The 72089-nt window shown below is 43.5% G+C and overlaps 1 protein-coding gene across 1 annotated transcript; it reads right to left on the bottom strand.

Moving 5' to 3' along the window:
• Nucleotides 1-16935: 16935 nt before the first annotated feature.
• On the bottom strand, nt 16936-51423 carry LOC308677177 (sonic hedgehog protein-like; the record flags this gene model as incomplete). Its single annotated transcript, XM_081343352.1, has 3 exons — nt 16936-17682; nt 43443-43704; nt 51121-51423. 3 exons carry the CDS (start codon nt 51421-51423, stop codon nt 16967-16969), a joined length of 1281 nt encoding a protein of 426 aa, XP_081199478.1. The 3' UTR covers nt 16936-16966.
• Nucleotides 51424-72089: the final 20666 nt, after the last annotated feature.

Raw genomic sequence — 72089 nt, 5'->3', positions numbered from 1 at the left:
CAGAAACCAGCTGCTTTAGATCTTCCTTAATATTCTCCTTTAAACCTCTGATTCTAATGGCAAACTGCATCTGGAAATATTGAGCAAGACTCAATTCTTTATCCATTTTGTCTCTTAAATCTTCATTCTCCAATACTTTTGCTTCTAATATGGCATTCTTTTGAGTCAAATCTTTAACTTTTTCATCCAAATCTTCCACACATTCAGCCACTTTATACACTGAAGACAAAATGTCTACCTTCATCACCCTGTACTTCTGTTCCATCCTCTCCTCCATTCTCTCCTCCAACTTCTTCAATTTCTCCTCCATCTGTGCAAATTTATCACCCATTGATTCCAAAATTGATTCCAAGATTACCTGGGTATGTTTTTCAAGAGCATCTTGTAAGTCCTTCGATGTCACTACATCAGGAGGATGCAATGCCTGCAATGATGATTGTTGCACCGGGGAAGTTCCAGCACTCCGAAGAGTTTTAGGGGGAGGTTTAACCACCATCTTTTACTTTCAATTGTGACGCACTTTCACTTAGAGTTTAAAAAGTCCATCAAGCTCGAGAGTAGAATAAAATAATCCTCTTCACCTTTTCCTCTTGTACCGCTCTGCCTGCTCTTTTTATTCCATAGTCCTTCCTTCAGGCAGGGGTGGTCGCAGACGCCTGGCTCTGCTCCATAAAGTCAGGAGCAGAGGCGCTGGCCAGCTGGGAGCGACCCAGGCTACGGGGGAGTTCAATCCTTCGGCCGCCCAAGCTGCAAGCTCAGGCGGCCCCGGAGAACTCGACCCCTACCTGGGGCCTCACCCCCTCCTCTTCTCCCGAGGAGGGGGCTTCAAATTCGCCCGAACAGCTGATCGGCGCTGTTTCGGGCGAAAAAACACTCAGCTGAGCCGCGGGCAGCCCGGGAAGGCTGTCTCCGTCGCCGCGGAGCCACCGGAAGTTTTCCCCTGGCTCCTTTTTTTGAATTCGAACGTCCATGCCACTTCCGACATGTGCGGGTTAAAATGCTGATTTAATTTGTCCATAAGGTCCTCATACTTCACCGCCCTGATGGCTGTGGGCGTGCATAGGCCCACTGCTAATTGATAAATGTCCTTCCCACATGTGCTGAGCAGGGTGGCTGCCTTGATCCTGTCCTCAGTAATATTATTGGCGATGAAGTAAAATTCTAGCTGCCCCACGAATGCCTCCCACTCTTCAGGACGAGCGCTATTAAAAGTGGGGGCTTGACTGACCTGGACCATGGGAGCTGGACCCGCCTGAGCCATTTGAGCCTGACTGTTCTGGGACATCTTGTGTGTTCCTTCCGTTCTGTTCCGATGCAGGTGGTGATTTTCCAGTCATTTGGGATTCCTACCACCCTTCAGAACAAAATCCCACCTTCGTCGCCAGTTGTTAAGTTGGGTTCCGGAATCAGAGATGACACAGGTTCAGGAGCTAAGTTGTTTTATTGAGGAACATGGCCGAACTGGGGAACAAAGGATTTCAGCCCTCATTTATACCTGGCCAATGGGTTAAAATCCAAGCGTCCTGCCGGCTGGTCAGCCAATCCCTTTAAATCCGGCTCTCCCGCCAAACGCTGTCTCTTTGTTCTGGCTTCCCGCCGAACGCTGTTCCTGCTTGCTGTTCCTGCGCGGAGCTGTCCAGCTCCACGCCTCCTTAATTCACTGACCCACACGTGTATGCAAAACCTGCATACACTACAGTTCTGTCAGGAAATTTCTCCTTAGTTCTAGGTTGCTTCTCTCCTTGATCAGTTTCCATCTGTTGCTTCTTGTCCTGCCTTCAGGTGCTTTGGAGAATAGCTTGGCTCCCTCTTCTTTGTGGCAGCCACTGAGATATTGGAACACTGCTATCATGTCACCCCTCACCCTTCTCTTCATTAAACTACACACACCCAATTCCAGCAACTGTTCCTTATATGTTTTAGCCTCCAGTCCCCCAATCATCTTTGTTGCTCTTCTCTGTACCCTTTCTAGAGTCTCGACATCTTTTTTACACCATGGTGACCAAAACTGGATGCAGTATTTCAAGTGTGGCCTTCCTTCCTTCCTTCCTTCCTTCCTTCCTTCCTTCCTTCCTTCCTTCCTTCCTTCCTTCCTTCCTTCCTTCCTTCCTTCCTTCCTTCCTTCCTCCCTCCCTCCCTCCCTCCCTCCCTCCCTCATTCTTTCTTTTCTGTCTTTCCTTTCCTTTTTTCCTTTCCTTTCCTTTCCTTTCCTTTCCTTTCCTTTCCTTTCCTTTCCTTTCCTTTCCTTTCCTTTCCTTTCCTTTCCTTTCCTTTCCTTTTTAAAAATAATTCTTAGCTGGACTTGCTCTTCAGGTCAAATAGTGGAATGTCCATGAACCCAGGGAGAGGGTCTTTCCTAATCCAATAGCCACTTCTAGAATGGTGCACTGCTGTTGGGGCCCCAGAACAGGTCTTCTAGCCTGGGTGGATACCAATCTCATCTCAGGATGTGTGTGTGTGTGTGTGTGTGTGTGTGTGAGAGAGAGAGAGAGAGAGAGAGAGAGAGAGAGAGAGAGAGAGAGAGAGAGAGAGAGAGAGAGAGAGAGAGAGAGAGAGAGAGAGAGAGAGAGAGAGAGAGATGCTCTTCTCCTGGACCCCATCAACTAAAATTTGTTCACAGACGGGCTCTGCAGCATGCCCCCTCTGCCATCACAGGTGCAGCACACCAATTATAACCCATTTCAATACCTTAAAACTATGATATGCTTGGTTTGTTTACTTTGGTTTCTCATTAGCACAAGCTATCCATTATGCTCTGCAACCAGAGCTTTAATGTGTTAGGTGAACTAGACAAATAGCTATATATATATTAAAAAACTTCCAATATTGGAGCAAGTTGTTCCACTGGTTAGTTGTTCTGTCAGGAAGTTTCTCCTTAGTTCTAGGTGCTTCTCTTCTTGATAAGTTTCCATCCGTTGCTTCTTGTCCTGCCTTCAGATGCTCTGGAGAGTAGGTTGGCTAAGAGGTAAAACTGGGGGAAATTACTAGAAGATATTGATTTTTTTTCTGGACAATGAAAGTGCATCTTCCTGAAGACTGGCAGAGAAGAAAGATGACATCAGTCATGGGTGATAGAGGAATGGAGACAATTTGGCATTCCCATTGAAATTCCAAGCACAGGTAGATTTAGCAATGTCATTTGGGCTGTTTAGGAAACAGCAATTAGTTCCTTAGGTTGGAAAGTCCATTTAGATATTGAGCAACATTGTTCAGGATCTTAGGCCAGGCCAAGATTTTTATATCTGAGATACCGCAGCAAATGTCATTCTTATTGACCACATCTCATACTCAAACTCATCAGGTATCTGAAGCAGGGCTGTGATATACCTTAAGCTCAGTCTCAAAAAGGTTCCTGAGAAAACATGATCACAGCTGAGGCCAAATGCAAGACAATGGTTAAGTGACTTTTTCCCCCATCTTATGACCTTTCTTGCCACAGTTGTTAAGTGAACCACTGCAGTTGTTAAATTAGGAATGTGGTTGTAGTTTTTTTTTTAATTGATTTATCAAAATATAAAATTCAAAAAAGTAATAGAAAACTAGGAAGAGGGGGAAGGAGAAGAAAAAAAATAGTGTAAAGAAGGAAAAGAAAAGAAAAAGGCAGCAAATTCCAACTCTCTTTAGCACAGTGGAAGGTAACGACGTTACAACCGCAACTTTTTACTTTTACACAGCAGTATGTACAAGCCATTTTTATAATTATAAGCCTATCTAATTAGCAAAAACAAAATCAAAGTTTCATTTTTTTTTCATTGAAAGCATAAAAGCAATTTCAAAATAGAAACAAGGTTAGATATATTCTCTTCTTTGGATAAAAGAATCAATTTGACCGTCTCTGCTTCTCTTTGCTGTGGGAAATAGTATATGGGTTCTGTTAACTCATTAATCTTTATCATAATTCATATTTTTTTTAATCCCATTTATATCCCGCCCTTCTCCGAAGACTCAGGGCGGCTTACAATCTAAAGCACAAACCAATGTGCTTAGCAATAGCCTTCATTCTATGTATATGCCTGCTTATTAGGACTTTCACACACCCCCCAAGCGGCATTATTACAAAGTCAGCTTAATTGCCCCCAACAATCTGGGTCCTCATTTTACCTCCCTCGGAAGGATGGAAGGCTGAGTCAACCTTGAGCCTGGTGGGACTCGAACCTGCACTAATTGCAGGCAGCTGGTGTTACTTAAGGAGGCATGAGCCCACTGCTCCACCAAGGCTCCTATTATTAAGAGAATCCTCCATATTATTTAGTTTTTTTTAACCCTACAGGGTGAAAACACTTTTTCTAGTTCAAATTTAATCAATAGTATTTTACAAACTTTGGGAATTATCCAGCATTACATAAAAAGACAGAAGACATACATTTACAAAGTCACTTTATACATACAAAGCTACCTTAAAGCTTTCTTTCAATACATATATCAAACTTATAAAGATCCATCCTAACTGATTAAATCATTAAATTTAAGCCATTCCCTTCAGCTTATCTTCATAGAATGAAATGTCTTTCTTCTGAGGAATGTCTATCAAATCTCTTTTTTTCAAGAAATTCTCCTTGAAAAAAATGTCCCAATATTATTCTGTTAGACTTTGTGGTTAACCTGGAGCAAATCCGCGTACAATAAAGATTCCTTCTCTAAGATGTCTATCATATCTTTTTTTCCTCAAAGAGTTCTCGATCTTATAGATATCTATGAGGAAAAAAAATCCCAAACATGACCTCTTCAGAGTTGTGAGTTTACTTGACACTCTTGTTTCAGCTGCACTGGGAGGGTTATATTCAAACCATCATCATAATAAAAACTGGGGTCGGATGTATATTCCAAAGGTACAGTTAGGTTATTTGCATTGTTCAGCAATTGTAGAGTTGACGCAGTGGGTTGATAATTTTCTACGGTGGGTTGATAATGATCTTTTAAAATATCTTCTGTATAATTAGTTTCTGATTTATACTATAAATGATATTCTGTATAGACTTTTCAAAACTTTCCTAGATTACTCCAGCTCAGAGTCAAACATCTTTGTAGCTCCCTCTAGTGGCCAAAAATTGTATTTGTTTGTTTGTTTATTCCTTTTTCTAGCCAGTGTTCAAGAAAATCGAAAAATTTCAGCCACCACAACAACACAATTCAGGGCTACAGATTATTTTAAAAGTAGCAAATTAAGACCACAACTTTTATCCTTATATTTCTGTTGTGTATTAAGGCTTAAAGAAACACCTAAGAACTTGCATAACAGTCACTACAGTATGCATTTGAACTGTAACCGTTTTGGCAGGAGATCCAGGTTCAATCTGATTGGTTGGCTGTTTACTCAGAAAGATATATAAAGAGTGCAAGTATCCCCTAGCCATTCAGTACAGTTATGGTCACCAAATAAAGAGCTGTTTGATTGTACTCATCTGCCTGGCATCGTTCATACTCTCCAGAACCCACTACACTACAATTTCAAAAGAAAAAAAAAACTCCACGCTTCCTTATTTTAGCTGCCTCCAGCAACCCTCTTCCTTGTTGCTTAACAACAAAGTATTCTTCAAAAAGGAGTGATAAACTGCAGCTAAAGAGAGCCTCTTTTAGCTATGAGAGATAATAGTCTCATAAATTAAGAAATGAAGGGCACAGCTTATTGTCCATTTGAAAAATAAATTTCAAAATGGCTGTTTTATCCGACAATGATGTGATTTCAGCGCCGCCCCCCTGCCCTCCAGAAGCCTGTTCCTTCTGTTGTTAAGTTGGAAAAATGACAGTCCAGAGAGAGGGGAGATTCTCTGGGCATGTCAACTGCTGGCCATGTCTCATTGGAAGCCCAAATTAGGAACATGGTTGCTAAGTGAATCTGGCTTCCCAATTGACTTTGATTGTCAGAATGTGTCAAAAGATAATCACTGGATCCCAGGACACTGCAACCGTCATAAATATGTATCAGTTGCCAAGCGTCTGAATTTTGATCATGTGACCATGGAGATGCTGCAACAGTTGTAAGTGTGAAACATGACCATAAGTCACTTTTATCAGTGCCTCTGTAACTTCGAATGGTCACTAAATGAATTGTTAGAATGTGAGGATTACCCGTATATAACCATCTTGGGTTTTTTTTCTTTTTTTTCTCTTTTATTTTTCACATGATATACACACATACTTCATTGTGAATGGAAGGGGGAGAGGAATCTGCAATTGATACACAAAACCTTTTTGACTGATAAATGTCTGTGAAGATTTTCAGTCATCCAGGTCATAGTTGTCTCAAAGATAACTGGACTGTTTTTTGTTTTTTGTTTTTAAAAGGCAACTTTTTAAAGGAGGAGGAGGAGGAGAAGAAGGAGAAGGAGGAGAAGAAGAAGAAGAAGAAGAAGAAGAAGAAGAAGAAGAAGAAGAAGAAGAAGAAGAAGAAGAAGAAGAAGAAGAAGAAGAAGAAGAAGAAGATCGTGTCAATCCTGCCAAGACTGAGTGGCCGTGCATACCGGCATCTCGGGTTAACCAGACTATTACATCTTTAACGATGGGGGGTGAGGTGTTACCCCGCGTTGATAGGGCTCGCAACTTGGGCGTCCTCCTGGATTCACGGCTCAATTTTGAAGACCACATAGGAGCCGTGACCAGGGGGGCTTTTGCCCAGGTTTGCCTGGTGTGCCAGTTGCGACCCTACCTGGACCGAGATACCCTACGCACAGTCACTCATGCGCTTATGACCTCCCGTTTAGACTACTGCAATGCTCTCTACATGGGGCTGCCCTTGAGGACCACTCGGAGGCTTCAGCTGGTGCAGAATGTGGCCGCGCGAGTTGTGATGGTGGCTTCCCAACACTCCCATGTAACACCTCTACTCCGCAAGCTGCATTGGCTTCCGGTTGCCCTCCGGGTGAGATTCAAGGTGCTGGTGATGACCTATAAAGCCCTAAATGGCTTGGGTCCGGGATATCTGAGGGAACACCTGCTGCCGGCATCAAGTTCCCTTCGTCCTGTGCGCTCCCACAGGGAGGGTCTTCTTAGGGTGCCGCCGGTAAAAGATTGCCGGCGGATAACACCCAGGGGGAGGGCCTTCTCAGTGGGTGCGCCTGCTCTTTGGAACCAGCTGCCCGCGGAGCTTAGGACTGCCCCCGACCTTCGTTCATTTCGCCAGGACCTGAAGACCTGGCTCTTTGAGCTCTCCGGCCCAGGCTGAGAGTTTTAATTGGGGTTTTTTATATTTTTTTCAGGGATTAAATTTAATCTTTTTAATCATTTTTAATTTTAGTATCAATGTTTTAAGTACCCTGTAAACCTCCCTGAGTCCTTTGGGAAAGGGCGGTATATAAATTCAATAAAATAAATAATAAATAAAATAAAGATCCAACAGAACCAATTCCCTGGACCAATCACTGCTTTGACAATGGCAAAACACCAAACTTCTTTTGTTGCATTTCAATTTCCAGAATAGTCATCAGTAGCTATGTATCAAGTGTGCCAAGCTTGAGGAACACCCCAAATAGTCTTTAGAATAAAAGAGAAAATTCTGCCTATATTGCCATGAGTGTTTTAGGAAGTCATTGATCGATTGACCTGCAATTTATTATCAACACTGCTCCAAATAAATGCCTACTGTTATAATGTTTTGCCAACTAATCAACATACCTCATTTATGTCACACAATCAATCAGAAAAGAGCCTGTAATGCATGTTAGATCATAGAGTGAAATTGCAATAGATAAATCACTATTCATTTTTTCAAAACTGTGTCTAAGAAATGGATCTCTTCTGATCTTTTTAGATTTACACATGGATTTTCAGAAGGAATTCTTTCAGAGTATTTATAAACATCCTGAAATAATATTTCATTTTAACAGAATTCAGGAAGTAAAGAATCTAAATCCTTTGAGGCTTTCTGAACCTATAATTGGAGGTTGCTTTGGTAATAGAATAACAGAATAAGAGAGATGGAAAGGACTTGGGAGGTCTTCTAGTCCAACCCCCTGCTCAACCATTTTTCAGACAAATAATTGTCCAATCTCTTCTTAAAAACCTCCAGTGATGGGACACCCACAACTTCTGGAGGCAGGTTGTTCCACTGGTTAATTGTTCTGTCAGGAAGTTTCTCTTTAGTTCTAGGTTGCTTCTCTCCTTGATTAATTTCCATCCGTTGCTTCTTGTCCTGCCTTCAGGTGCTTCTGAAGGTTTGATTCCCTCTTCTTCGTAGGTTCAAATTTGAAAAACACTGCCCTGAAATTGACATCAGAGTAAAGTAGCAGCCCCAGGAAGCCTGATTAAGGAGTCCTTGTAAAATGGCAAACCATTAACCATTGAGGTTATTTTACCATTGTTGCCGAAGAAGAAGATCTTGCACATTAAATGCACATTAAAAAAAAGAGTACATAGAAAAATAAAATAATAGGATTGGAAGTGACATTACTCACGCAGGAGACCTTATACCATTTTAGACAAATGACTTCCAATCTTTTCTTGAAAACTTCCAGTGAGGTAATAATAACAATAACAATAACAAAGGCTGCCTGCATTGAAGCTTGTTCCAAAGAAACAGCTAGCACAAGCATTAAAAGATGCAAATACTGCAATATCAAGTATAAGCAGCAAATCACTGCAAGAAACAAACCAACTAATGTACAGCACAGCTGCAGTTATAACTGAATACCTGCGACGCAAAATCAACAAAGAGGAAAAACAAACAAACAGTGCACCAAAAAAATGGAAGGTTAGACTAGAAAATAAGATCAGCAAGTTAAGATCACATGCAAGCAAGCTAGAACAGATGAAAGAAAAGAAGCTGAAGAACAAGAAGGCCAAAGAATACCTAATCAACAAACACCACATAGAGGTATTTCTAACTGTTCTCATTTGGAAACCAGGCACCTCTTCCTCAGGAAGAACAAAGCCCTCTAACTAAAGAAATAAAAGAATTGAAACAAAGAATAACTGAGCATCTAGATCAGCACAAAAACAACAGACTCTTATCTACCAAGGCAAATAGGTGGCCGTGGAATGCTGCAAGTACATCAGATGGTTGAAGAAGGAAAAATGGCTTTGGAAGAATATCTGAAGGACAACGATGAAGATGCACTGAAATTAGTACATCAGGAAGGCTTACTGACTACTGGAGAGACCAAACTGGCCTACAAGAAAGACCAAATGAAGAACAGAATAGAGGCATGGGAAGACAAAGCACTACATGGCCGGTACATTAAAAAAAAGCTGGGAAAGCAGATAATAACAAGACCTGGCAATGGCTAAAAGCAGGAAAGTTGAAGAAAGAGACCGAGGGACTAATTCTGGCTGCACAAGACCAAGCCTTAAGGACCAATGCATACAAAGTCAAAATTGAGAAGACAGCAACAGACAGTAAGTGCCACCAATGCAAAGAAGCTGAAGAAACAGTGGACCACCTGGTAAACTGCTGCAAGAAGATCGCACAGACTGACTACAAGCAGCAGCATGACAAAGTAGCAACAATGGTGCATTGGAAGATCTGCAAGAAATATCATTTGCCTGTAAGCAAGAACTGGTGGGACCATAAAATAGAGAAAGTCATAGAAAATGATAAAATTAAACTGCTCTGGGACTTCAGAATTCAAACAGACAAGCACCTGCAACATAACACCCCTGACTTAACAATTGTTGATAAGAAAGACAAAAAAGTCTGGATGGTGGATGTGGCAGTGCCTGGAGACAGCAGAATAGACGAGAAAGGAGAAGATAACAAAATACAAAGACCTACAAATAGAAATAGAAAGACAGTGGCAAAGGCAAGCAAGGGTAGTACCAAAAGTAATAGACGCCTTGGGTGCAATCCCAAAACAACTGGAGCACCATTTGAACACCATTGGCATTGACAAATTTGCCATTAGTCAATTGCAAAAGGCGGCCTTACTAGGAACTGCTTCCATCCTGCGACGAGATCTATAATACCATCAAACATCCACATCTGGCTATCCCAGGTCCTTGCTAAGGACTCAATAAGTAGACAAAAATGCCAAATCCAGTCTGAACATCTGGCTGACTGTGTGAATAATAATAATAATAATAATAATAATAATAATAATAATAATAATAATAATAATAATAATAATAATAATAATAATAATAATAATAATAATAAAGTTGGAAGGTACCTTGGAGCTCATCTAGTCCAACCCCCTGCTCAGGCAGGAAACCCTATACCATTTCGGACAAATGGCTGTCCAATCTCTTCTTAAAAACTTCCAGTGTTGGAGCATTCACAGCTTCTGGAGGCAGGTTGTTCCACTGATTAATTGTTCTGTCAGGAAGTTTCTCCTTAGTTCTAGGTTGCTTCTCTACTTGATTAGTTTCCATCCGTTGCTTCTTGTCCTGCCTTCAGGCGCTTTGGAGAATAGCTTGACTCCCTCTTCTTTGGGGCAGCCCCTGAGATATTGGAACATTGATATGTCACCTCTAGTCCTTTTCTTCATTAAATTAGACATGCCCAATTCCAGCAACCGTTCCTTATATGTGTTAGCCTCCAGTCCCCTAATCATCTTTGTTGTCCATTGATTGTTCTTATTGCCAGGAAATATTTCCCTACTTCTAGATTTAATGTCTCTTTAATGGTCTTTCACCCATTGCTTCTTGTCCTGCCCCTCAGGTGCTTTGGAGAATAGGTCAAACCCTTCTTCTCTATGACAGCCCTCATGTACTGGAAGACCTCTATTATATCACCCCCTAATCCTGAATGGAATGCAATGCAATGCAATGCAGTGGAGAGCAGTGGAACACAGTGAAGTGCAGTGGAACAGAATGGAATAGAATGGAATGGAATGGAATGGAATGGAATGGAATAGAATAGAATAGAATAGAATAGAAATTAGGAATAGAATAGAATAGAATAGAATAGAATAGAATAGAATAGAATAGAATAGAATAGAATAGAATTTAGGAATAGAATAGAATAGAATAGAATAGAATAGAATAGAATAGAATAGAATAGAATAGAATAGAATAGAATAGAATAGAATAGAATAGAATAGAATAGAATAGAATAGAATAGAATAGAATAGAATAGAATAGAAATTAGGAATAGAATAGAATAGAATAGAATAGAATAGAATAGAATAGAATAGAATAGAATAGAATAGAATAGAATAGAATAGAATAGAATAGAATAGAATAGAATAGAATAGAATAGAATAGAATAGAATAACAGAGTTGGAGGAGACCGTGGAGCTTTTCTAGTCCAACCACCTGCTCAGGCAGGAAACCCATATACCATTTCAGACAAATGGTTGTCCAATCTCTTCTTAAAAACCTCCAGTGTTGGAGCATTCATAACTTCTGGAAGCAAGTTGTTCCACTAATTAGTTGTTCTAACTGTCAGTTTCTCCTTAGTTCTAGGTTGTTTCTCTCCTTAATTAGTTTCCATTGTTTCTTGTCCTGCTGTCGGACACTTTAGAGAATAGCTTGCCTCCCTCTTCTTTGTGGCAGCCCCTGAGATATTGGAACACTGCTATCATGTCACCCCTCACCCTTCTCTTCATTAAGCTACACATACCCAATTCCAGCAACCATTCCTTATAAGTTTTAGCCTCCAGTCCCCCAATCATCTTTGTTGCTCTTCTCTGTACTCTTTCTAGAGTCTCAACATCTTTTTTATATCGTGGTGACCAAAACTGGATGCAGTATTCCAGGTGTGGCCTTACCAAGGCATTGTAAAGTGGTATTAATACTTCACATGATCTTGATTCTCTCCCTCTGTTAATGCAGCCTAGCACTATGTTGGCTTTTTTGGCAGCTGCAGCACACTAGTGGCTCATATTGAAGTGATTGTCCACTAGGCCTCCGAGATCCCTCTCACAGTTACTACTATTGAGCAAGGTACCATCTATACCAAGGGTAGGCAACCTTGGCTCTTTTATGACTCCTGGACTTCAACTCCCAGAATTTCTGAGCCAGCATGCTAGCTCAGGAATTCTGGGAGTTGAAGTCCACGAGTCATAAAAGAGCCAAAGTTGCCTACCCCTGACCTATACTATACCTGTGCATTGGTTTTTCTTGCCTAAATGTAGAATCTTACTCTTTTTTAACCACCGAATTTTATTTTGTTAGTTAGTATCCAATGTTCAAGTCTGTCAAGATCCTTCTGTATCTTAAGCCTGTCTTCTGGTGTGTTGGCTATTCTTGTCAGCTTGGTGTCATCTGCAAATTTGATGCATTCCCATCTATCCCCTCATCCAAGTCATATTTAAGTGATTGTCCACTTGGACTCCGAGATCCCTCTCACATTTGCTACTATTGAGCAAGGTACCCCCTATACTGTACCTGTGCATTTGTTTTTTCTTGCCTAAATGTAGAACCTTACTTTTTTCATCACTCAATTTCATTTTGTTAGATATCTTACTGACTTTTTCTTCACAGGATCATCTATATCAGATTCTATGACATTATATCATCTTCTGGTTTCCTTCTGTACATTTATCCCAACCTGACTGAAAAGAGATTCCATCCTGTCTATTTTCCCTCCCTTCCTCTCTCTCTTATCTATCTATCTATCTATCTATCTATCTATCTATCTATCTATCTATCTATCTATCTATCTATCTATCTATCTATCTATCTATCTATCTATCTATCTATCTAATCTAGGTAGGGGGTAAATGGAATAATTAAAGCAAATTGTGTCAAAGATAGAAGATACTTTAGGACAGGGGTCTTCAAACTTGGCCCTTTTATGGCCTGTGGACCTCAACTCCCAGAATTCCTCAGCCAGCACACTGGCTGAGGAATTCTGGAAGTTGAAATCATAAAACGGCCAAGTTTGAAGACTTCTGCTTTAGGATATCTTGAGACAAATTGTTTGTCATGTTGGCTGGGGAATTGCATTGTAAAGTGGTATTAGTACTTCACATGATCTTGATTCTATCCCTCTGTTAATGCAGCCTAGCACTGTGTTGGCTTTTTTGGCAGCTGCAGCACACTGCTGGATCATATTTAAGTGATTGTCCACTAGGCCTCTGAGATCCCTCTCACAGTTATTACTGTGTAGCCAGGTACCACCTATACCAAGGGTAGGCAACGTGGGCTCTTTTATGACTCTGGGAGTTGAAGTCCACGAGTCATAAAAGAGCCAAGGTTGCCTACCCCTGACCTATACTATACCTGTGCATTGGTTTTTCTTGCCTAAATGTAGAATCTTACTCTTTTTTAACCACCGAATTTTATTTTGTTAGTTAGTATCCAATGTTCAAGTCTGTCAAGATCCTTCTGTATCTTAAGCCTGTCTTCTGGTGTGTTGGCTATTCTTGTCAGCTTGGTGTCATCTGCAAATTTGATGCATTACCCATCTATCCCCTCATCCAAGTCCTTGATGAAGATGTTGAAGAGTAGTGGGCCTAAAACAGAGCCTTGGGGTATCCCACGGCATACTTCCCTCCATGTAGATGCCTTCTCTTTGTTAGACATTCCCATAGTTGTTTATCGTATGGTTTAGATCCAGACCCCTTGTCATCTTTATTATTCTTCTCTGCACACTTCCTGGGGTCCTGACATCTTTTTTGTACCTGGATGATCATAACTGGACACACATATAGTTCCACTAAGGACTACCTGCTGGGTATGGTTGGTCAGTCTCTAGCAAACCCATCTGAACAATGTGAAACAACAACAACAACAAAAAAAGTAAAAAACCAAGTACAGCTTCAATGACTGTAGATGCATCTTGACTTATTTGCTACACATTGTCCTGTACAAAGAGGAAAAATACATTAGAAAATATGAAAAAAAAGGCACAGCACTAAGATTTTGACTTCCTAGAATCCAAATAGATGTCACCCAATGTAGAAAAAAATATTGCACTGGCTAAGAGATGGTTTCCTATATAGGTGTTCCTCGACTTACGGCTACAATTGGAATCAGATTTTCTGTTGCTAAACAAGGCAGTTGTTAAGAAAGCCACACCCAATTTTACAACCTTTTTGGCCACAGTTAAGCAAATCGCCGCAGTTGTAAATTGAATCTCGCTTCCCCTATTGACTTTGTTTGTTGGAAGCCAGCTTAGGTTGTAAATGATCACATGAACCTGGGATTCTGCAACTGTTGTAAATACCTGCCAGTTGCCAAACATCTGAATTTTGTTCATGGAACTGTGGGATGTGGCAAAAGCTGTAATTGCAAGGATGAGTTGTAAGTCACTTGCCAGGGCTATTGTGTTGCAAAGAAATGGTTGTAACTCAAGGACTATCAGTATTTCCCCTCTGCTCATTGTTCATAATGGGGGGAAATTAGTTTTGGAAGGAATCTGAAAAATCCCCTTAGGGAGAGAATAGATGGGGGCAGAAACTTAGAAAGAAGATACAGAGATGCACCCACATTTTTGCATTCTGTTCTATCCCTTCAATCAATCCTGAGCAAGCTATTAGGAAGCACAGAATTGCAAATAATATTTTCAGTAGATGGAGAGCGGTCAATGCAACTTAAAGTCATTTTAACTGACTCCAGTCCCATTAATTTCATTGGGTCATTTTAAAATATAAAGGTAAAGGTAAAGTTTTCCCCGCACATGTGTGCTAGTCGTTTCCAACTCTAGGGGGCGGTGCTCATCTCCGTTTCAAAGCCGAAGAGCTAGCGCTTGTCCGAGGACGTCTCCATGGTCATGTGGCCGGCATGACTAGACGACAAAGGCGCACGGAATGCTGTTACCTTCCCACCATAGTGGTCCCCAGGGCTTTTTTTCTCATAGAACGCTCAGAACGGAGTTCCGGCACCTTTTTTGGATGGAACCTTCCTTGTAGGGTAGGCAAGGCGGGTTGTATGACATGTGTGAGTTCCGGCACCTTTTATTTTTAAAAAAACCCCACTGGTGGTCCCTATTTTTCTACTTGCATTTTTACGTGCTTTCGAACTGCTAGGTTGGCAGAAGCTGGGATGAGTAACAGGCGCTCACTCTGCTACGCGGCACTCAGGATTCAACCCGCCAAACTGCCGACCTTCTGATCGACAAGCTCAGTGTCCTAACCCACTGAGCCACCACGTCCCTGTTTTAAATATAAAACAAGGTAAAATGTATAGGATAGTCCACAATTTTTCTTGAGCTTGCTGCTATTACTTATTTCATAGTACCTGCAGAGAAAATTCTATTAAAATATTGCTTCTGGCTTCATAGAATCATTGATGAAATCAGTGGAAAACAATTCATGAAGTTTGCTCAGGTCTCAGACAATATCAAAAGCATTAGATAAGTGCTTCTGAGTTTTGGGAACTCAACCTTGGTGTGGACTTCAGGCTGGGTGGGGAACTGTGGGAGCTGAAGTCCACACAGCTTAAAATTCCCAAGGCTGAGAAATATTGCTTTAGATTCTTTCGACCCATCCACAGTCTTTGAAACTTTATTCTTTTTAAAAATACATCATGCATGGAAAGTAAAATTTTTACTTTTTGGTCCATGTTATGGACACAAACATAGCTATCTCTGAGCTTGGAGAAAGAAATCAAAGAGGTTTGACACCTTAAGAGTATCAGGCTTCATTTATTTAATTGCAAAGGTGATGAGCTAATATGACTGTCCTATTGCTTCCTTTAACAATTCTTGCTTTATTTTTTCTAAATATGACCACATAGCAAAATTAAATTGAGACTGGATATTCACATTTTTTATCTGAATAGCCTTTAAAAAGAAAAAAGATGTGATGAACCAGAAAAGCTTTGTTATTATATACTAACCAGTCAGTGCATGGCACATTTTATTTCTATAAAACTATTACAAAATATTCAAAAATACATTTTAGTAAATTGACAGCAGTTATTTATCAGTTTATTAATGCAAAACATCATTTCCCTGCCTGTACAAACTATTCTCCATTCTCATCATAATAGCCAACCTGTGCACGTTTTAAAAAATATTTTCTCATAAATTTCTTCTTGATTTTAAAGATAAAAATAAGAATTTCTTCCACCTCCCCACTGAATAAAGATGTGTAACAGTCTTGAGTTTGAAGAATGTGGATGAAAGCGTGCTATTATTTTTATACAAAACAAAATATTTCAGAGGCAATAGAAACATATAGATGACATTACATTTCATATTATTTAAATTAAAATAATATATTCTCATATCTTACATTATTTTAAAAAATGAAATGTGACTGTTAGGTATTGATCTTTCTTTCTCTCTCTCTCTCTCTCAAAAAAAAAAAAGAATTTACAATTCTGTGTATAAAAATATAATTTACGGATTCCCCCTTCCCCTTGGTTGTGTCTGTTGTTCTGAGACTGGCTATTGGGAAAAATCAAATCGGGCGGTGGGTGGGGGGGTCTGCAGGGTCTGTCAAAAAAATCAAAATGGCAGCCATTAAGATATCATCAAAACTCCACCTGTGTTTTTGTTTTGTTTTTTGTAAAAAGTAGGTGGAGCTTCGATTACATCCTCTCGTCCACCATCTTGATTTGTGTTCACTGCTCACTGCGGACACCCCTGAGTGAATCCATGGATAGTTGGAAGAAGGAGAGGGTTTTCACTTTTCGAAATTCTGGACATACATGATACATAGAAAAATAGAACTCTGTGCAGTTTTGCTAGGCAGCACAAAACAATTTGCTTTTTCCTGTGAGTGTACAATTCACATGATAATAAATTATCAAAGAAACTATTTAAGGCTCTTGAAGTTGGGTTCATATTCCTTAAAACATCTATTTCAAAATACCAAACAAATAAATATCCAAGAGATGAGGACAACAAAGCAGACGGACAAAAAAATATAAATCAAATAAAAATATAATATATATATTTATATTTATAAACTAAAACAAAAACTTCCTGGGTTCTTCCTGTTCCTTGAAGTCTACTTTGGACTGTCCTACTATTATTGTTAAAATCTTTTCTTTCTTTCTTTCTTTCTTTCTTTCTTTCTTTCTTTCTTTCTTTCTTTCTTTCTTTCTTTCTTTCTTTCTTCATCTTAGTTTCCCCCACCCCACCCCATTGGTACTATTTTAATCTTCAGAAGGGTATAAGTGGACTTGCCAGCTGTCACTCTCAGCTGGCCATGCCCAATGGGTGCATCATCTCAGAACCCAAAATCCAGCGGCCAATGTAGTAGAGGAGGCGGGAGTACCAGTGGACTCCAGCCAATGAGGAACCCTCTTCGGGCACAGCAGCTGGAAAGAGGAGAGGAGAGGAGAGACCCTCTGCATTCAGCACGGCCAAGGCCGCATGAGCAATGCGGAAAGGCGCAAACGCCCAGTGCGCCCAGCTATGCTCCTCAATGACAGCATAACAGGAAGCCAGCACCTGGTTGATGAGAATGGTGCCCTGAGCGGTGAGTGGGGCATAAGCCCCCGAGGACTCCTCCTTCAGGGACACGCTGTGCACTGCCGCTTGCAACAGTGTCTGACCCCCTTGGGCCAGCACGTAGATATGTTGTCCAGGTTGCACATGGCTGGCAAAGATAGGCTGGGGCTGGGAATGGGAGTGATTGTGTGGTGGGGCCACGAATAGCAGGTGGGCAGCAGTGAGCAAGAGACGGGTCTGGGGTGTTTGGGTCTCAATCACGTAGAAGAGTTTGTGGACGGGAGGATCCTCTCGGTCCAGGAAGGCTAGGAATTTGCTGTAGAACAGCTGTCCGTGCACGTCTGCTGCCAGCACTCGATCACCTGGGCGAAGGTCTTTCACCAGCTTTGTGCCTCCTCCTTCCAAGTTCACCCAGGCGGATCCAGGAAAGCAGCCACCCGATTTGGCAGCCACCGAGTTTTCTGAGAGGGAGAGAGAGACAGAGACAGAAAGCAGCATTAGAGAAGGGCCAGGAAGGGAATAAGGAAAAGCCCAGCGAGGCAATCATCTCTAGCAGAAGCAAACAATGTGAAATCACAGTGGATATACCAGGCTCCACAATAATAGAGTTGGAAGGGACCTTGGAGGTCTTCTAATCCAACCTAGGAAATCCTGTGCCAGGTGTAGGCAACCTTGGCTCTTTTATGACTTGCGGACTTCAATACCCAGAGTTCCTGAACCAGCCATGCTGACTCAGGAATTCTGGGAGTTGAAGTCTATGAGTCATAAAAGAGTCAAGGTTGCCTACCCCTTCCCTGTGCCATTTCAGACAAATGGTTGTCCAGTCTCTTCTTAAAAACTTCTGGAGGCAGGTTGTTCCATTGATTAATTGTTCTAATTGTCAGGAAATTTCTTAGTTCTAGCCTGCTTCTCTCCTTAATTAGTTTCCATCCGTTGCTGCTTGTCCTGCCTTCAGGTGCTTTGAAAAATAGCTTGACTTCCTCTTCTTTATGACAATCCCTGAGATATTGGAAGTCCCCTCATCCTTCTCTTCATTAAACTAGACATACCCAATTCCAGCAACTGTTCCTTATATGTTTTAGCCTCCAATCCCCCAATCATCTTTGTTGCTCTTCTCTGTTCTATTTCTAGAGTCTCAACATCTTTTTTACACTGTGGTGACCAAAATTGGATGCAGTATTCCAAGTGTGGCCTTATCAAAGCATTGTAAAGTGGTATTAGTACTTCACATGATCTTGATTCTATCCCTCTGTTAATGCAGCCTAGCACTGTGTTGGCTTTTTTGGCAGCTGCAGCACACTGCTGGATCATATTTAAGTGATTGTCCACTAGGCCTCTGAGATCCCTCTCACAGTTATTACTGTGTAGCCAGGTACCACCTATACCAAGGGTAGGCAACGTGGGCTCTTTTATGACTCTGGGAGTTGAAGTCCACGAGTCATAAAAGAGCCAAGGTTGCCTACCCCTGACCTATACTATACCTGTGCATTGGTTTTTCTTGCCTAAATGTAGAATCTTACTCTTTTTTAACCACCGAATTTTATTTTGTTAGTTAGTATCCAATGTTCAAGTCTGTCAAGATCCTTCTGTATCTTAAGCCTGTCTTCTGGTGTGTTGGCTATTCTTGTCAGCTTGGTGTCATCTGCAAATTTGATGCATTCCCATCTATCCCCTCATCCAAGTCATATTTAAGTGATTGTCCACTTGGACTCCGAGATCCCTCTCACATTTGCTACTATTGAGCAAGGTACCCCCTATACTGTACCTGTGCATTTGTTTTTTCTTGCCTAAATGTAGAACCTTACTTTTTTCATCACTCAATTTCATTTTGTTAGATATCTTACTGACTTTTTCTTCACAGGATCATCTATATCAGATTCTATGACATTATATCATCTTCTGGTTTCCTTCTGTACATTTATCCCAACCTGACTGAAAAGAGATTCCATCCTGTCTATTTTCCCTCCCTTCCTCTCTCTCTTATCTATCTATCTATCTATCTATCTATCTATCTATCTATCTATCTATCTATCTATCTATCTATCTATCTATCTATCTATCTAATCTAGGTAGGGGGTAAATGGAATAATTAAAGCAAATTGTGTCAAAGATAGAAGATACTTTAGGACAGGGGTCTTCAAACTTGGCCCTTTTATGGCCTGTGGACCTCAACTCCCAGAATTCCTCAGCCAGCACACTGGCTGAGGAATTCTGGAAGTTGAAATCATAAAAGGGCCAAGTTTGAAGACTTCTGCTTTAGGATATCTTGAGACAAATTGTTTGTCATGTTGGCTGGGGAATTCTGGGAATTGAAGTCCAAACTTCTGAACATTGCCAAGATTGAGAAATGCTGTAACAGATCATTGAATCCTGATGGCATCCATCCAAGAGTTCTCAAAAAACAAAACAAAACCCAACTCTACCTCAAAAGAGGATTTGCTCTAATTTGTCATTCAAATGAGTCTCAATGCCAGAGAACTGGAAGGTATTCAATATGATTTAAAAAGGGACCCAGAGGAGATCCAGGAAATTATAGGCAGGTTCCCCCCAAAAATATTAAAAATAATCAAAACAAAAAATGACTATGCGTACAGAGGATCAAGCTGGCCAGGAAGAAATCAGCATAGGATCCACCAAGATAACTCCTGTCCAGCCAACCTACTATTGATTTTGGAGAATGCCAGCTGGTCCGATGGAAGTGTTCTTGCTAACATTGTATGTTTAGGTTTTCAGAAAGCCTTCAGAAAAATCTGTTCATGAAAAGCTCCTTTGAGAGCTTGTCAAGTATGGGGTAACATGATTTGGCCTTCTGTGTATTGTTATTTGGGTTACAAACAGAAAACTATGAGTAAAAATAAATGCCCTTTTTTAATGGACAGACGTAAGATATGAAGGCCCTCAAGTGTTAGAATTGATTAAAATTATTCAAAAACTTAAGAAGTGAGCTGGACAAGTCAAGAGATGATACTGAAATATTCAAGGTGGTAAAAGAAAGACCTCTTTGAACTAGGTCAGGGGTAGGCAACCTTGGCTCTTTTATGACTTGTGGCTGGCTCAGGAATTCTGGAAGTTGAAGTCCACGAGTCATAAAAGAGCCAAGGTTGCCTACCCCTGAACTAGGTGGACATTCAACCAAATGGCAAAGAAGGTTTAAGTGTAACTTTATTTTGAGCTCTGGGCTATCTGAAACTATCCAAGAAAAAGATCTTGGATCACAGTTGGTAGCTCAAGATAACAACTCAGTATGCAGCTGTATTTCTACACCTGTGCTATGAATATAATTCTAATAGCTGCACTTGGAAAAAAATATACAAGTAGCCCTCAATTTACGACAATTGGGATCAGAATGTCTGTTGCTAAAAAGGAGGTTGCTAAATGAGTTGCATCTGATCTCACAATCTTTTTTGTCATGCTTGTTAAGGGAGCCGGTGCAGTTGTTAAAGGAATCATGTAGTTATTAAACAAATCTCCCATTGACTTTGCTGGTCAAAAGCAGGCTGGGTACATGACTCCAGGACACCACAACTATTGTAAATGCATGCCAATTGCTTGAATTTTGATCACATGACTGTGGAGATGTAGCAATGGTTGTAAATGAGAGGACCAGCTGTAAGTCACTGTTTTCAGTCCAGTTGTAACTTGGAATGGTTGCAAAACGAATGGCTGTAAGTTGAGGACTACCTGTATAGCAAAAGTTATATAAAAAAGTACACCACAAGGTAACCAAGGTTAAAATGTTGGAGATACTTTGGCGTAGGATGACATGATTAAAGGGAATAAAATCATATTTAGTATGGTGACAGCTGACTAGAAGTTCTTAAATATCTCCCCCTCATTCAGAATGCTAAGGCAGGACCATCCAATGAATCTAGTGCAATCTGATGTCTAAAAAGGAGATTTAAAACAGAGCAGAAAGAAGAGCTTTTTCCAACGGCAGGTAATTAACCTGTGAAATTCACTATCACAAGATGTGGGAATGGCTGCTATGGGCAACTTTAAAAAGAAAAAGAATACATGGAGTTTAATTCCATCATCGTGAAAACTCAGTTACTTGTGTAGATTGTGAGCACTGTGCATTGGGGCCTCCATCGTTGTGAAGAGTGCTTGCTGGATTCCTTACCAATTCCTATCAAAGTCCAGCATGTCTGTCCTGTATAATTATTTAGTATTACATTCCTGGGATCATCACACAGACTTCCACATTTCAAGAAACTTGTATAACAAAGATGTTCTGCTACCTGTCTCCAATCTCATGGTTAATCTGTGCAAAATGGGAGCTTGCTTATGGGATAATACATCTACTCTGTCTGGCTTACTTCCAGTTTTGCTTCTATTTCTCCTCTTGTAATTATCATTATCATCATGCGTTCCTCTGTGGAAAGGGAAAACCCAGGGCTTAATCTAAGGAGGAATCATTTTCAGAAGCTTGTTTATAAATGCCAGAGAAATAATTAAAACTAAAAGAGGGGCACTCCCCAAAGCATACAACATCTTGCAGCTCAAGATCCTGACTGTAATCAGCTTTTGCCAATGCAGTGCCTTTTGAAGATGAATTGGGTTTCAATTCCCAGAATTCACACTCCATCCAATCTGGAAAAGGCCACGCGAGGGAAAAACTGGAGCATTCTGAGCCCACCAACGCTGACAAAGTTTCGGCTGCTGTTTGGCTGAAGGGGACCCAGCTGTGACCATTATTTGCAATTCGTCGCTGCTGCACCTGCTGATTTTCGCCTTGATCTGCTCTTCATTCTCTTACCAGCTTTCATCCATGATATATGAAAAGTCAGCGCACCAAACCCCAATACACTGACACAGGATGACATAACTGCTGTCAACTGCCCCAGTGTGGATTTAAAGTCAGCAGGCCAGCTTCCAGCATCAAGACTTGCAGTGTTGAGCTCTGAAGCTACTTTTTAAAGATTAAATGTTGGGAAAACCCCTAACTCCTGGCAACGGTGCTGGGCTAAAGCATATGTGCATGATAAAAATGCCAGGTGAGTAGCAAAACATGCCTGCTGCTTCTGAGGGCAGGCTAGGAGGCTTTGAAATCTAATCTCCCTCTTCCCCCCCTCCCCCCCTGCATGTTTGTACACCTGCTTCCTTACTTATGAAGTTAGCACGCATCACAGTAGAATTAAAACAGAATCAAAGAGAGATGAGGAAAGGGCTAATGTCTTCTTCTCAGCTGCCCAGATGCTGCTCTGTAGTAATTACAACATGCCACAACTTTTCCAAGTTGGAGCATTTGATACTCCTTGGCTGGGTTGCCAGCTTAAAGGTGTAATGGGGCAGAGAAGCTGTGATCAGCCCCCTGCCCTTGAAGGTTTAGAAGTACGTTATCAGGGAATTAGAAGTGACATGCCATGATGGACTGATCAAGCTAGTAAAATCAGAAAAACAATTTAAACAGTTTCCAGGTTTTTAAACCATCAGCTTTCATTTTAAAAGGTTGAGGGAGATAAATTAATTTAAATGTGGGATGATGTAGAATTTTTTACCCTTGATTTCAGGATTCATGCATTTTGTAAAATAGCCTTCCACAACCTGGTGAAGCTCAAATAAATTTGATTTCCAAATTCCAGCTGTACTTTTATGCAGGAAAGAAATTTGGGGAGTTATAACTGCACATCTGGAAGGGTTCAGTTTTGGGAAGGGTGGTTTAAATCTCTATACAGTACAGCACACACACACACACACACACACACACACACACACACACACACACACACATATATATATATATATATATATATATATATATATATATATATATATATATACACACACACACACACACAAAATTATAGCTATTTGCAAATAAGTAGGTAAAGTTTTGTAATCCAAATAGACTTACTAATATTACACTTTTACCAGATTATCACTTTAGCATGTGAACAAACATTCTAATAGACAATAATGCTGAAACTTGTGTCAGAGAGAATAGAAACTAAGATGAATTTGTTCATCACAATGATGGTGCTCAGAACACACATTTTTTGGACAGCAAAATGTTTCAGTGCTAAAAGCCAACTCTCGTTAATTGAATCAGAGTGAAATAACTGTTGCTCAGAACAATTGCTGCAAGTATCTAATGGAATATTGCTGAATGTTAGTAATGCAATTTCCTGATTGTAAAAGGCCAGCGACCAAACAAAAAAGTCATTTCCAAATAGCCTTAACCTGTCACTGTAAAAAAAAAGCAAAAAAATAATAATTTTTTGTCCACTCTTATATTAAGGCTAACCACACAAACCAAATCCAAGGAAGGCCCAATACTATAGAAGTTGCAAATCAAGTGTAATCATTTCCGTGGTGTGGAATTCACTCCAGTTGCAAACTAGCTCCACAGCTTCTCAGTTAGCTTTTCATTTATGACAATTGGGTTTAGGATTTCCATGCTAAACAAGGCATTTGTTGAGTCGTGCCTGATTTTTTGCCATGGTTGTTAAGTGAATCAATGCAATTGTTAAATGAATTGTACAGTCCTTAAGCAAATCCAGTTTCCTTAATTGACTTGGCTTTTTGCTAGGGAACTGGGAACATTGCAAATGGCGATCACGTGACCCCCCTGGGATGTTGCAACTCTTGTAAATACATGCCAGTTGCCAAGCACCCAAGTTTTGATCATATGTAAGGAGGGGATGCTGTGACAGTTAAAAATGGGAGGATTGGTGATAAGTCACTTTTTTCAATGTAACTTCAAACAGTTGCTAAGCAAATGATTGTAAGTTGAGGAATACCTGTACTATAAATGGAGATACTTATAATATCCCTCTTGAATCTTTTGGGCTGATGGTCCTGTTTGAATGGCCTGTCATCAAACATAATTTGGACCAGCCTTGCAAGCAGCGACTGAACTCTGCGGCTATGTATGCTCAGACGATCTTTTGCAAAAATGAAAACACGGTCTGCTACTTTTTGTGGCTAAAAGAAAGGTCATGGAGCATTCTTCAATCTATCCTTGGGAATTCAGCAGACTTTAAGTTCTGTCCACCTTCCTCAAAAGCTTTGCCCAATGAACCAATTTAAGGCAAATTTACCAAAAATGATTTCTCCACGTCACAAATGAAATTACATAGAGAGGTGATAAAACAATAATTGATCAGTGCTTCAGAGACCAACTTTTGCCTAAGGAGGCCAGTCCATTGTTTGAAGCCAAGGCAAAGAATTCTGGGCAACTTTTGCCCATATGAGGCAAAGGCATCATTTAATTATAGGGTTGTGCATCTCTGTGGCCATGGAAACCTGGTTACTATGGAAACACTGTTGCTAGGGTGAAAGGAGAACAAGCAACCTCAAATGTGCTTCACATAAAAACTGTGGTCCTGGCTTCCCATTGCTCACTATATTTTCAATTTATTATTGGCCTATTTTTCAACATATCAACCAAGAGGAGGTTATAAACTGCCAGAAAGTGTCCCAAATATCTCTTCCCAAACATAGTTAAAGTGACAGCCCATTAACTTCAAACTCTTGATCTTCCCCTATATTTTCCATCGTAGTGCTGAAATATTCATAATAAAACACCCTATCCATCCATCTGTCCATCCAGCCACTTGTCTGCTTAATAATCTGCATTGTAATTGAAGCAGAGAACCTGAATACAAACCAGGTTTGATCCAATCTTTGAACTCACATCCAAATAAAAAAAACAACCTCAGAGATGATTAGATAAAAATCAAACTTATGAGGAAGAACTCATATTTATAAAAGGGCTGCTATGAAGAACCATGTGGCACCGTGGTTAGAATGAAGTGTTGCAGGCTAACTCTGCATTCCCTCTGCCTGGAGTATGATCCTGTCAAGATCAAGGTTGACTCAGCCTTCCAAGGTCAGTAAAAGGAGGACCCAGATTGTTGGGGGCAATAGGTGGACTCTGTAAACCGCTTAGAGAGGGCTATAAAAGCACTATGAAGTGGTATATAAGTCTAAGTGTTATTGATATTTTTTACTACTATTTTAACTGTTCAGTTCATCTTCCCAAAGCTGTGGGGGGGGAAAGCAGTATAGAAAATTCTGAGAGTTGAAGTCCAGACTTAATGTTGCCAAGGTAAAGAAACACCGCTTTAGAGAACAGTGTGTTATGCAGAGGCCAGATACATCTAAGTATTCATAGTCCTCAATTTATGGCCACAACTGAGCCCAAAATTTCTGTTGCTAAGTGAAACATTTGTTAAGCAAACCTGGCCTTCTACATTGACTTTGTCAGAAGTTTGCAGAAGGTGGTTACATGACTCTGGGACATTGCAACTGTCATCAATATGAGTTGTCAAGTTTTTAAATTTTGGTCACGTGACCATAGGGATGCTGCAACAGTTGTAAGTGTGAAAAACAGTCATCAGTCACTTTTTTAAGTGCTGTTGAACGGTCACTAAATGAATTGTTGTAACTCGAGGGCTGTCTACTAAATTTTCATGCACAAAGAAATGTACAAAACTCATCCCTTCCCAGCACCATCATGCAGCTTTTTATATGCATTTTCTTGCGTGTTCAAGGGCTGTCAACCTAACTTACTCACAGGACTCTTGTTGAGAAAAAATGGATCAGGCAAGAAGATCATATTATTATTATTATTATTATTATTATTATTATTATTATTATTATTATTATTATTATTATTATTATTATTATTATTATTATTATTATTTTAATTTGTATACCGCCCTTCTCCCGAAGGACTCAGGGCGGTGAACAGGGCAATATAAGTTACCTTGCACTCTTCTTAGGAAAGATAGAATATAAAGGCAATTAAACAGATGGTTCCAACTAAATTTTCTTGCATGAAAATGAAATCTTCTGTGTGAAAGAGGGGTTGTTGTTTTTTTCTTCCTCAGAAAAGACAGAAATAATCAATAAGCAAAACCGATTTTTTTCTTCTCAAATTCTGGTGGGACTTTATTTCCTATCCCCAGGTACCTCCTTAAATATCAGTGTAATTAATACACCAACTTCCTTGGACATATTTATTGTGCAAAACTCCTTAACATCTTTTCCAAAGACTAGAACATAATGGGTGGAACCCTAATTCACCCCAGGAAATTAAACATCAGAGCTCAGAGAAGAAATGCTTTTCAAGCTCAAACAAGGAGCATTTTTCAAATGCATATTAAAATTTGATGTTTTCTTTCTTGCCTCAATACGTATTTACTTCAAAACCCCTTGAGGACTTCTTGTGCTCACCAAAGATAGAACAGCCAACAATGGAATGCTATTGTGAGAGATAATAAATTTCCTCATAAAACCTGTAGGAGGTACTTAACCTTTATGTGCACAGAACCTTACCAAGGACTAGTTGGCCTGATTGTTGTAATATTATTAACATTGTGTTATTTATTAATATAACCATAAAAAAGGCAAAGGTAAAGATTTCCCCCTGTCCACTTCGTGCCAGATTCTATGGGGGTGGTGCTCATCTCTGTTTCCTAGCTGAGGGAGCCAGCATTGTCCAAAGATGCTTCTGTGGTCATGTGGCCAGCATGACTCTATGCCAAGGTACATGAAAATAACCATAAAGGTAAAGGTAAAGGTTCCCCCGCACATGTGTGCTTATCGTTTCCAACTCTAGGGGCCGGTGCTCATCTCCGTTTCAAAGCCGAAGAGCCAGCGCTTGTCCGAGGACGTCTCCGTGGTCATGTGGCCGGCATGACTAGACGCCAAAGGCGCACGGAACGCTGTTACCTTCCCACCGTAGTGGTCCCTATTTTTCTACTTGCATTTTTACGTGCTTTCGAACTGCTAGGTGGGCAGAAGCTGGGACGAGTAACAGGCGATCACTCTGTTACGCGGCACTCGGGATTCGACCAGCCAAACTGCCGACCTTCCGATCGACAAGCTCAGCGTCCTAACTCACTGAGCCACCGCGTTCCTATGAAAATAACCATACCTGAGTATTATTGTTGGACTGATAGCATTGATAGCCATTGACATCAAGCCAACAACAACAACACTCAATATAGTGCTGATGATGAAAATGAAAATTATATAACAGCTGTCTCAATCTGCTTCAGAAACTTCATCTTCATCCTCCATGCTGGAGATAGAGAAGTTGAAGTCCAGCAAATCAGAAGAGTTCTAGTTTGATCATACGTTCATGTGGTCTCCTAGGTCCTGTCAATCATATTACAGGATATAATATTACATATTACAAATCCATATTACAGGATCCTGATACATGTCTTCCCAGCCTCAGCTTCAACACCTCCAGCAAAATGGAGCTTATTATCTCCCTTGGAAACGGACCACTCTTACTATTATAGATGAGGTTTTGAAATATTCTGTGGGCCTTCCTGTAATCTGAATCTATTACTCAAATATCAAAGAAATGTCTCCTCTTAATTAGTGCATCCTTCATTCATCTCTTACTACATTCTCACAGCACAGTATCAGCAGTAGAGTCCTTCAGGTTTGGGGGTTTTATAATCTCCCAGGATTTGAAACGGAGTTCCAACACTACAACCATCATAAAAAAGGCACAACGAAGAAGATTCTTCCTGCATCAACTCAGGAAGTTCTCACTGCCCCAGGATCTGCTGATACAGTTCTACAGAGGAACTGTTGAGTCTGTCATTTGTATTTCTGTAACTGTCTGGTTTGCTACAGTAACCAAACAGGACAGGTACAGACTTCAACAGATAGTTAGGACTGCAGAAAAAACAATCTCAACCAGCCTGTTTTTCATAGAAGACCTGTATATAGTGTGGGTCAGAAGGAGGGCTGAGAAAATACTACAGACCCTTCACATCCTGGCCATAAACTGTTTCAATTCCTTCCCTCAGGATGTTGATATAAAGAAATGCATACCAAAACAACTAGACACAGGACAGTAGTATTACTATCCTTCTTATCTTCTTTGCTACCCTCTCTTAAAGGTATTATTATGATAATTATTGTTGGTTTGCATATACCAGGGGTAAGCAACCTTGGGTCTTTTATGACTCGTGGACTTCAACTCCCAGAATTCCTCAGCCAGCATGGCTCAGCTTGGAAACCTCTCCCTTTCCCCTCAGCATGGCTGGCTCAGGAATTCTGGGAGTTGAAGTCCACGAGTCATAAAAGAGCCAAGGTTGCCTACCCCTGGCATATACACTGAGAGCTTCTGCACCAAATTCCTTGTGTGTCTAATCACACTTGGCCAAACTATTCTATTCTATTCTATTCTATTCTATTCTATTCTATTCTATTCTATTCTATTCTATTCTATTCTATTCTATTCTATTCTATTCTATTCTATTCTAGTCCAGTCCAGTCCAGTCCAGTCTATAGTCTATTCCCATTCCCATTCCTATTCCTCATTCCATTCCATCTCATACAGCTGATGGACTGTTTCATCTGCCCAATTTTTTGGTACAACAGAAATACACATTAATTCCATACATTCCATTCACACTTTTTTGTTTACTTGACAGTGTTTTTCCTGGAAAGCAGGAATATTTATTTATTTTTTTCTGGCCAAGAGCCACATTTCACCTTTAACTCTTAACGCTGACCTTCATCAAGTCTGTGTCTCTAAGACGAAGTGCACAATGCCTGGGAGAAGCATGAAATGTGATTTAAATTTAAACTTAAGCTCAGTTAAATGCTGTTAATATAAAGCCCTCCATTTGTCTTATATTAAAGGTAAGTAAGCCGAAAGAATTGTGGGAGGAAGATTGGAGAGCTCCCTTTTTTGGGAAGGGAAGAAGGCAGACTGGGGCCTCAGACCGCGCACCTCTCAGGTTGAGCAAGTAAGTCGCATGATGGAAAGCATGAGAAGGAGATAGAGAGAGCTCCGAATTTTGCAGCTCAATCCTTGCCAGCAATACTTGAAAGGCATTTGGACAACTACTGCCAGTCAAATAATAGCAAACTAGAAGGATCAAAGATCTGCTGTGGAGTGAAGTATGGAGCAGGCTTGGAGCCAAAGGGTTACTTCCTGCCCCAACAAGTCTCAGGTGGCTGAAAGACCTTCTAGGGAAAAGGTTGCCTTTCCAGCTTCAAAGGGATCAGCTGACTCATACACCCGCTCTGTTTTCCTCTTGTCAGTTGACTCTATAAGCAGTTGGCACAGGATAGGTCTTCACAAAACCTCTGGTAACTAGACCAGTTTGTTCATCTGAGTGGTCACATGGATGCTTTAGTGTCAGCCTGATCATGATTCCACTTTCTGGTCCTTCCATTCGCATGACCTCTCAATCTAGACAGTGCGCCCCCAAGACTCCTTGATGGCTTTCAGAGAAACCAGTTAGCCTTGTGAGCTTGCAGCCTACCTGTGTTTGGAGACTCTCCGATGATTTTTAGTTTGCAATCTGCCTGAAGATCAAAAGCCTGATGAATAAGCACGATGTGCTCTTTTCGGCTTAGTGGTTCATATCTGCTCTTACGTGATCCCTGACTTTGATGTTTTGCCCATGCAAAGGTGGTTTGTCAGCCCAACCCAACTGCATTACAGTTCTCACCAAATCCTCCCAAAGATTCTAGAAAATTTAAAATATTTTTAAAAGGACAGTGATTGTTGCCAGTCAGCTAGAGCACATGCAAAGCTCTGCTCTGGGAGAATATAATTTCTCCTCTCAGCCCAGATGGCCTATGATTTGCTGACGGATTCACATTTTGCATCACGGTGTGGTTTGTTTCATCCTCACTTGTGGGCTAACCTGGAAGCCATAAATCATGATTGGTAAACCATCATTAACTGGCCTCTCCCCACATGCTAAGCAATAACCAACCAATTGTGATTTAGTGGGACATGTAAACCCAAATCTTTATCTTAAAAAGAGCCTTGGTGGAGCAGTGGGCTAATGCCTCCTTAAGTAACACCAGCTGCCTGCCATTAGTGCAGGTTCGCATCCCACCAGGCTCAAGGTTGACTCAGCCTTCCATCCTTCCGAGGTAGGTAAAATGAGGACCCAGATTGTTGGGGGCAATTAAGCTGACTTTGTAATAATGCCGCATGGGGGGAGGGGGCGAAAGCCCTAATAAGCAGGCATATACATAGAATGAAGGCTATTGCTAAGCACATTGATTGTGCTTAGATTGTAAGCCGCCCTGAGTCTTCGGAGAAGGGCGGGATATAAATGGGATTAAAAATTTTTTTTAAAAAAATCTCAATTTAAAAAGCCTTGGCTATTTTATTCTTGGAAGGAGCACGTAATGGCTGTCCTAGTCTCTTCTATCAATATATGGTATCAACAAACACACACGGGGTTATTCGTAACTGTCAGGTAAAGATACACACACACACACACACACACAGAGAGAGAGAGAGAGAGAGAGAGAGAGAGAGAGAGAGAGAGAGAGAGAGAGAGAGAGACATTGATTCCATACATTCCAGAGACAGCCACTACTCTTGTCCTCTCTAAATCATTCCTGAGCAATATATAGTCTAAAATCGTCACTATTTTCATGATTCTCTTTGTTCAGACTTGTACTTCTAAGTAATCAGAATATAAAACAGGTTCAGCTGCACTAGACCAAAAACCAATCTAGAACCAGAGATTTCTGCAGATGTTCCTGGGAAGGGCACAAACAGGATATAATATGTGCATATATTTAAAAAAATCTCCTTTCAATGAGACATGCAAAGATTTCTCTCGGATAGCAGCAATTCACTTGCTTTCTATTCAACTTCTGATCTGTGCTATTATAAATAAGAGGAAAGGAACTTAATATTTTAAATTGTGTGAAGTAGAATTGCTCCTTCTTTGAAAATAGTTTCAGAGAAGTGGCTACTGCTTCTGGTTTTTAAAATAAACACACCTAGGATCCATTCCACAAAATGCACACAGCACATGTTTTATATGTATAATTAGATGTGTCCAGTATCAATGCAGCAAACTTATAGAAGCACTGGTATTATCAAGATGTGATTGGCATAAAGAGAAAATCCCCCCTACTCTGGATCCCGAAGGATCATCATCCAATGAAGCAAATGGTTAAATATTCAGATCAACAAAGCAAGGTAATTATTCCCACAATACAGAGTCAACTTGTGGATTCCTCAACCTGCCCAGATATGGGGGGATTCTTTCGTATCCAATAGTGAGCTCAATCAAAAAGATAGGTGGAAAAAAATAGGACTTATTCACTAGTATCCAGTGTGCCAATTTCTCTTCCACACAGGAACTTCTTTTTATAAGAAGTTTTATAAATCCTGTGATAGCCAGGAACACAGATGGTTTTAAGTGACAAATAGACATGGAAGTAACTAAGGCTGTGTATTAGTTTCAGCAAGAAATGGCTTAAAGCAGGGATCCTCAATCTTGGCAACTTTAAGACTTGTGGACTTCAATTCCCAGAATTCCACAAGTTTTAAAGTTTCCACGGTTGAGGACCCCTGGCTTAAAATACCAGTTTCTGAGTAAATTAACAGTAACAAAAGCCTATTCTCATAATTAATGTACATCGTAAACAATCTGAGCTTGTGGTCGGAGGAACTGCCGACTATAGAAGAATGGACTTTAAAAGTTTCTGACCTGGCGGAAATGGCAAAGATATCCAGAACAAATATGGGACTAAAAAGTTTCATTTAGCATTTGCATAAGTTTTGATGTGATATTAGTATTGCTTGTAGTCATTTTATATGAGCTAGAGTGCGATAGACTTAATAGTTTATTGTTGTTAGCATATGGTTGTTTATGATTGCTTTTACTTTTATACCTTGTATTTAGCTCTGGGAAGTCGGGGATGGGGAGGGGGGAAGGGGAGGGGGAGGGCTGGGTAGGGTTGGGTAGGGGGTGGGGGGGAGGGGTTGTTAAAGATAAAATGTATTGAAAAACTTTTCAATAAAAAAAAATCTGAGCTTGTGGTGAGCAATTAGTTGGAGTTCACTTAGCATCTTTTGAGACCAATCACCAGACCCATTTTACATACTGTTCAGCCATAATGGGTGACAATCCTAACAAGAATGACCAGCAATGACTGATAGTGGGAGATGGAACTCAACAATTTGCATAAACCAGAGGCCAGCTAATCCTACTTTATAATATATAGTAAAACTTGTTAATTGCCCTGTTAGCGATATCTATAGTGCATCTGTGTTTCAAAACAGCAAAACGGTTCACAGACTATTGCAATACAAGCTCTGCTCTTTTTGCATCTTTGAAAAAGGTGGGACATGAATGACAATTTTGATTTTGACAACTTTCTCCTCCACTGGCCCTAGAGTCAAATAGAACAGTTAACATTTATCTGTAGTGCTCCATTTTTGCTTAGAAAAAAATCCTATTGTGTTCTGTGAGATTTTAAACCTGCAAAGCATTTCAGCTTTTTTTACTGTCTTGCTAACTATATTTGTTTATATTTCTTTTAGAGTAAGCCTCACTGAACTCAATAGTGTTATTTATGAATAGACACAGAGGCTCAGCTAGACTATTTAAAATAAGGTTACTCTGCCTTCTTTGAGTTTTAAGATATGGGAAGTTCTTTCCTAACCCCATAGTGAGGTCAATCAAAAAGATAAGTGGAAAAAATTGGACTTATTCACTAGTATCTAGTCTGTCAATTTCTCTTCCACACAGGAACTTCTTTTTATAAGTTTTGGGGCAGACATAAAGAGATGAATGCGTTTTTGAAAGATGTTCATGGCCCTATTGATTTTTACTCTTGTTATTTACATGGTTTTATTGACAGCTAAATGGTGCTGTAATGGCTTTATGGCTTAGTTGGGTTTAAATGATATAATTGTTGTTTTTATGGCAGTTCTTGATCCTAATGGTTGTGTACTGTGAACAGAGTGCAAACAGGGATTGGATAAGGTTCAAGTCAGATAAAATGGACTCTCTTGGTCAGAAAGCTGGGCATCTAGGATGGGAAGGACAACTTGTTCTACAGAAATTTTAAAGAGGAAATTCTGAACTTGGGAGTATTTTTAAATTCAGCCCTGGTCCTAGCAATCCAACAACTGTTTCTGGACAGCAATATTTTGGAAACCAGCTACACCCTATTAGGCAAGATAGATTTGTTCACAGAAATTCATACCTCCTTTACTGTATTGTCCTGTGTAGGATTATCAGACCTGATTTGCAAAAAATTCAGCATCCATTAGATGGCAGCAAAGAAGGTTTCTATACTTCTTTGATGCCATCTGGTGGTCATCTGGTCTCGATTTGTTACCTGCAATATGTTAACCAGTACAGCTAGTGTTTGACTTATGACCAGGGCTTTTTTTCTCATAGAACACTCAGAATGGAGTTCCGGCACCTTTTTTGGATGGAACCTCGTGGGGTAGGCAAGGCGGGTTTATGACATGTGTGAGTTCCGGCACCTTTTTCTTTTACAAAAAAAGCACTGCTTATGACCATTTGTTTAGTGATGCATTGACAAAAATTACTTACAACCATTCCTCAAACTTACAACTGTTGCTTCAAGCCTGTGGTCATGCGATCAGAAATCAGAATTCAACTGGCACATATTTACAACAGTTGCAATGTCCCAGGGTCACATGATCTCCATTTGCGGCCATTTCCAATAGTTAATGGGGGAAGCCAGATCTACTTAACACAGCAAAAAAGGTCATAAAACCATGCACAATTTACTTAATGACTGCACCCTTTAGCGATGGAAGTTTCACTTCCAATTGTCATTGTAAGTTCAGAAGTACTATGGATACCAGATGGATCTCTGCATGGAGCTGCTATTGGATTACTCAAACTTCCTAAGATGCTTCTTTTGACTTTTTAGCCCTAATTGGTTCAGACTACGATACCTGAAAGATTACCTCTTCCACTCTTTGTATACCCATAATCTATTATGTATTAACCAGAAATTCTTTTTTTCTTTTTATCCCAGGAGCAACAAAGGTGGAAATTAGATGATTGACTCAAAGTTACCCAGTAAATTTTGATTGAAGGTGGACTTCAACCTAGGTTTCCCCTAGCCCAGGGGTAGGCAACCTTGGCTCTTTTATGACTCGTGGACTTCAACTCCCAGAACTCCTGAGCCAGCCATGCTGTCTCAGGAATTCTGGGAGTTGAAGTCCATGGGTCATAAAAGAGCCAAGGTTGCCTACCCCTGCTCTAGCCTTAATTCAATGCCTCCATCAGAAATTCTCCTGTAGATCTCATCATAAAAAGAGAGGCTGAAGATAAACTATATTAAGTTTATTATGTAATTATGTAGTAGCATTCTGAGCTAGGAACTGCTTTCAAGAGAGATCATATTACTAAGCATTCGACTTGCAGAAAGTACATAACTCAGATTAACAATTTTGCTTTGTTCAATAACATGATATACCCAAAGATATAAAAAATATTATATTATGGCTTAACACAATGGTCACTCACTTATGCACTGTGTTAAGACTACACATTGGAACACAACAATGCAACTCCACTTTTAAGTTAACCTAGCAACACTATTTTGTTAAGCCTTTGCTGACCTCTAATTGATTTAAGGTTGTTTTGGCTTGCTTTAAGGAATGGATATTGCTAAAAGAGACCATTCTTTATTTTGTTGTGATGGAAGCTTTGGAAGGGGAGTTACTTAGAGGACTCCATACAGTTGGAAAACCATCCATAAGTATATTTCACAGGGACATTATGTGTTAATGTAGGCCTTGAAACCCTTTTTCTTATCTGTTTTTGACATTTCTACCATCTTACTTTTTTGCTTTGTTGTTGTTTCCTTTTTAAAAATGTTTTTCAGAATTTGTAAACTTCCAGAGTCAGTGGGACAGCATATGTACTAAATTTAGCATACTGCTATTATTATTATCGTAGGTGTTGTTGTTGTTAATGTTTAACTTTTAATTTGAAGACATGTTATTCCAGACTCCAGATAAATTGCCTGAAGTTACTGGAATCTCTGAATTCACAAGCACAGAATTTTGCACGCTCTCAATTAATTTTTAAAAAATATGGAACGCATGGAAAAACGGTTAAAAGAAGGCATTTCTGACTGAATGTTAGAAAAAAAAATACTTCACAGTAAGAGCTTGGCAGTAGAACCAATGGCCCCCAAAAGTAGGGCTGCTTATCTAACACTGGTTTTATTGAAGTAAATATTATACATCTGGGTGGCCTCACACTAAGCAAAGGTTTGAGCTGGGTAAGTTCCATTGTCTCCTCCAAGTTGAGAATTTTCTGGAGGAGATATAAGATACTAGTTGGGAAAGCCTATCTATCTAACTCATCCTAATTTATAAAACATGAAGACATCTCCTTTACATTTAAACTGATGTAATATTAGATTTGAGCCACTTTGGCATAGCGGTTAAGGTAACAGATTGAAAACCAGGAGATATGACTTCTAGACCCAGCTTAGGCATAGCTAGCTGGGTCACCTCTCTGCCTTTGAAAGGAAGCAATGGCAAATCACTTCTAAAAGTTTGCCAAGAAACTTGCAGGAACTTGTCCATGCAATTGCCAAAAGTCAACAGTGACTCAAAGGCACAAACAGACATTAGAGATAAATTGTGGCTAGCCAGGAGGGCACTGAAATCTTCTAAGTGATTGTGTCTGCAAGTCATATTTACAACAGGATAAATGTACCATGATTTGCTCAACAAAGTGTTGAGGTGTTGGTAATGACTTACAAAGCCCTACATGGCATGGGTCCGGATTACCTACGGGAACACCTGCGGCCGGCGTCAACCTCCCTCCGTCCAGTGCGCTCCCACAGAGAGGGCCTCCTCAGGGTGTCTCCGATCAAAGAATGTCGATTGGTGGCCCCTAGGGGGAGGGTGTTCTCTGTGGGCGCGCCAGACCTGTGGAACCGCTTGCCGGTCGAGCTCCGGATGGCCCCCGACCTTCGCTCCTTCCGGCGGGATCTAAAAACTTATTTATTTGAGCAATCCGGCCTGGTTTGATGGGTTAAGGGCTGGGTTTTTAATATGGTTTTAATTAGTGTTCATATCGGGCATAATATTTAATTGTTTTTTAACTTTTGTACTTCGTTTTTAATATTTATTGCCCTGTACACCGCCCTGAGTCCTTCGGGAGAAGGGCGGTATAAAAATTTAAATTAAAAAACAACAACATGATTTTAAGTGATATGGTCAGGAACATCTACCAAGTATTGTTTAAAAAAAGAAGTCAAGATGGTGACCACAAAGTTGAATTGAAGTTCTGCCTATTATCTATGTGTTTCGTGACACTCCTGTTTATACTGTAAACTAAGCCTATAGCTAGTTTCACACAAGACGCTAATTTAATAAACAGCTGGCTGGTTTGTCACATAACCAAGGAGTCTTCACAGGGCTGGCAAATATCAGCAACAGAACTATGATTGCAATTTTCCCTTGCTGTCTCTTTCAAAAGGGATATTATGAGGCCAGAACTGAATTTTTCTGCTAGGCTTGCCTAGTCACCATGCCCAGCCAGCAAGAGATCTTCAAACAGATAAATTGCTATGGCCAAAGGGCAGTCAGTTTTTTTGCTTGATTGTAATTAAACCAAAATGTTCTCCTCCTCTCTGCTTTTTTGGACAACTAAGGTAATTAGGTCACAATTGATCTTCACTTTTTCTCCTCCCTCCCTCTATAGTTCTCTATTAATTATTGGGTGGACTATTTTCAGATCCCATTTCCCTCTAAAAGCAGAATGGACAAGAAGTCCTGGAGATCTGATTGTCCCACACCCACCTCTTTTTCTCTCAGACTCACAAGCTGAGCCTTGAGACCAACCCCAAGAATGTCTTCTCCTACTGGTCTCAAGAAGAGCAACAAGAAAAGAGGAAAAGATAGATTTGATTAACCAACTACTTTTGTCACTTCCCTTTGGGATGGGTGAGGAATGAACTGCCCAGAAATCTTGGTAGAGCAGAAAACGGCAAAGCCACCCATGAACAGCGGAGGTGTCCTTTCTGTTGAAGCAAGCAATACCTTCATGCAACCTCTTTCCCACCTCAAGCACTAGCGTAACTGCAGGCTAGGCTTTGTTTGCATACTTGGGGTGTTGATGAATGGGTCTAGTGGAGTAGCAGCTCAGCAAACATGCCAGCTAACCAGCGGAGGTGTGAAAATCTCGCTCTGTTAAACAGACTCTTCTCTATAATTAAAATCCAATGAAGAATCGGCACTGTCATTCTGATCTGGGTAATAAAGGGAGGCTCTCTTAAAAGAGAGGAGATGCTTCCAAGTCTCCACCCTACCCCCACCCACCCACCCACCCCCTGTTTGTTCAGGTGCAGGGGGACTTTTCGAGACCCATTCACACAGACATACACTCACCCACCAAATCCTCCAAGGCCTATTTGCACAGAGCAGGACACTTTTCCAAAACACTCAAGATGTGTATTTGAATTTGAAATAGAGGGGTGGACTCTTAATAGCCCTCCTGGCACCCCAACCCCACCCCCCACCCCATTATCCCTATCCCTTTTGCAGCTCCTGTCCTCCTCTCCTCTCCCCCCCCAGCCCCATCTATTCAGGGCCAGAATGGGGGTAATCGCCTCCTTTGCATTCCAACCTCCAGGATGATACCTTCTGCAAATAGAAATAGTCTCTGAAAGAAACACCCCCCCCTCCCTGGAACCCTTTGCTCTTTAATCTTCTCATCAGATTCTCAGTCATGAACCCAGAGCCTGGCCCTTCAAAACCAGCTGGAAGAGGCATTTTCAATACACCCTCTCAGGAAATCTCTCTTGTACTGTCACATGACCTTGAGTGACTTGTTCCCTTCCTTCCCAAACACCCCAAGCGTGCACTGCCTGTTAATGCCCAGATTTGGCCTTAAAAGCCGATTCCCCCCCCCCACACACACCGCTTTGGAATCCATCAAATTGCACTTGATGAATCATAGGGTTGGGTGGGTGGTGGGAATGGAATCCGTTTAGCTTGTCTGGGCCATATGGTTGGCATGAAGGTAATCATGGCCACCTGAGAAAGGTACTATGATAAATCAAAGTCACAGTCACCAACCTCAGGGCCTCTTAACCATCAATCAATCAGAATAGAGATGGAAGGGACCTTGGAGGTCTTCTGATCCAAACCTCTCCTCAAGCAGGAGATTAAGTGGCTGTCCAGTCTCTCCTTAAAAACCTCCAGTGTTGGAGCACCCACGACTTCTGAAAGGCAGGCTGTTCCTCTGGTTAATTGTTCTCACTGTTAGGAAGTTTCTCCTTAATTCCAGGTTGCTTCTCTCTTTGATTAGTTTCCAACCCTTGTTTCTTGTCCTGCCCTCTGGTGCTTTGGAGAATAGCTTGACTCCCTCTTCTTTGTGGCAGCGCCTCAAATCCTGGAAGACTGCTATCATGTCACCCCTATTTCTTCTTTTCTTTAGACTAGCCATACCCAGTTCCTGCAGCTGTTCTTCCTATCTTTTAGTTTTCAGGCCTTTGATTATCTTATTAATCTTTATTGATAGCCTTAATCATCCCTTCAAGACAGATCAGACTAGAAATCCAGTGTCATGTTGGTCAGCACTACTCTTACTATAAATCTATAGTAACAAAGTCTTGCAGGTCTGAATGCATTTCCTCCTTTCTCTTTTTAATCTGATTTGTTTCTTCCTCCTGTTCCCAGTCCAGGCTGTTCTTTCTACCCTCCAGAGATTTTGGCCCATACCTCCTAACATCTTCATTGTAATGGTTCCGGAGGGCCACAGGCTGCAGAAAGTTGTTATAACCCAGGAATTGCTTGAACAAACAAACTAGGAGATAGGAAATACTCTGTTTGGCCCTCACGTGTACTACTGCAGTGATGATTATGGTTTTAATTGCTACGACTCTGGTTTTCTACAGGTTTATAGGAAGAGGGTAGAACATTTGAAGCATTATAGATAGAACCCGACAAGATAGGTGAGGACCAGCCCTGTCTAGGACTGCCCTCCAGAACAATCACAAACAGAAAGCCTGGCAGAAGCAAGATTTTGCCTTCTAGCTTATGTTCCAGATCTCTGCTTACAAAACAAAAACAAAACTCCAAACCCACATATATACATGCACCCACATGAATATAGGTCAGATTCTGCCTGCAGAGTTCACATTTGTCCTAGGTTCAACATTGGCTCCCTGGATCAAAGAAGTGATGGAGCCTCCACCCTTCACTTTGTGGTTTGGATCACTGGTGTACTGTAGGGGTTAAGATAGCAGGCTGGAAGGAATGCCATGCGTTCTAGTCCTGCCTTAAGCACAATGCCAACTGGGTGGCTTTGAGCCAGTCCCTCTGTGTGTGTCCTGGGAAATAGGCAATGGCCAACCACTTCTGAAAAACATTGCTGAGAAAAGCGAAGAGACATGTCAGGAGACAACACTGACTTAAAGCCACAAAACAAATATTAAATAAAAATCCCAATATGCCAGGGCTAGCGCAATATGGCTGAATCTGAATCCAGAAACTAAGAGGGCAACAAGATGAATCTTAATTTTGAGAAGGCAACACTGCCTACAACAGAATGACAGCAACCTGGTTCAGATAGGATAGGATGGGATGGGATGGGATGGGATGGGATGGGATGAGATGGGATGGGATGGGATGGGATGGGACGGGACGGGATGGGACAGGATAGGACAGGATAGGATAGGATAGGATAGGATAGGATAGGATAGGATAGGATAGGATAGGATAGGATAGGATAGGATAGGATAGGATACAGGTAGTCCTCAATTTAAAACCACAATTGAGCCCAAAATTTATGTTGCAATGTGAGAAATGTTAAGTGAGTTTTGCCCCATTTCACGACTTTTCTTGCCACATTTGTTAAGTGAATCACTGCAATTGTTAAATTAGTAACACGGTCGTTAAGTGAATCTGCCTTCCCCATTGACTTTGCTTGTCAGAAGGTTGCAAAAGGGGATCACATGACCCCAGGACACTGCGACCGTCATAAATATGAGCCAGTTGTCAAACATATGAATGTAAATCACATAACCACAGGGATGCCGCAATAGTCATAAGTGACTTCAAATGGTCACTAAACAAACTGTTGTAAGTTGAGGAGTAACTGTGGTATGAACTGCACTGCACATATCCAGGGCTCTGATCTCCCAGAGGCGAGGCAAAGAAAGGGCCAAGAAAATCAAAGGAAAGGGATCAAATATTCCTGTCAAAGTTAAGACATCAAGACCACTTCACTTTTTTTACTTAGTAAGCTGTTTTACAAAAAATAAAAATAAAAATCCAATGATCTTCTGTTCCTGCCTTCTGACTCATCAGCCATAGAAATAATCACTGTGGTCGCTGATGTTGGACTTTAAAAGAGAGAAGTGACTTCTCTAATTCTATTGCAAGCTAACCGTCTGGGACATTACACTTTCCAAACTGAAAATATAAAGTCTATAGTATCCTCACATGGTTGGGATTATAGCTCACATTATTTTAAAATTTGCATCAGGGATTTTGGCCTATGCCTTGCAAAAATAAAAATTGGGTCTTTGACTTGAGCAAAAAGTCAATCTCCAATGAAAAATAATTATAAAGGACCCCACAGACTGAGAAAAAAAGTTACTTTTTAGGAAATCTACTTGGGGAATCGAGTCCTGTAATGACCCACTGCCTTGAATGGATTTCTTCCCAAATCACGCTGGTTCTCTTAATCCTTTGCTACTTCTCACATCAGTCGATATATTTAGAGACAGTTAATTATTTTTTCATCTCGATTGCGTGTTTCTTGGCACTTTCAGGGTGCTTTCTTTAAGCGCCAGTCAACAAAGGAGGAGAAGCAGCAAAACAAGAAAGCGTCTCCGCCACACACACACACACACACACACACACACACAAATTACTGTTAACTGTTTTGCTTGAAAGCGACAATTTGTGCAGAAGGCGGGCAAGCAACACGCGTCCCGAGTCTGCCTTTCTCAACTAGACCAGCAAGGGGCGCTCGAAGCACGAAGGAATACTGACAGCGGAGGCTGAACTTTTTAAAAAGCGCAGGTTTCCCGGCGACGGCAAAGGGAAGAACGAGCTTCAGCAGGTTGTTTTATTACCCCACTGAAATATCAACGCCGGATTAAAGCGGTTCGGAAGCCACAGGGCCGGCGGAGAAGCGAGGAACGTGTCTGCTTCCCTTCGCTCTTTCCCATCCCTAAGCTGGCATCCTGAAATGGGGGGGGGGGGGGAAGCTGATAGTTTCGGCAAAAGTCCCAATCCGCGATGGGACATACGAACGAACAAAGTTCCTTCCAGGCCGCCTGCACGCTCTGGATCCGGGTCAGGGTATGATCAAAAGGGTCAGTTCAGCCATGCGAATCCAAGATCCCAACTTGGTGTCTAAAGCGGTGAGCGGGATCCGCATAGGTTTCCTAGCACGGCTTCAGTGCGCGTAACGTTACGCGGGGTGAATGAGCTCGAATCCCTCCAAAACCTCCTTCCTCCCTACCGCGTGGACACCACCGCCGCCTTCCACCTCCTCCTCCTCCTGCTGCTGCTGGCTTAAGCTGACCATTTCATTTTGGTTTAAATTGTCCCCACGTGACTTTGGAGCTGAGGCTGCAAAAGGAGGAACACTCTGCCCGCCCTCTCTCTCTCTCTCTCTCTCTCTCTCTCTCTCTCTCTCTCTCTCTCTCTCTCTCTCTCTCTCTCTCTCTCTCTCTCTCTCTCTCTCTCTCTCTCTCTCTCTCTCTCTCTCTGTGTGTGTGTGTGTGTGTGTGTGTATGTGTATGTGTAGGAAGAGGGGGTAGGGCTTTGGTTGGAAGCAAGAAAACGGGTCGCCCTGCGATTTCCAAAAGGAACCAGAACGAGGGCTTCCCGGATATCCCTGGAATGGGGGGGCGCACTTGGTAGTGGGGACAACAACTCACCCCGCCTGCTTGGGATGGTTTGGCTCTGACAAACTGAGTTGTGGCTGATTGGCTAAGGGCCCGGGAAGACCTGGAGTTCAAGGGTCTCAGCTCCATTCTGAAGAGGTTAAGTGGCGTGGGAACGGCGTCGGGGGATGCTCGATGCCCGCTTCCTTCCTTCAGCTCTTCGCCGAGTAGCCCTGCCTTGCCGACGGCTAGGAATTTTATCTAGGCTCTGCCTAACAAGGATGGTCACAAAGTCCCAGCCAGCAGCTTCCCTCGTTCCCACCCGCGGCCAAGGCAATTGCAAGAGAAGCTTGAACACGGGTCTATCCCAGTCTAGGATGCTCCAGAAAAAATAACTGAAGTCTCCCACTTGGGGGAAGAGCAGACGCTGGCCGACCTTCGCCGGGAACAAAGCGCTGGGCGCGGAACCGCCCTGCGCTGGATAGGCGAGACGGTTTCTCGCGTTTTCATCCACTCGCGAAAAGACTGGGCGGGGCTCTTTGCGCTTAGCGGAGGGAGGGGGACCAGAACGCCCCAAAGTCCATTCGTCTGAGGATGCGGGGATTGGGCGAAAGGGTTAGAAGCAGCCAGCCACTAAACTTCAATCCCTGGCCTTCCTGATGACTATTCGGTCCCCGACATTTTTCATAGCCCTCTGAGACGCAGTAAAGGTTTTCTGTCTCTCAAGGCCGGCAGGCCCCCAGTAACTCGGACAAGGTCCCCGACATTTCCCACTCTCCTTCCCATCTCCTTCTTGACTAATTGGAGCTTTCCAGACAATGGCTGATAGTATGTAAAGGAGTAACTAAAGAAAAAGTTCATTTATTTCAACGTTTCCCCCCCCCCAAACTTGGCACCTTGAAGATGGGTGGTCTCTCAGAATTCTGGGAGTTGAATTCTGGGAATTCTCATCTTCCAGTAGCCAGAGTTTAAAAAAAACGCTGATGTGATTTTCATATCATATCCCATTTTTCATACAAGAACTCAAACTGGCATACATAATACATATTCCATTCTTCTGCTTTTTCCCACCACAATCCTGTGAGGTAGATTAGGGAGAGGGGGAGAGAAAGAGAGCACGCCCTTGGTCAAGGTCACCCAGGGAGCAACTAGGGAGGGGGATGGGCTGAACCTTGTCCTCCCATATCCAGCATTTTCACCCTTGGGGGTGGATCTAGTCGGATTGGTGAAACCCAGGAGCCACGCTTTTTATCTCACAACTAACACCTTCTGGATGCTAAATAAATGGGAAACTCAGCCAAAGCATTGTGTTGCTTCCAACTAGCAGCATCAAATCTCTGGCAGGTCCCCTGAGACCCCTTCAGCATGAACTGGAATACCCTGTTCTTTCGCAGAAGGTGTTACTACCACTTTTCTACTTGCCCCTTCTGCAATTTTAAGAAAGATCTTAGTTTCTCCCTCGAGAATGGAGAGACCCGAGGATGCGCCTCGTCCTGGTAGGGTGTCCGCCAGCGCCTTGCTTGTTTTTTTTTTTTTACCATTTCTCGGGTTCCCTGCACCCTGGCCAAGCTTAGCAGACCCGCCCCGCCTGGGAGCGTGGCCCCCCTCGCCCGCGGCTTACCGGCCTTGACAGAGCAATGGATGTGCGCCTTGGACTCATAGTACACCCAGTCGAAGCCGGCCTCGACGGCCAGGCGCGCCAGCATGCCGTACTTGCTGCGGTCTCGATCCGAGGTGGTGATGTCCACTGCGCGGCCCTCGTAGTGCAGCGACTCCTCAGAGTGGTGGCCGTCCTCGTCCCAGCCCTCCGTGACGCGCAGCTTGACGCCCGGCCACTGGTTCATGACGGAGATGGCCAGCGCGTTCAGCTTGTCCTTGCAGCGCTGCCGGGAGCAAGCAGAGGAGAGGCGAGCGTGGCGGGGGGAGTCAGAACAACTAGCGGCACAGTGGGGTGGGGGTTGTCACGGCAGGGCAGGGGAAGCCAAGCCCCACAGCGGGAGCCAGACCCGCGGTGCTTCCTCTCCCAGCCCCCCCTCCCCCGCAGCTCCCCTGTGGCCAAACGATCCCGGCACGGCGAACAGAATTGTGTGGCCAGAAGACCCGGGTTTCCCTCCCAGCTGAGATATTCGAATGAACCCAAAGTGGGGGGACGGGAGACCCTTTGGAGGGCTTCTAGCTCTGGATGGTAACCAGATGGGTCATCTCAAGAGCTTTACAGTCCAGATCTGGTGGCCCTGTCTTTCTCCTGAGTGATCTGAGTGTTACTAACTGAATAATTTATTTCCCCTTTGTTTAAGGGGTTCTTAAGTTAGCCACAGGGGATGCCTCCCACCTGTAAGCAGACAAAGCGTGGAGGCCTGGCAGGCAGCTGATCTTTTGCCCACGTCTGAGCATCCTAAGGCTGGTAAGCTGCCCCAGAGCCAGAAGCCTTTTTTTTAAGAGCAGCTTTTTCCAAACCTGGCACCTTTAAGAGGTGTGGACTAGCTGGGGAATTCTGGGAGCTGTATGTCCACATGTCTTAAAGTTGCCAAGTTGGAAAAAAAAACCACTGCTTTAGATAACTTGCTGACTTGTGAGATTTGAGTAGAACTTCCTATGCATTTTACCCTCTTACTAAGGATGGGTGCAAAAAAGTGGCTAGGTGGGGGATGGCTAGAGGGAGAGTGCCGTTCACCCAGGATGAGGTAGACAAACTCTGGAAGGAACTGGAGCAACCGTCTCCCCTGGGGCACCTTCTGTAAGCTGCTCTACAAAGCACTCACCCCCACCCACCCCCACCTCCTACCCAGCCACCGAGCTCTACTGGCTGAGATGATGGAGGCTCTTGAATAAGCTGTGCTTCCACACAAGGGAAGCCAGATCTGAAAGATCTGCTTCCATGGTGCTCAGTCTTGATCTGCCACCCCATCTATTGTCCTGGAGGGGACCTTCATCCTAAGACCCAAAGTTGGACCTTGAAGAAACTCCTGCCATGTGGGCAGAAGGAGGGGAGCAAAGGGAAACACAGGTCCAGGAATGACTCTCCCAAGCGTCATTCCAGTCAAAAACTGGACGCAGCAGTCCACAAACATCTCTGGCCAACCTGCTTTCTGAAGTCAGTTTGACAGAACTCCAACTTTACCAGTTACCAAATCTTCTGTCCAGCTTAGCTGAGAAGAGGCCAGAAGACAATCCAAGGCCATTATGTGTCCTGTGGCAGCAATAGAACCTCTAAATGGACTAGAAAATATTTAGGTTTTTTTATATATATTGTCCAGAGCCCACTGGAGTTGAGCAGCCAATAAATTAAATAAATAATATACTAAGTATTTTAGGAGACAGAGGTTGATTGGACCTTGACAGGATTAGAGCAGAACCATTGATAGCTTAGTTTGGAAACCTAAGTTTCCTACAGTTAACACTGATTTTAGTGGGCTTGTTGAAGAACTGGCTAGAATCAAGAGTCCTTTCCCCTGTTAGGACCTGAATTGTGGTTGGAAGTCCTACTTCCTTGGTGAAAAATGATTACTGAATGGTGGAACATCCACTGAACCACTGTCCTTCCTAGATAAATGAAAGGCTGTTTGGCATTGACTGGATTTGTCAAACACTTTTAAGGATAATGGTTTAGTAGTTACATTCACAAGCAAGCCTAACTTGGTTAGTTTTAGCATGAATTGGGGGCAGTAAGCTATTTTGCTAAATCAGGCAACTTGATTAGTTTGATGGTTGAATGGTCTAAATCCCCAAAGTGGATTAATAGAATAGACTTGGATCTTCAGGAGTCCTTCAGTGAGTTGGGCAACGTGCAAGGTTGATAAATACATAAATAAACTCCATTTCATTGAATGTAATTAACAGATATGGACCAACTTAATTTTCTATGAAAATATGCAATTTAGTAAGATAAAACTTCCCTAGACTGAGAAGTAAATCCACTTCTGTGACCAATGGGGCTTACTCCCTAGGTTTAGGTTTTCAGATTTAGCTTCACATTTCCTATTCTTGGGTGATTTCCATCCAGGAATCATCTTAAGATAAATGAAAGGGAAGAAGACAATGTATCTTCTTACATCCTGCAGCAGCTCAAGGCATTCTATTTTGCTTTATGAAAGCACCGAAGAGAAAAAAAATTGGCCAAATCTGGAGATTGCAAAAGCTGGACTCTGCTGCTTCAAGCTATGGAAACATATGGATCTAGATAAACACGTGTTATTTGTATACACAGAAAAATAAGACTAGGCTAAATACTTAAGTTTTGTACCTGAATGAAGTTTCTCTCACTTTAGCAAGCAAACACACACACACACACATCCCTACCACACACACACACTCTCTCACACAACCTTTTTTTGTCTGATTTCTGGGCAAGACCCTTCAGTTTTCTTGGCAAGGTTTTTTTAAAAAATGGTTTGCCATTCCCTCTTTCCTAGGGCTGAGAGAAAGTGACTGGCCTTGGGTCACCAGGCTTGCTTCATACAGTAAGGCAAGACTGGAACTCATGACCTTCTATTTTCTATCTCAGTGCCTTAACCAATACACCAAAATGGTTCTGATCAACCTGTTTATAATCTGAGGAAAATATAATTCAGTAACAGTTTTCCTACTTAAAATTTTGCTGGTCTAACACTAGCCTGATATTTGCTCTTAGGTTCTTGTGAATCTCATCCATTCAGGATTGACTTTCCCCAGTATACAATTCATTAATTATTATTTGTCAATAGAGCCTTTAGATAAAGAGATTCTTCATTTTTTCCTCCAGCCTGGCCTTATTAATCCTTGTTTGAGCACCTGCAATCTGTAGCTAGGGACTGTATCAGGATTCCATGACCCTAGAAACCAAAGTCATTTGCAAGTTGGCCCTAAATTCCCACTGATTCTGGATTCAATAGAGAAGGAAGCAAGGAGGACTTTGGTGGATCCCCTGGTAATCTCCTAGCATTTTCTCCACAAAGGCCACCCTTAAAATTTTTTAAGCAAGACAGATTTCTAAGCAAGTGGCCTCTGAAAGTAAGCCATCCTTTCCGAATTAATGTTCATTTATCTAGAACTCCATGAATTAGTCTCATCTCACTTTTAAAGCTAGGGACAAAAACACAAATAGGTCTCTAAGATTGTGGCAGTGACAGAACAAACCTTTCCAGAGGATAATGACACTGGACAATTTTTTGGACTTTCTCCCAGGAATACCTTTTGCCATTTCACCTCTACAGCAAAAAGTATTAACCAGTAAGGAAATTTTTTTTACCGATTTTTTTTTTACCAGAGTCACATTTTCAAAATTCCCTTTAAGGGAATGAATTTGGCAGCCCTTTTCTTGCCTCTTATATATTTTCTTCAGTATGAAGTTTAGCCCCACACAACTCAGTGGGATTTACTTTGGTATAAACAAGAGTGGGATTGCATTGCAAAAGAGGAGAAATGGTCTAGCCCACACATAGGCCACCCTTACCCCACTCTGCTCTTTCTTGCAGAAGTGTGCGTTCTACAACTTCCAAACGCCTGGCCATTCTGGAACTTGTAGTTGCCATCTTATTGAATGAAGGCTGGCAAAGATAGATGCCTCTAAAGTTTTAGAAATCTCTGCTGCCTACAGCTGTTTTAAGAGTGAGGTCTTTTGGGAGCGGGGCAGGGGGAGATTTAAGTTATAACCATCACCTTTATGTCAGAAGGCTGCTGCTGGGAAGGTGAATACGTGGGCAGGTAAGCGGAAACACGAGTGGGTTTTCCTATCCCTTCACCGCACCAACAGCAGATCCCGGATCTCTGCCGAGCGGGTGGAACTAGACAGCAGAAACTGACCCCCCCATACCTGCGCTTCTTCCGTGAGCGTCCAAAGAGCCGAAATGTCTGGGGCTACGAAGAATCCGACGCCGGTTGCCCAAGGCGCGCGGCTGGACTGGAGGAAAAGCCATGAAGCTCAGCAGATCGGGATTCTTGGGCTCACGGAGGGAACTTCCGCCGGCGAGGAGAGAGGAAGGAAAGATCTACAGAGCCGTCTTATGGGTATCAAAATCCGCACCCGCAAAGACGGCAACACTGAGCTCCTTTGGCTTCCATCGCTTCTCCAGGACATCTTACCTGCCCGATCCTTTCTTTGCAGGATGGCTCGGGCAGAAAAGGGCCGAGTTATGGGATCTAAACTGACCTTCTACACAAGTCCGGGATCACGCAGGCTACTCCTGCCTTTTCCAGGGTGCCGTTTTGCAACGGCGCTTGGCGCTTTCTCTCCCCCTTTGCTGAGAAGGAAGGCGGCACGCGTGGGGTGTCTCTTCGGGAATAAATCCCATCGGGTGCGGCCTCCGTCCCCTTGATTGAGCGGGACTCTCCGCCCTGCCCCCCCCCGCCGCCCCTCAAGCCCCGAAACCCGCTAAGGGACTTTCAGGGCTGTACTGCCTTCCTCCCAGAGCTCCTTTTTCCAGACGAATTTCAGCTCTGGTCTGGCACCCTTATGTCCCCCACAGATCTAGCCAAAGTAGGGCGCCTTGGGGGGGGGGCGGCGGAGGAGAGAGGTTAGACGCCGCTGTCACCTGCCAGGAGAAACCCCCTCCCGCTCTGCCGGGTTTCGCCTCTTTCTCCTCCCCTCGACCAGTTAATATTAACTAGCAGCGGCGTCTGATGGTTGGAAAAGTGAACTCTGCCGAAAAGGCGTCCTCCTCCCCTCTCGGCCCCGCCCCAGGAGGGAGACCGGCCCAGCCGCGAGACAAGGGTCAAGGCGGAGACGATGGGCCCGGGGCCGCCCAGGTATATTTCCGCCGCCAAGCTGCGTTCTCTCTTAGCCAATCTCACTCCTAACTCAGGTGCTAAGGGCCGCCGCCGCCGCCGCCGCCTCCTTTTCTGCCTTCTGCCCAGGGTCAGCCAGCCTCCCCGAGGGTCCCCTTCCTCCAGCCTCCGTCCCCAAAGTCTGCCCCGGAGCCCGCTCTTTGCTCCCGAGCGAAGGCTATTTTTCCGCCCTGGGCGGCCCCAAGAATCCGGAAAAGAGCGAGGCGAGACCTAACGCGATGGGAAGTTCCCGGGAGCGTGTCTGGCGTGGCGTGGCTGGGGCCGGGGCGCGGTGTTTGTTGCGTCTGAGGGGAAGTTGGGGGGAGGTCATAAGTTCAAAGGCTGCCAGCGAACGCTGCCAAGGAGGCCAGCCACGGAGAAGCGGGGATGTGGAGAGCCTTGCCTTGCAGGTGCCTCGTTCCACCAAACAAGGGAGCTCCAAGGCGCGCGGGAAGCGCGCGGGGGGGGGGGCGGAGGAGGGGAAGAACGGGAAAGGCTGCTGGCAGAGGGGGCTACGCTTCCCGGTCCTCTCCGTTGCTTCTCTTCTCTCCACCTTTAACCCCACAATTCCAGGCCACTAGTTCTAAATTTACCCCTCTTCCAGACCTATCTTTTCCTTTCCTTCCCAGGCCGTTCAGATTACACTCCCACCATCCCCAGCTCACTAGCACTGGGTAAAAGTCCCGTACACCTGGAGGAGCTTCCAGACAGTTTCCCCAGGAGAAGGACACAGTAGCACCGCCCAGGTGCATTTCCATCGCTCTTCTCAGGTTGTCGAGGGGCACGAAGGAAAGCAACCTGCGCGGGCAGAGGCAGAAGCGCGGGCGCGCACGCGCAGGACTCCTTGCCGCGCAGAGCAGCGGCCGCGGCAACGCTTTTTCTTGGAGCTTCCGCGTCACTGCCAGCCCCGCCAGGAGCTCGCAGCCTCTCCGGCCGCCTGTAGCCAGGCTCCAGGCTGACACCCGAGCCCTGGCGATCGATCGGAGAGGAGTAAGTGGAGCTGAAAACGCGAGGTGCGGTTGAGTTGCAGCCGCACAGCTAACCTGGCTCGCGGGTCTTTGCAGATGAGTGAATGGGGGGGGGGGGAAGAGAGAGAGAACGGGGGGCGGGGGCAGGACGCAGCCACAGGAAAGCCAGGAGGGCGCGAATGCCACCTGGGAGCTTAAAGGTTCCCCAGTGGCGCTGGCCCCATCGTCGCCTCGCCTCGCCTCGCCTTTTGACAAGTGCTTTCTGTTCTCGGGCGCCTTTGCTTTCCTGGAGGCAGCGCTGTCGCGGCCTCGGCAGCTCTTGAAACTCGCGTCGCGCGCCTCAGCGCCGCGCGCGCTTCCAACCTTCCCAGGTCCCGTGAGATTTAAGGTGGTCGGATGGAGATGGCGGGCGGGCGCGCTTCCCGTCGCCCCAAGCGAACTCCTCGCCGAACGGCAGGGCGGGACGCAAGCAAGGAGGCGAGAAATGCGCCGCCGCCCCTCCGCCCTTCCAGGGGCGACTCGGGCGGAATTGAGCTGGTTCACTGGTGCTGAAGGTGGGGCTTAAGCCTCAGGATAGCGGGAGGGGTCGGGGAAGGAAAGGCAGCTGACCTATTTTTGGAAGGGGACGCAACCGACGGCAGTCGCCCGAGGCCGGCGGCGTGGTGGTGAATTTGAAGGACCGCCCGAACTCTGGAGGTGGAGCGGAGCTTGATTCGCACACTTTTCCCTGGACGAATCAGCTTTCGGTCATTTTTCGCTTGGAAAGCAGACCGAAGGGCTGAGGGTGGGCGGTTAATGGATGCTAGTTTTAGGCGCCTATTTTTAGTCCTCGTTTATGGAGGGGGAGGCCGTGAGAGGTGGGCTCGCAATCCGCGATCTTCCGTCCCGGGGTTTGCTGTGCTGATTAAGTTCCCCGTCCTTCCCCCTCGGGTGGTATCACCGGTCTGGGGCGGAGGGGGAAGCGTGGGCATCTTTAAAGGCGATCAATGCGCTCTCAGACACAGTTACCAAAGAGAGCCTGGCGGATGCCGCCTGTGATAATTATCCTCCTCCTTGGACTTCAGAATCGCCCCGGGGAGGTGCCAGGTTCTGACCACCATCCTCACGGCTTGTGCCAGGCGACGGGGAAAGATGGTTAATCTAAAACAAACTGGTTAGGTAGAGAGAGACCAGTGGAGCTGGGCGATTTCTGTCCCCGAAGGGAACGGGAGAGTTCCCGCGGGGGAGATCGGTGCTGGCGCGGGTAGGAGACTGACACAAGCAGCCGCCCAGAGCCGCCAGCTAACCAACTCGGTGGCAGGGAGCGGCCAAGCGCAGTTCTGCCTGCAACTACCAGGCTACCGTATCCACACGCGGAGCCTCCTCCCTCCGAGGCGGAAGGTCGCATCAACAGACCTGCCGGTGCTATCCCCAAGGGGTCCCCCTCCCCGGCGCATCCCTTCCCCCGACAGCTCCTGGGGACCGGGGTCGGCGACGCCCCGGGAAGCTGAGAGCCCCGGAGGGAGGCGATGCTGCCGGTTTACAGTCCGCTCCCACTCCCCAGGCCGGAAGGCGAGCAGGTCGGCAAGAGGCGAAGGGCGCGTCTCTGACCTGGGTCATCAGCCGGTCGGCTCCCGTGTTCTCCTCGTCCTTAAAAATAATGTCCGGATTATAATTGGGGGTCAGCTCTTTAAAGCGCTCCGAGTTCCGGCTGATCTTGCCCTCGTATCTGCCGCTGGCGCCCAGCGTCTTCTCGGCCACGTTGGGGATGAACTGCTTGTAGGCTAAAGGGGTCAATTTCTTCGGGTGCCTCCTCTTGCCGAAACCCCGGCCCGGCCCGCAAGCCAGCCCGGCGGAGAGGAAAAGCGCGCCTAGGCAGAGCGGGAGGAGCCCAGTTCTTCTGAGGAGCAGCATGCCGTCCACGGAACAAGCGGCTCCTTCGGCTTCCCCCCTCGCCGCCCCCTGCGCTCTGCCGGCTCGCGGGGCGGGTGAGTGCGGGTGAGTGGCAGAGAGCGCGTCCGCTGCTGCCTTTGTTGCCCGGCAGTTGCCCTCTTCCCTCGGCTCCTGACTTCTCCCTTCCTTGTCTCCTGCTGCCTGCCTGCCTGCCTGCCTGCCCGCCCGCCTCCTCCTCCTCCTCCTCCTCCTCCTCCTCCTCCTCCTCCTCTCTTTTCCTTTCCTCTCCTCTCCTCTCTCGGTGCCTTAGCCCCCGATCTCTAGCAAGGCAGGTGCATCTTGGAGGGCGCTTGCGATAACGGGACTCATCGGAGTTCAGGATCGTGGCGCGTGGAAGGCAGGAGGGGAGCGAGGCGAGAAGCGGGAAGGGGGGAAGCGACGGTGGAAACGAAATGAAATAATAAAGACGGGTCCCTGGGATCTAGTGGGAGCTGAAACGCCTGTGAGTGGAGCCTGGCTCTAGTTCTATATTATAGCTGCCAGCGCTGAGTCCTGATTGGTCGAGGCGGAGAAGCTCGCCTTCCGATGTATTAACCCTGAAGAAGGCAAAATAGAAGGGGGGGGGGGAAAAAGCGCCCACAAGAAGGCGAGATTTTTTTTTAAGGTCTGGGGAGATTCTCTTGCTCGCTCCCCCCTTGTACCTGAAGGGTTGGGAAGTGGAGACGGCGCTTTCTCGGGATAACATCAATTACATGTTTCTTTTCTTTCTCCCCCACCCCCACCCCCTCTTCAACTTAAAAGAAAATTGGCAGCAGGTTAATATTTGTCAGCAAGAGTAAGACGAGAGGTATGTGCGCAGAGGTTATAGACCCCTATAACGTTCACACATTACCTGTCGGCCTGGAGGTTATAAATGGTCTGGAACATTTAAGAACCGATAAAATAGGTCATTGGGGAGCTTCATCGCTGTTTGAGAAACTGAGGAAATCATAGGCAAAGTTAGAGTGGCCATTTAAAAAAAAAAGTGGGGCATTACTTGAAGCAGGATGATCCACACGCGTCCTCCTAACTTTTAGGACAGGGAACGGAGAAGAAACATTTGTTTCGAAAGGGCCGTTTTTAATCCCCTGTGACTGTACAGAGGAGGCTATTTTTAATAACTTTCTAAGGTGGAATAGAATGGAACAGAAGGCTTGAGTCTCCGCGGAAGTTGGATCTAAAGACTTTGCGGGGGGGGGGGGGAAGCGTTCGGTTCTTTTATAGCCCAACCACCTCGGCTGCATTAAGTAAAGGCAGTTGCAATTGTTTTGGGGTTTAGTCCCATAGATCACAGGGTATATATTCTGTCAGCCCAAGAGTGAGAGAGGCTGGTGGAAATTACACGGAACTCACAATAGTGCTTATTTATTTATTTATTTATTGAAAAGACTGGGTTGTTGGTTTTTTTTCTTCCTTCCTTCCACGCAGCTGCTAAAGGATCCCCCACCACTTGACACCAAGGGTATGGGGAGGGATTCGTGTATGAGAGATGGTGGAGATTAGAGAATTATCCTTAATGTTGGCTTAATTGCTATTACTCACTGGCTGGCAATTGAGGACTTTTATCTAGAGCCTCAGAAGCTACTGAATAGACAAAGGTATCCAGAGACCCATCAAGTAGGCCTGGACGCATATATGGAATTGTACCTAAGACTAAACTTTTTTTGTCTCTGTATGAAACTGGGGTTGGTTCTGCTCTGCTTCAAAAGCTAAAGGACTAAGGTGCTTTCAGGGATCATTGAATAATAAACTAAATCTCTAAATCTACTAAAAGTAGATGTATGGATGTATGTATTCTCAAAGCTGGCTGGGAAATTCTGAGAAAAGTCCACACATCTTAACGTGGCTAAGTTCGAAAACACTGGCCTATATAAGTGAGGACATAGTAGTGATGTAGTTATCTAGCAAAGTAGAATAGGCAAGTAGGTTTATTTCTAGCAGGTTTAAAGAAAATTCCCATGGTGAAGCTTTCCTTCTTCTTTCCATCTAAGATCCAAGATTTTGAGGTTGCTCAGTTCCAAATACTTGCGCTCAGTTAATGCTTTTCAAAACTGGGGGTCTAAGAATTTTTGGATCCACTTACTCTAGAGTCACCCCTTTTAAAAGAGAAGAACTATTCTTAACCAGGATTGCATATTTGATGCCTGGAGGGCTATTTCCCTCCCTTTCCATTCCCTACCCAATTTTGAGTTAATGCTTCTTCATTGCCAGCAGGTCTACTGCACAAATCCTGTTGAACCCCCTAGGTTATGAGCAATATGTAATCTCTCTGCTGCCACCTAGTGGCTGTCCGAAGTTTGGAACTCCAGATATGATGGTTCCAATTTTCAGGAACTTGTTCCAAGTCGGCACCAGCCGATCTGTATTCTACTGACTTGGGATGCTCATAGAAATAAGGCAGCTCAAGGTTCAAGAGAACGGAAGCCACTGGCGATGTTAGTCCCAGCGGTTGGGGGGAGGGGGAGGGAGAGGAAGTTACGAATCCGAGTTCAGTGATGAGAGATTGATAGAAACTCTGGATTTCCAGTGGGAAATAGACAAGGTGTAGAAAGAGGCCCATTGTAAACAAAGGTGTTTATGTTTGGAGGTTTACAGCTCGCTTCAGGTAAGAGAGAGAAACTTGGAAAAGTTGGAGACGGAGAGGTAACAAATCAAATCTCCCTCTCTCACATCCATTTTCTTTCCCCATGCCCCTCCCCGCTCCGAACACTGTTTGGAATCTCCGTGTATAAACTAATCCGAGCCCTCTGGGCAACCCGCGCTTTACAGGCAGCCGATTTTTGGATGCGGGGATTTTCAGCTCCTCCTTATGGTTTGTACCAAGAATTAAAAAAAAAATCTGATGATTGCTTCCCAGCGTTCTTCCTTTGATACAAAAGAGCTTCGATTCAGCAGGAGGGGCTGAGAGAGAGAGAGAGAGAGAGAGAGAGAGAGAGAGAGAGGGAGAGGGAGAGGGAGAGGGAGAGGGAGAGGGAGAGGGAGAGGGAGAGGGAGAGGAGAGAGAGAGAGAGAGAGAGAGAGAGAGAGAGAGAGAGAGAGAGAGAGAGAGAGAGAGAGAGAGAGAGAGAGAGAGAGAAGGGGCAGGAAAAGCGCGCGCGGAGATTGCGCGCATCTAAAAAGTGGAAGGAGCACAAACACACAAAAACCCGCTTCTATGTTCCCACCTCTTTTCATCATCAGGAGGCCAGGATCCCCAAGCTTAGCAAGAAAGAAAAAGCGCCAAAGAGGAATTCACGTGAGAGTCAGTTTTTAGTCTAGTGGTTAAGGTGCTAGCCTAGAAACCAGGAGCCTGTGAGTTCTAGTCCCGTCCCTGGCATGAAAGCGGGCCGAGTGACTCTCTGTCAGCCTAACGAGGTTGTTGTGATGGAAAAGAGGCAGGAGTATTAGATACGTTCGCCACCTTGAGTTACACCCATCCAGCCACAGGTGAGAAAAAAAATATGGGAGAAGGCAGAAGGGGGTCTATTTAAGACAGAGATAGCTGGCGCAGCTCTAGCAAAGCAAAAGATGAAGGAAAGCAGAGCTTCTGTTTGCCACAGTTGACAAGTCGAGGTCTTCCAAATTTGTCCGTCTCGAGCAATTTTGAAATGGACGAGAGCCCACCTCTTACAGTGCTGAGATCCGGGTGAGCCTCCCTGCTCACGGCCTTGCGAAGGGAATTTATTTACAGGAGGTCAACTGCAAAAAGTACGGAGGTCAACTGTTCCAATACTCTCGCCCCCACTCCGCACACACACATAAGAAACCGTGCTCAACTTTTTTTCCTGGGACTTGGGGGGGTGGAAACTTCCACAGGCTGGGCCCGGATATCGAGAAGAAAGCTGAACTTAATGGAGCTTTAACGCATCAGAATTGAATTCGTCGAAGTCCCCTTCAAGGCACCCAAGCCATGGACTGCCTTTGTTCTCCAAGGAGGTCCCCAGAGGAAGGTCCTTCAACTTTCCCCGCCTTTCCGCCACGTGACAGACGGACTACCAGCCTGCTGGGCACCTGCCCTCATCCGCGCACCTAAATAAGCAAGCGGGCAGGTGGTTTGCTTCTCTCGAGTCTTCAGCTAAGCGATCTCCTGTGCGTTTTGCACTGGCTGGTGTCGCCGGCCTCTTTGCCGCCCGGCTCTTCAGCAAGGAGGAACTTGGTGTTCTGCCGGACATCTGTTACCCGAGGCTTCACGGCGGGCCAGAGTGAACGCCGTTCTCACTCTCTTTCCCTTCCTCTGCAGCCGTGCCCGCCAGCTTTTCCCACTCCACCTCTCCAAAGCTGCCAAGCGGCTCCCTCGGAGCGCCGGGTCGCGCTTCGCCAAGGAAAGGCAGGGATTTGCCGCCTGGCTAAGCCTCGCCTGCCTCCAGCTCAAGTTGCTTTCTGGGCGAGCATTTTTCCCGAGGGTCCTACGCGCTTCCAGGAGGTGGCGGGGCTTTTCATCGCCAGCCAGTCGCCCCTTCTCTTCCCCTATCCTGGTGCAAAGGCCTCGGCTTTGCCGTCGCGGAGTTCTCCCTCTCGGGGACCAGGGCAGTGGAGGGGACATCAAGCCCCACCCCGCTTCGATTTCCCCCTTCTTGGTTGTCACGAAGGAAGACTGCCAGTTTCCAGCGCCTTCCTGTGGGACTAGAGCAGCAGACACCTTACCGACTTTGACTAGTATCCTCTCTGCCACGGCCAGACTCCAGAGGACCCGATTTGGGGGCAGAGAAGAATAAAAGACGGGCAGGCCTTATGGACCTATGGGCAGAGTGCCCCTGTCTCCCTGCTGAGTTACCCTAACTGGCGGCTACCAGGCGGCGGCTGCAAAAATCCGGACCAGATTTCTGGGTCGCCTTTTCCTTTCCATCCTGCAGTCCAGCTCCGGGAGGCCTGCCTAAGTGCCCCCCGGTGCTGGAAGACAAGGACGTCGCTTCCACACATCCTTGGAAGAAAAAGAGCAGGCCGGGACGCCTCGGAAACTCGAGAGAAGGAGCGCAAACGGCGAGGTTCCTCCGCGCTCCCGGCCAAGGTCCTCGATTATCTGTCTTTCCAGCCTTATTCTCCCCCCCCCCCCGCGCCTCCCGCTTTGCATCCTCTCCCTAGAGAGCAAAGGACGAGGTAGTGGCCATAGCCTTCCACCCCCACCCCCCTTGGTTTCCGCCGGGCTGCTCCATCGCGCTGCCAGCTGGGCCCGAATATGGGGCGGGTGGGGGGTGGGAGCAGCCGTCGGCAGCGTTGTGCAGCAGCCTTTCACCCTCTGCGGACGAAGAGCTTTCAGCTTGGCCGGCTCATTAAGGCCTCTGCTTTCCCTCTTTCCTGCCAGCTGTCTCCGTCGCCCTGGTTTGGAAGGAGACCTCCTCCTGCTCCGAAACCCCAGCCCCGTTTAGGTTTCCGTTGTTTCCCCACTAGAGGTCTTTAACCCACCCCTTCCCTCCAAGTCAGGGCTGCTCTTTCCAGCAGTTTGACCCTGCAGCGTCCGAAAAGCTAAAAAAAAAAAAAGAAAGAAAAAGACGGAAGCATCTCTTGGCCAGCCACCAACGCCCAAATAAGAGAGGATTAACACCAGACAAATATTCAAAAAGTAAACAACAGCCTAATCCAAGGACTACCAAAGAAGACTGCCACTAACAGGGACAGGGGCAAGACCTGTATATAAATAGAGAGTAAACCACACTAATGTTGCGCCTTCTGATGTTATGAAATAGTAATGAAATGTCTGCGAGAAAACAACCAAATTCAGAGAGCACCAAGAATATTGCTAAGCACATTGATTTGTGCTTCTTAGATTGTAAGCCGCCCTGAGTCTTCGGAGAAGGGCGGGATATAAATGGGATTTTAAAAAAAAACAAATCCCAGAGTTCAGTCTTGAGCTACAGATATTCCCTCCTATTCATATAGGTCTTCATCTCCTCTGCCATTTTTGGGGTTCCCTTGAGGGTCCCCAGTGGACCTAGATCCACCATTGAGCAAGAGCAATGGCAGGTCTATGTCTATGGAGATTCTCATTCATCCGGGTCATGGCTGTCCCAGAGGTGCTTTTTCAAGAGGCAGCTGGAATTTCTTGATTTTCTTTGAAGACATTTCGCTTCTCATCCAAGAAGCTTCTTGGGCTCTGACTGGATGGTGAGGAATGGAAGGATTTACATTCCTTGCAGACAGCTGGTCATTTGCATTCTTTGAGAGAGTAGTTGAGGCCACTTGGAAGTTTATCTGTGTCCTCAAGGTTACCTGAGTGGTGCAAATGGGTGTGGAGCCTTCTTGGAACTGCTGAAAGGACTGTGTTGTAAATTGGACCCAACTATACACTAAGGCAGAAGCTTGTCCACCCCAAGAATAAAACACCCAGACACAAAGTAAGCAACATGATATGTGCAGTACAATGCAGTGAGACATGTACATTGTACATGCACATGTACATCTGTACACTGGGGAAACATCTGTACACTGGGGAAACAAAACAACCACAGGACACAACATAGGAGAACAAACCCATCAGGACCAAGATTCAGCAGTCCATCTGCATTTAAAAGTCCATCTGCATTTCTTGAAGCTCTAGGTGGCTAAATCTGTAGCCTTTCTACTAGCATTTGCAGTTCTTTAAAATTTCACCATGCACTCTTTCATTTTTAGCAAGCATTCTAACAAGGTGCACAAGTTGCCCGTTTGCTCTATTTCTTTCCTTTTCTTTTGCCATTTTATTTATAACTGGCAATCGTTCATTCTATTCTCCGTATCAAACATAATCTCCTAGGGCAGGGGTCAGCAACCTGAAACAGTGAAAGAGCCACTCGGAACCGGTTCCCTCACAAAAGGAAAAACTGGGAGCCGCAAAAAATGTGTGTGCATGTGTGTACAAGCGCGCATGCGCAGAACAGGGTTTGACTGAAGAGTGGAGCCAAGGCGAGATATGCACCTACCCTGCATATTTGAATTGATTGGTTGAACTTTTTAGTCCCACTTTTTTTTTTGGACTGCACATGGCAGAGGACTGGGAGCCGCAGGAGACGGCTGAAAGAGCCGCATGTGGCTCCAGAGCCACGGGTTGCAGACCTGTGTCCTAGGGCTTTGCTACATGAATTTTTGGATCCATACAATATATCAAACCTGATTCATTGCAAATCGTTCAAGTTCTCAGCCAACAACATTATTTCATCTGCATACTGTACATTCATGTCCCTAGCCAACACCACTCTAATAGTGCCACAAGCATTTCTTATACATTTATTCACAAGTACATTAAAGAATGAATTGTACACAACACAATCTTACCTTACTCTCTGCTCTATATTGAAGCTTTTGCTAAGATTCTGTGGATTCTCATCATTTGTATCCCATCATACACTGATCTTAACTGTATTCAGCCTCTGTTCAGCAGAATAAATGTTTAACTTATATATATATATATATATATATATATATATATATATATATATATATATATATATATATATATATATATATATATATATATATATATATATATATATATATATATATATATATATATATATATATATATATATATATATATATATATATATGTCAAGTACTTGTTAACTATTTAGATTACCTTGCTAGGCCCCAAACATGGGGCAAATCTTTATTTCCTGTTTCAGCCTATCTTGAAGGCCATCGAACAGGCAGTAGTCACACCGGACAGCTCATATATTTATGTAAATTACTAACAAAGAATTAAGGGAGACTGAAATGCATTTCAAACTTATTAGTTTTCATCAGTCAGCCATACCTTCTGAGATTCGAACCTGGGCTGATTGCACTTTAGGCAGTTGTTTTTACCTCTTGAGCCACAGGATCTCTCTCGCTTTGTTAGCTTCTGCAAGGGAAGATATGTGTCAAGTACTTGTTAACTATTTAGATTACCTTGCTAGTAATTTACATATATATATATATATATATATATATATATATATATATATATATATATATATATACATGTTTCAAGTCTATATATGTATGCTATCAAATGCTTTTTCAACATTAACTATATAGCTTAAATGTTTACCGGTAGTCCTCTACTTATGACCACAGCTGGACCTAAACTTTCCATTGCTATGCAAAACAGTTGTTAAGTGAGTTTTGCCCCATTTTACAGCAACTATCATAAATACATGCCAGTTGCCAATTTTGATCACATGACCAAAGGTAGTAGCTATGTAAAAACTGGTCATAAGTCACTTTTTCACATTAAAAGTATTCTTCTAATTGTCAGGCAGTGATGCAGTCTTTATGAAACAAATCATTTTGGCATAGCCAGTCCACAAAGACATCACAACCACCTTGTAATATTTCTTCAGTTATATTGTCAACTCCTGTACCCTTATCATTTTTCAACAGTGTGGGCAATGTGACCACTTAGATCAGTGTGTATTATCCCTGTACTCTGTGAGCTTGCTCTTAGGTTCAATTCAAGATGTTGGTAGGGATCTATAAAAATCTACAAGGCATGGGGCTGGGCCATTTGAGGGGTGGTGTCATCCCATCCCATCTACGTGTCCTATCAGGTCCGTCAGGAGGGGGAATGCCATCTAATGGAGCAGAACTGCTTAATAAATAATTTCAGGTTTACCTATTGGGTCCACATTGATTCAGTTTCCCATCTTTCTGTCTTCCAAGAATCTCAAGAGGGCATGCCCGTTCTTTTCTGCCAAAGTATATCCTCAGAGCATCTCTGGGCATCAACACTGTTTCATAAGTGACTCTTTCAGATCAAAGAATCTGGGTACCTTTCTGGACAATAGATTTTTTATCATATTTAAAACAGAAGTAGCCAGGCTTCACAAAGGATACAACAAGTAGTATCAGTTGCTCTACAAATCAACATCTGTGGAGAGCTGGCAACACCATCCAGCACCTTTCTTTCACTGGGCATCAAGGTTTGGCATGAAGCATGCTGTCTGGAGAATTCTGGGAGTTGTTGAATGCCACACACATCTAAAAAAAGTTGCTAAGTTTGAAAACAAATCCGCTCTGTGGGATCTCTTATTAGTGCAGGTTCGCATCCCACCAGGCTCAAGGTTGACTCAGCCTTCCGTCCTTCCGAGGTAGGTAAAATGAGGACCCAGATTGTTGGGGGCAATAAGCTGACTTTGTAATAATGCCACTTGGGGTGTGTGTGAAAGCCCTAATAAGCAGGCATATACATAGAATGAAGGCTATTGCTAAGCACATTGGTTTGTGCTTAAATTGTAAGCCACCCTGAGTCTTCAGAGAAGGGCGGGATATAAATGGGATTAAAATAAATAAAAATAAATAAAATAAATCTCTTATAGGCTAGAATGGCTCAGAGACTTTCAGGGTGTCAAAGAACAACAAAGCATCAAATCTCATCAATGTTCTTCAACTTGCCAACCCAACTGCAGTTGAACAAAGTTATCTTCTACATTTAAGGTGTACCAACGAAGGGGCATATATCCTCTGAAAGATATGAAAACTTTTGAAATGCAGCACCTTCTAGAAAACTGGGTTCCTGTTATCTTTTTCAGCCTCTTCTTCTGCCTCAGCATGATTTAAAGTAGGCTTATTGCAAAGGCTGTTTATGCTTTACTTGTTTATGCTTTACTGCATGGTGTGAACCCAACCAGGATAGTTAATCAACCATGGATAGTGGCTTAAGAATTATGCAATGCCATCTAATTGTGATTTGTTCAATAGGCCACAGTTAAACCCAATGTGAATGTGTATGTTGGGTCAACAGAGTCCTAAAAGGATTGATTTGTCTTGAAGCTTATCACTTTCCTGGATGCCAGTGTTCTTACCAAACCAAAGTGCTTATTATCCCTGTGAATTTCTGCAAAATTTCTGTGAATCTCTCCCATCCCTTCTCTTCACCCACCCCAAGGTGAGCCCAGAAGTGATGGACCTCAGCTGTTCTATGTCGCCTTCTTTATTCATGAGGCAGTAATATAAAAGATGCGAGCTATTTTTATCTCGTCTTATGCTAAATATAACAGAAGATGCATCCCATCATTTTGCATTATTCAAAGTTCCAGAGCATCTTCTCCAGAGCAGGGCTGGCTGTGCTCTCCCTTTAACACTCTGCAAGTTTCAGTGCCTGAGTGTAATTTGCTTTTATGAATGCACAACACGTTCCTTGACACAAGGAGGGGAAAACCCCAGTTGTCATTCTTAGGTAGTTTTCAAATGCTAGTATAATTATGCTCCTAACAAGCACACTTTTTGCACTCACCTCCTTTAGATAATAACAATTAACACTTTAGTGGGTGTTAAAACTGGATTTTTGGAACTTTTTAAGGACCCGTGATATTTATCAAGGAAAAGTGGGCCAGTCATTTTATTTTATTTTTTTACTAGGAGACGAACATTTTAACATGGAAGGAAATCTGTGTACGTGTCTCCTTCAGGTCTTGTTTGGCAATGAATGGGATTTGTGCAAGATCACACAGAAGCATCTCTTCTTCATCATCAGCCTCCAAGCTAAAGGGCCCGGTGAAATGTGTGAGCCAAATTGATTGGCTCCAATGAAATCTGTAGATAAACATATGGTTGCATTTTGCCAGCTTTTAGTTTATGTCAAACTATGACATGCAGCTTGGATAGGTGGAGGTTTGCTCAGAATCCCTGGCAAATTCCATGAATTGAAATCTTGATCTGCTGGCTATCTTTTCCATTGAATTCAGGGAGGCTCAACAATTGCATTTCTCAATGGACATGAGCTGGACGATTATTTTGATTTTTCTTAAATTGTGCTTTAGGTTAAGAGACATAGTTTGCGTGTTACTATAAAGCAGTGCCTGAGTTGGACCCGCACAGATAGTTCTCAATGTATAACCATACATTTAATGAGTATTTGAAGTTACAATGGCACTGGATGACTAATCCACCCATCTTAAAATTGCCAAGTTTCAAAAAACACAGCTGTAAATGAAAGTGGAAGTGTCTTACATTAAACTTCTGTTGACTTTATGGAGAGACTGTGAAGGGATTTGGGGCACAGGACAGAAGTACTTTATCACCGCTTTCTTCTGGGATGTTTCTGATTTCCCACACTTGTCTACAACTGTGGGATTTCCTGGTGGTCTTCAAACCAAGTTCCTTACCCTTCTAGACAAGCTGGACCACTTCTGCCACCTACTGAGTCATGTATGTATGTCTGCATGCATGTATGTATATTTTTTTTTATTTATTAGATTTTTAACCTAATTAAATTTAATCTATATTGCTTCATAAATAACCCAAGGTGGTAAATATACATAATATTCCTTTCTCCTTCTATTTTCCCCACAACAATGATCCTATGAGATGGAATGGGCTGGGAAAGAATGACTGGCCCAAAATGACCCAGTTGGCTCTCGTGCCTAAGTCAAGAGTAGAACTCACCATTTCCTGGTGATTGGCCCAATATCACCCAATCAGCTTTCATGCCTGAGGTGGGACTAGAATGCATTGGTTTTTAACCTGGTGGTTAAATGCAAGTAGAAAAATAGGGACCGCTCCGGTGGGAAGGTAACAGCGTTCCGTGCGCCTTTGGCGTCTAGTCATGCCGGCCACATGACCACGGAGACGTCCTTGGACAAGCGCTGGCTCTTCGGCTTTGAAACGGAGATGAGCACCGGCCCCTAGAGTCGGAAACGACTAGCACGCATGTGCGGGGGAACCTTTACCTTTACCTTTACCTTTAACCACTAATGCAGGGGTCTTCAAACTTGGCCCTTTTATGACTTGTGGACGTCAACTCCCAGAATTCCTCAGCCAGGCACGCTGGCTGAAGAATTCTGGGAGTTGAAGTCCACAAGTCATAAAAAGGTCAAGTTTGAAGACCCCTGCACTAATGTATACCAAACTATCTCTCTCTCTCTCTTTCTTTTTCCCTGTCTCTGTCTCTGTCTCACTCTCTTTCTCATTTTCTCTCTCTCTCTCTTTCTCATTGTCTCTGTCTCTCTATCTCAATCTCTCTTTCACGTGCACATATTTATCAAAAATTACATTTAGAGGGGAGAAAAAGCAGAAAGCCATTAAGGCTTTTTTTTTTGGAAAAAAATCATCAATAGACTCAGTGGAGGAACAACACAATGGACACCCGAGAAGAAAAACGAAATCACATTCAATCAATATTCAAAAATATCTGGGTGGTATGCATGCATGTATTGCTCTGACATCCATTAGATACAGAGTTAGATTTCAGACAAGTGACTTCATGGAAAACGATTGACTGATGATTTGTTGTACTGATTTATTACATACACACACCCAATCATTCAATAACTTGTGACTCAGTTCAGAAGGTGAGAATATTGGAAATAATCCTATGCACAATCAGTTCGCTATGGAAAAACTGAGAATCTTTTCATACATGGGGAGAAGTTGAGAAATAGATGATATGTTTCGATGCATGTTGTCTATAGGATATGGTTAAAATTCAATATGGCAGTCACAATGGTCATGCTGCCACCACGTGGCTGTTTTGGAGAAATTACAATGTGGGCAGTCAGACCCTCCTACCCTATGATGTATTTCCTCTTCCCTCCCCTTTCTGGGATGGACTTCCTCCTCCTTTGTCCCTGGGGAGAATCCCATCCTCCATTATTCAGCTAACATGTGACAACAGCAGACTTACACAGACGCTGGGAATAATTACCATTTTCTGACCTTGGAGATACCTTGGAAATATCTTGGAAATGCTGTACAAACGTCATCTTACTCTACATGCAATAAAGGTAGAGAAGCAAGGAGAGAAGCAACCTAGAACTAAGGAGAAACTTCCTGACGGTTAGAACAATTAACCAGTGGAACGAATCTGCCTCCAGAAGTGGTGAATGCTCCAACACTGGAAGTTTTTAAGAAGAGACTGGGCAGCCATTTGCCTGAAATGGTATAAGGTTTCCTGCCTGAGCAGGGGGTTGGACTAGATGACCTCCAAGGTCCCTTCCAACTTTATTATTATTATTATTATTATTATTATTATTATTATTATTATTATTATTATTATTATTATTATTATTATTATAATATGATAAAAGGTGTTTCCACGAGTTCAAACTATCTGTAGAGAGCTGTTAATGTTAAGGAAATCTGCTTATCTAGACCATAGAGGTCTTATCAAGAGATTAATTAATGCACAATGGCTTGGATTCAGAATAATGGTGGATTCACAACTCCACCTGGCTTTTAATGTACATGTGACACATATGAAGACTAGGTCGAGCTTCCATAGCACCATTGTGGCCATCACCTTGACTTTTTTGACCACACACTGATGCAGTTTCCTTGCTGGATGGGTCTCATTTTCAAGGGAAATTCTCAAGGAAAGGGACAGGCCAGTCTTTTCCTCCTTAGCAACTAAACTTGTTTTCCAGTCTCAGTTAATCCTACCCACAAGTGACAATCTCTCCAGGGTCAGACGGGATGACTGCAAAAGATAGGCAACAGATCTTGGTTAAAGATCCATGAAGTTAGGAGAGCTAGTTGATGGTTGTTTGGTTTTACCTATGGTGGCTTACTATTGGAGAACAGAGCCTTTTAGCTAATAAAATGCAATTTAAAAAGGGGAGCTATGCCTAAAATTTAATTAATTTAATAGCAAAAGATCTTCCAAACACTGGGTTGCAAACCTATTTATTAATTCAATTTACATGCCACTCATCTCACTTTGCAAAACAACTCCAGGTGGCAATGGTTCAAAAAGTGATTGGCCATTAGGGCTGAATCAAGATGTTATAGCAAGATGTTTTGATCAATCAACTGATAGGTGGCACCATCTTCAGCTAATCCACCAATGAGCCGAGCTGACTCAGACATGATATTTTGATGGGAGACCAACAGGAGATCATAGGACTGCTCCAGAAAACTGAACAAACATTCTGGAAAAAGGAAACAGCAGACCACTTCCATATTGCATCTAGGTAATCATCAGAAGTCAAACTGGATTCACAGGGGTTTTCTACAATTTCTTGGTTCATATGAGACAGGTGTTGTTGTTTTTAAAAAAGACATTGGATGGCCTTTAAAAAGACATGGAGTGCCCTCTTCTGGATCAATAGTAAAGAAGCATAACTATGAATTAAGGATGACCTGCAATTGAGATTTGACTCAACTTGTTGCAAGCATGTTGTATTATGTTTAATGGGACTTATTTCCAAACAAGCATTTATTATTGATTTACTCAATGTATTGAAAATGTGCTTGTGATTGGAGCCTTCATTGAATGCAGAATCTCAACAGATTAAAACCACAAGAAAAAAAAATCCAATATAATCACATATATATATAGTTGAAGTTCACAAGTCATAAAAGGGCCAAGTTTGAAGACCCCTGCAGTAGAGCAATGGTGCCATTCAACAGGTGTTGTGTTGTTCATCTAAACCAGTGTTTTTCAAGCTTGTCAACCTTAAGACATGTGGAATTCAGCTCCCAGAATTGCCTAGTCAACATCCCGGGGAATTATCAGAGATGAGGTCTATCTGTCTTGAGAATCACTGGTCTAAATATAGAAGGCAGGTTATAAATGGGACAAGAAATGTAGAGAAGAACTAAAGCCGAACAGAAAACCAAAATGGCTACCTATGTGTATTCAAAGAGGTCCACAATGTTTTTTCCAGCTCCTACTTAATATTGTTAATAATGGAATTAAACAATTCCATTTCCAAATAGGGTGCTCTGAAGGCATTTTGGTAGATAACAAGACAAGCTTATCATAGAATCCATTAGCCCTGTACATATTAGACAATGAAACAATACCAAAATTTCAAAGTCTTGCTTTTTATTAAGGAAAGCACAATGAGTTCCCAGTGCATTTTACTGGACACAATGTGTTTAGGGCCACATTTTGAATTTTTGAAAAGATGACCTATTACCATGTCTTTCGCACACAATTGCTCTAAAGAGAGATGCTAAGAGAAAGCTGAAAGCATGAGTTATGTTCAGACAGAAACAATATCCCTTAGTTCTAACAGGATGAAGTTGGCTTGTCTAAAGTACACAAACATACCAGTTGGATCAAGAATCACTGTTTGGGTAGAGAGAAGGAACAAAGCCTGCTTGCCACAGTCCATCAGCCAGCCATGGCAACCAAAATATTAAGTGGTCCATGGTAGCAGGCGAGGTATGTGGAACAATCCCTTAGAATTGTCTCGTTCCTTGACTTTTGCAGACCACTTCTGAATCTGGTCCTTTCCCTTTTTCTTTTATTTCTTGACATATTTACATCCCTGTATTTCAGGATACTTTGCTTAAATCGCTCAAAAGTTAGCAATCTGCTTGACTGCCTTTATGTATATGAATACACAGGATCAATAGGAAAAAAACCTAAGAAGGATGTTTCAACCATCTCACCCTTGGGATGGATATTGGTGAAAGGACACTTTGATTTGAGATTAGAGGTAGGTAGATAGGTAGGTAGGTAGGTAGATATAGATAGATAGAGATACAGAGATATAGCTAGCTATTTTGGCAGTGGTTTGCTCTCCAAGCTTGTTTCAATTCAGTTTCTGAATATTTTGTTACTGGACTAGGTAACATCATCAACAAGATAGCTAGATGATAGCTAGATTATAGATAGATAGACAGACAGACAATATCTCTATCTAAAGAGATATTGCTAGCTAGATTATATATATATATATATATATATATATATATATATATATATATATATATATATATATATATATATATATATATATATATATTCGTAGATTTTCATGGGTACAAGTATGTAGCTCTTGGCATATTCGGGTCTTTTCCCGTGTAAGATTGAGGGTGTCTTGGCAATGTTTCGACGAGGTTCCACTTGTCACCTTCAGGCTGGTGTCTTCGAGTGGGACCTCGTCGAAACATCGTCAAGACACCCTCAATTTTACACGGGAAAAGACCCGAAGATGCCAAGAGCTACATACTTGTACCCATGAAGAGAGAGAGAGAGAGAGAGAGAGAGAGAGAGAGAGAGAGAGAGAGAGAGAGAGAGAGAGAGAGAGAGAGAGAGAGAGAGAGAGAGAGAGAGAGAGAGAGAGAGAGAGAGAGAGAGAGAGAGAGAGAGAGAGAGAGAGAGAGACATTTGCTTAGCTAAACATTTATTTACTGGATTATTTTTTTCTCTATTTGCAGTTCAGCCAAGATCTGGTTTACATTATCACAGGGAGTAAAAAATGTCCTTATTCCTAATGGAATATTAGGATTGCATAGAGACTCCTTGAGATTGGACTTAGGGCTGTAAGTCATGGAGGTTGCTAAGCAGTTCCCCGCGTGACCACAACTGATTTATTACCTTTTTTGCAGTCATCATTAAGCAAACATGTGTGGTGAAGTGAATATTGGGGTCATAAAATGAATCCATTTTAGCCAATGGGTATTTAATTTTTTTTTGGCCACAAATTGGAAGTAAATGCTGGTTTCTGGCAAAAAAAGTTTTTGCCAAAAATCACAGTCATGTGACCGCAGGATGCTGCAAATGGCCATAAGTGTGAGTCAAAAAGTCTTGTGACTGTATGTGTGTGTGGGCGTAGCGGTGTGGGGGGTGGACATTGGAACTTCAAAACTGGATCATAAGTAACCCTAGGGAGGTCCTTCTTAACTTTGAATGGTTGCTAAGAAATAGGTCGTAAGTCGAGGACTACCTGAATGGATAGATCTATTCCACTCATGCAAGACTGAGTATTTTACACACCCAGTTCCATCCTTTTTTCAAAAAATGGGAGAGTTGTGCACGCTGGAGTATGCACGCACACTCACTTCACTCATTTTACATGGTTACCAACTCACCATGCAGCTGCATATGCAAATAGGTGGTTACAATCTCAGCTCTCACGTTATTTTATCCATATAAAAGGGGATTGTGCACCTCCGATTCTCAAACTGTGGTTTCCTACCGCCAGACTCAAACTCCTAATCTGTGAGTCTAATTGCACGCTATTCTTTATGTCACGTATGAATATACAAAGCGCATGTTTGGTCGCCCAAGAATGCATGAATGGTGGAAAAGCCGCATTGTGGGGCTGATTTGAAGACATCCCTTTGCCACCATGGCACTGCAGAAAAAAGGTCCCTCAAGATGCCCTCCATCTAATTGTGTGTCACAGTCTAACAAAATGGATGCAAGTGTGTATTTGCATCTCATTTGCATGTCTGATTCCTGATCCAGCAAGGAAATTACAGTAGACTCTCTCTACGTGCTGATACTTCTCGCTGGTCTGGCAGATGTCCATCTGCTTTGCTTGCTTACTGATGCTACACAACAGCCAAAGCTACCTTAGATCTGCCCAGAGATTCTTATTCACAAACATTTTTTTCCTTTTTGAACCCATTCTCTCCCCTCTCCTACTCTCTGACAGTAAAACAAATGGTGATGACCTATAAAGCCCTAAATGGCTTGGGTCCGGATTATCTGAGGGAACACCTGCTGTCAGCATCAACTTCCCATCGTCCTGTGCGCTCCCACAGGGAGGGCCTTCTTAGGGTACCGCCGGTGAAGGATTGCCGGCGGGTGACTCCCAGAGAGAGGGCCTTCTCTGTGGGCGCGCCTGCCCTCTGGAACCAACTTCCGATGGAACTTAGGACTGCCTCCGACCTCCGCCCATTCCGCCGGGACCTGAAAACTTGGCTCTTTGAGCTGTCGGGCCTAGACTGAGGGGTTTTAATTGGATTTTAATGTTTTAACTTTTCTAAATTTTGGGCTCTAAATTTAATTAATTGTTTTAATTAACTGTTTTAAATCTTCTAATTTTTGTATGGTATGATTTTAATTGCCCTGTAAACCGCCCTGAGTCCTACGGGAATAGGGCGGTATATAAATCAAAATAATAAATAATAAATAAATAAATTGACCTAAATGCTTCCCCATTTTTAAAACAATTCCCAACATGGCAAGTTTGAATCCCAAGTCCCGTACCCAACAAAGAATAAATAATGGAAAAACTTTGTGAGGTATAGCCATTTTCTGAGATCAAGAGAGAATTTAACATTTACTTAGAATTAATTTTAGTTATTTATTTCTATCTATCCACCTTTATTATTTTTACAAATAATTCAAGGCGGTGAGCATAACCAACACACCTTTCTTCTCCTGTTTCTCCACAACAACAACAACCCTGTGAGGTAGATTGGGTCGAAAGAGAGTGATTGACCCAGAGTCACCCTGGTGACTTTTGTACTTAAGGCAGGACTAGAACTCAGGGTCTCCCACTTTCTAGCCTGGTGGCTTAGCCACTAGACGCAGTGATGGAAAACCTTTTAGAGACCGAGTGCCCCAAACCTGGCCCTCCCCATGCCCCACGCCCCCACCCTGCCCCCAACCCATCCACAGGGCCCACCACCACCTCCACGGCCCATCACAGATCGCCCAAGCAGTCCAGTAGCGCCATGGCAGCCACGCCCTCCACAAACGCCCCGGAGCATCAACTGCACGCGAAGGGGCATGAGGGTGGAGTCTTGCCCCCATTGCCCGGCTGCCATGTTCTTGGCTGCGCTGCTCTGCGTGGGCCATGCTTGGGGGCAACTGTCCTCCGGGGGGGGCTGCTGGTGAGGAGGGGGCTATGATTTACTTAGTGATCATGGTAAAAAAAGGTCATAAAATTGGGTGTGACTCACTTAATGACTCTCTTGTGAAAAAAGTTCCAGTCCCAATTGCAGTCGTAAGTCAAGGACTACATATACTTACTTACAACCAACATTCACTTATTAAGAAGGTGAATCTAGTTGCCAAGTTATTAGTTAATCCTGTGACATCAGAAATGGAATGAGATGTCTACTCGATAAAATAATATTCCCTTTTTAAGGAGATGAATGCAATTTATTTTGGATTCCTATAAACTGTAGACTTTTTCCTCTTACTCAGTCGTTGCCTTCATTATGTAATCCAGAAGCTAACCTGTTTTGTCTCTCTTGCAACCCATCCTTTCTGTAGAGAACTTTATATTTTAAACCTGTGAACTCTACCTAATGGTCTCTAAGAATCCCCTTAATAAGAAGGACAAGAAGCAGCAGCAGCTACAGGTGACACAATGGCCTTTTTTAATATTACAGTTCCTAAGAAAAACTAATATTTTTGAAACTCGAAACTTTATATTCTTGTCCAAGTGCTTTCCCCAAATACTCTACAACAGGGGTGTCAAACTCAATTTCATTGAGGGCCGCATCAGCATTGTGGTTGCCCTCAGGGGGCTGGGTGGGTGTGGCCTGGGTGGGCGTGGCCTACTGGGTGGGCGTGGCTAAAGTGTGTATGGCCTACTGGGTGGGCATGGCCAGCTCTACATCGTTCTCATCAAGGGTGCCTATGGGGGCCTGGGCAGGAGTGGGACAGATCTGAGGGTCTCTGGGCCAGGGCCAAGGCAGTGGGGGCCGTTCCCTCACTGTTTCCAGAATGGCTTCGCGGGCCACATGAAACCACTTCACGGGCCGGATCCGGGCCCCGGGCCTTGTGTGTGACATGTCTGCTCTACAACATAGACTTTAATTTCCAAATTCCTTAACTAATATGGAGGTTGCTAAAATTTCTGGGAACTGAAGTTCTACAAATCTCGAGTTAACTAGTCTGAAAAAAAATATTATATAGAAAGGCCAGTTAGGCTGAAAGCTGAATTTTAGGACAAATCCTAGAGAGTGCTTCATGAATTCTATGGCATATCCAGCTTTATCCTCCAATATTTTGGCATCACTCTATTTGTTGTTGTTGTTGTTAGTTGCGAAGTCGTGTCCGACCCATCGCGACCCTATGGACAATGTTCCTCCAGGCCTTCCTGTCCTCTACCATCTTCTGGAGTCCATCTAGGCTCACGCCTACTGCTTCAGTGACTCCATCCAGCCACCTCATTCTCTGTCGTCCCCTTCTTCTATTGCCCTCAATCTTACCCAGCATTAGGCTCTTCTCCAGTGAGTCCTTCCTTCTCATTAGGTGGCCAAAGTATTTGAGTTTTAGCTTCAGGATCTGGCCTTCTAAAGAGCAGTCAGGGTTGATCTCCTCTAGGACTGACCGGTTTGATCACCTTGCAGTCCAAGGAACTCGCAGGAGTCTTCTCCAGCACCATAGTTCAAAGGCTTCAATTCTTTGGCGCTCAGCCTTTCTTATGGTCCAGCTTTCACTGCCATACATTGCAACTGGGAAGACCATAGCCTTGACTATACGCACTTTTGTTGACAGGGTGATGTCTCTGCTTTTTAGTGTGCTGTCTAGATTTGCCATGGCTTTCCTCCCAAGGAGCAAGCGTCTTTTAATTTCTTGGCTACAGTCCCCATCTGCAGTGATCTTGGAGCCCAGGAAAATAAAATCTGTCACTACCTCCATTTCTTCCCCATCTATTTGCCAGGAATTGAGAGGGCCAGATGCCATGATCTTGGTTTTCTTAATGTTTAGTTTCAACCCAACTTTTGCACTCTCCTTCTTCACCCGCAACAAGAGGCTCTTTAGTTCTTCTTCACTTTCTGCCATTAGAGTGGTATCATCTGCATATCTTAGGTTGTTGATGTTTCTTCCGGCAATCTTAATTCCAACTTTTGATTCATCTAGCCCTGCCTTTCTCATGATGTGCTCTGCATATAAGTTAAATAGGCAAGGTGACAGTATACAGCCTTGCCGGACTCCTTTCCCAATTTTGAACCAATCAGTGGTTCCGTCTCCAGTTCTCACTGTTGCTTCTTGGCCTGCATATAGATTTCTCAAGAGACAAATAAGATGGTCTGGTATGCCCATCTCTTTAAGGACTTGCCAGAGTTTGTTATGATCC

The sequence above is a fragment of the Vipera berus genome, assembly GCF_964194415.1.
Source record: "Vipera berus genome assembly, chromosome: Z".
Taxonomy (NCBI): domain Eukaryota; kingdom Metazoa; phylum Chordata; class Lepidosauria; order Squamata; family Viperidae; genus Vipera; species Vipera berus.
This window is presented reverse-complemented; position numbering and strand designations above follow the sequence as displayed.